Source organism: Nicotiana tomentosiformis, chromosome 3 (assembly GCF_000390325.3).
Source record: "Nicotiana tomentosiformis chromosome 3, ASM39032v3, whole genome shotgun sequence".
NCBI lineage: Eukaryota > Viridiplantae > Streptophyta > Magnoliopsida > Solanales > Solanaceae > Nicotiana > Nicotiana tomentosiformis.
Window position 1 is genome coordinate 142,375,169 of NC_090814.1, and position 62,645 is coordinate 142,437,813.

Here is a 62,645-nt window from a genome sequence, read left to right on the forward strand (position 1 = left end):
ATTACAAGAACTCTTGGAGTGTCGCTAGATCGTGTATGCTAGAAACTGCTAGAGCATGGGGTAAATTTGTTAGTTCACGATTAATGCTATATCAGAATACATCCAATTACAATATGGAGAGAGTGATTTTGTTATATGCAATTAAAAAAAGTTTACCTATAAATGTCGAGAGAATAATTAGCGATGGAATTATTACTTGTCGGTTTTCAGAAGAGTCTAAATCTCTATTTTTCCCATCAACCATCACCCGTCTCGAGGAAAAGTTTAATGTTGACATGAGTAACTTTACGAGGATTAAACAACAAACGTGTTACACTGAAAACTTTTTTTTTCTTTTTTCTTTCTTTCTTTTCTCTTTTTTTTTTTTGTTTTTTTTTGTTTTTTGTTTTTGTTTTTGTTTTTTTGCACTTTTTTTTTTAAAATCAATCGATCAAACCTAATATGAGTTGTCTATGTATCATGTGGGAACATGAATCAGATCTTGCGTAATTCGGAAAGATCACGAATAAAGAAAATAAACTAATAATTTTTATTTATTTTAAATTTTCGAAAGAAAGATTATAAAGAAGAAAAAAAATTGGATTTCGATTTGTTTTCTTCTTCTTTTTTACCGAAAGAATGACTTCTACATAAAAAAGAAAAATATTTTTTGGCTTTTGGTTTTGTTTTTTGTTTTTTGAATTTTGGGAGAAAGACTTCCAAAAAAACAAAAAAAAACATATTTTTGAATTTTGGTATTTTTTTTTTATGAAAGACTTCTATAAAGGAAGAAAATTATTATTTTTTTGAACTTCTATTTTTTTTTTTTTGAAAATTTAAAAAGAAAAACTTCTAAAGATGAAAGGAGTTTTTTTTTTTTTGGATTTTTGGACTTTTATTTTGAATTTATGAAAGAAAGACTTCTAAAGAGAAGAAAAAAAATTTGAATCTTGAATTTTCTTTTCAATTTTTGAAAGAAAAACTTCTGAAATATTTTTGGATTTTTAGAAGAAATTAAAAGAAAATATTTTTAGATTTTTAAAAAGAAAAATTGGGGTATCAAAGAAAGACTTTTCTAAAAGAGGAAGTAAAGAAAAATATTTTTGGATTTTTAAAAAATTATGGGTCTGAGCCGATGAGGTTTGCGTACGTATCTCACATCTTGTGAGAATCAGACCCGCGTAGTTCGGTCAGTTTTGACACAACATGAAAAATATGACTTTTGAAAACATTTGCTCATTTTGAAATGATTTTTTTTTGTCTTTTTTTTTCAAAACTTCGGCAAAATTTCGGAATTTAGATTTTTCAAAACCGGGTAAATTTTCTCTCTTATACCTCACTCTTGGTTTTTTTCTTGATTTTCTTTCCCTATTCTAGAAGTCGGTCAACATGCAAGCCGAACAAACAAATATACAAGTAGCATGTAAGATGTATTAGGGTGGTCTTTTAATTTGGGCACACCTCTCCTAGACGAACCCAATTCTTGTGTTGAGTCCTCAAAGTCAAATGCACGTGATGTAGACAAACGTTCCTACTAGGGATCCGACATGAGACTATGTTATTCTAGGTTTGAATCATGAGGTGTGTTGTTCTAGACCTGGCTTACCTGAGCGGACAACTCGAGCCGGGGGAGGGGGAGGGCAACATACCGGGAACCAGAAGGCCATCCGGTTTTGTAACTGATCCGATCCTCGCTCTAAATTAAGGTATGATACTAATAGAAAAAGAAGTCACGCCAGCGTGCACTTCCTAGAAGATTTAGAAAACACAGAGAGGAGAAGGGTTTCGTAACAGTTTATATACCGTTCAAACAATATCAAAGCAGAAAAGGCGACATTTAGCACATAAGGCTCAAACACGTAAAGGTCAGATAATAAACAAAGCCAAATATAACAATTTATTCTAAGCTCGAATTCTGAACCCTGAACTAGAGATTCTGGGTTCGATCCCCAGCAGAGTCGCCAGAACTCTCACACCTCCTTTTTTCTGAGGGATGGGGAGCTAGGGAGTTTTTCCAATTAAAGTGGCATAATCGAAATTGGATTATTTTTTAGATCAGAGTCGCCACTTGGGATAGTTTATGGTGTCCCAAGTCACCGATGTATTTTAAATCCCAAATCGAGAAAATTGACTCTATTTTTACGGTCCGCGAACACAGAAGACCGGGTAAGAAATTCTGTTAATCGGGGAGAAGGTGTGAGGCACTCCTGAGTTCCGTGATTTTAGCACGGTCGCTTAATAATTAATAATTAGCCTTAGTATCTTATTTAATACATATTCGAAACCTATTGCGCATTTTACCTTTTAAACCGCTTTTAATTAAATATTTAACCGCTTTTAGTATTTATGAAATTTATTTAAATAAGTCACAATGTCGCTCACTTATTATTTTTGAACACATTGCGAATCGCGTCACGTGAAACGCACCCGCGATTTACAACATGTTAAATTTTATTATTATTTTCAGTTATGGTCGAGTCGCGTGAAACGCACACTCGAATTGGGGTTTACGTATCGTGACTATGCCATGGGAACCGTACCTATAGTCACAATAATTTATTATTAATCGCGCCTAAAGCAACTAGCGCATTTGAATTATTTTCCTAATCTTTGAAATTATTGTGAGGCCAAGAATTATGAACATTGATTAGTAACCAACTAGATGAAGAACAAACTTAAATAAATGAGACTGGAATATCAACTAATTCTCTAAACAAAGCAAATGGCCAAGATATTCAAAATTCCACATCAATACATTCAACAAGGAAGTAGCAACTCAAAAAATTCCATACAAATTCGGCTCAAATACATGTGCCCCTTTTTACTGTTTTGATGAGATTAATCCAATTCCAAGACTCAAATGCCAATCGAATTAACAAACCAGAACTTTGTCCATTTAATTTATTATCAAAATCACTTAGTGGAATTACATGTCCAAAACCTCCTTTCAATTAAGTCCAAATCCTTCTTAGTACAGATAGATCCCACGGCCTCCCAATCTGAACAAGTGTCAACAAAATTACTTTTGCATCCCATGAAACAAATATTTTCCACATAAGTTTAATTAATTAGATCTACTGATTCAAGGCATGAAGCTTATAAAAAGACAAGAAAATAAACAAAAATAACATCTAACAATAGAATATTCACATGACTAATAGACAAAGAAACAAAGACAAGTACGTTCCATTATAGAAATTGGTCAGAGAAGTCAAAATAGACCTTGTATTGATTGAATCCAAGCTTTAGAATTTATGCTACTCAACATCAAGCCAAGACAATGACCATAACCGAAAACCTCCAACGGCACAACCTTGTCAGAAGCACAAAATTGACTGAAAAATGGAGAAGTCGTCGGCAACCTCCGAACTCGAGTAGGCTGGGTTTGACCATTTCCAATGATCTATGGTATTTTGCGATAGTCTTTTGGACTTTTTTTTGCTGGATTTTCAGGGCTGGTATTTAGCCGATTTTCAGGTGTTCTACGGCTAGTTTTTGGAGTTATTTTGGGGACTGTTTTAGGTGGTGTAATGGCTATTTTTTCAGCTAGTTTCAGCTGCGATTTGGGGGGATTTAGAGGTGCGTTTAAGGTGGTAATGGCAGTGGGTTCACATAGCTATGAGCTACTGGTTTCTATGGCCAAAACTGAGCAGCTAAGGTGAATAAAATGGAGTTATATGAGGATGGATCTGCTAGATTGAGGTAGATGAAACAGACGAGCAAAAAGGAAAAATTCTCAGAGGCTAATGCCTCACGTTGCTCTGCCCCGTTCTCTCGTCACTACTCCAGATCTATATCCTTTCTCAACCTTTGTGCCCCCTTTAGTGAAGGTCTGCTTGGTCTAAAAATATAAAGTGGGCGTGGGTTTTTGACAAGGTAAAAGAGGGGGTCTGGGCTAGGTAGATTCAGGAGGAGTAATTGGCCGACTAACATTTGGCCCAATTCAAAAACCAAATCCTCTTTCTTTGTAAATAAAGATAAATCTTATACTAAAATGTGACCCTTTTTTTTCATTTTCAATTTTCTTAAGCGAACCTACTAAAAGTGAAATAAAGGCTAAAATATGTAGGTCAAATGTAAGAGATATTTAACATACTAAAAAGTGATAAAAATTTCAAACATGGTAAAAAATTAGGTGCTCATATTCGGGATCCACACTCGGGGCAAGGAACTGCCTCACTAGTTTCGGGCTCGAGCTAGGCTCGCCCACTCCTGATGGCACATCCTTTTTTGGGATCTTCAGGTGATCAAGCCCGGAGTAGTCCTCTAACGCGGTCATGTCCATGCCATCGAAAAACATGTTGAGGGCATTATCTGGACCCGGTGCCATATCGTTTGATTTCTCTTTGTCAGCTTGAGCCTTTTCGAACATGGACTTAGTGTGGGACGGCGTCTCCACGATGTCGATGACACCAGCTACCTCCTTCAGGGCAAGAACGACTTCTTTAGAGGTCGTGGCCTCCGAATCACTCTCTGGTTCTCGAGCTAGAGGGGGATCGACCTCTTGGTCACTTTTTTCGGTTGCCGCCTGCTCTCCCTCGTTAATGGTCGACTCGTGAGCAATGAACTCGAGGTCGTCATCCTCGGGGTAATCCCTGAGCCGGTAGAGGGAATCAAAGTTCGGTACCCTAGACCTGGTGCTCTTTTTGTTGCTTTTTCAAATTCAAACGGCCACGCTCTTCTTCTTCACCTCGGCATTGGGGGAGCCTGAGGAATTCCTCTTCTTCTTCTTCTTCTTTTTCTCCTCCTTTGCGGCAGCCCCGGGCTGTCCCGTAGCGGAAGGTTCAGCGAGCGAGGACGGGTCCTCATCCTCATCCAACAACCTGAGCTCAGTGGTCTTGGCCAAACCTCTGATAAGAGAGAAGACTTAGCGAAATGCAAGTCAAGTGTGTGAGTGTAATCATTCGGGAGAGAGCCTCGCCATGGGAACGAGCCTCCCACTTTCCCTTCGAGAGCTTGCGCCATACACGCTCGAAGTAAGACGTTTGTTTGCAGATCCCCTCAATCCACTCCTTGAAGAAGGGGATTGCATTAGTAACTTGAGCAACCGTTGCCCAACGATAAACACAAGTAGTTAGGAAAATAATAAAATGGAGTGTCAAATACTAAAGAAGGAAGAGACTTACGGGATGCGTTCCACTTTTTGGGGAACAGTAGAAATTCGGAGGGAATGAGGTCTTCAGTTTTCACCCGAACGACCCTCCCATGCCAACCTCAGTCTCAGTCCTCGTCGATGCTCGAGAACGGAGCTTTACTTGCTCGGTGAACGAGCTTGATCAACCCCCCTTGGAAAGATTCGGGGACTGTAGAGACGAAGCAGATGGTCGAGGGTGTCTGAGGTGCTTCGGTATTGTTTACGAAGTGACGGAGGAGGATTAGGATTCTCCAAAAGGACGAGTGAATATGCCCAAGGCATACCTCGTACCTTTTACAAAAGTTGAGGACTACGAGGTCCACCGGGGCGAGCGTGAAGGGGTAAGTGTAAACACTTAGGTACCCCTCCGCGTGAGTGGTGATGTCTTCATTAGGTCTAGGGACGACCACCTCCTTGCCCTCCCAGTTACAATCTACCCGAACTGTGGGGAGTGTATCCTCAATAACGGAGCATATGTACCTTCGTGCTCCCTCGCTTCGGTCCTGTTGACCGGAGGCCTTCTCGACATTGAAGTAGTTCTCAATAGAGTAGCCCACGGGGATGAAACTCTTCAAGGGAGGCTCCTGGGCCACCTCGGGAATGGCCACCCGGCATCTATGGTCGGGTTATAAGATAAATAGGCGATTTACTGAAGCACGAATTTGGAAGTTTCTGCCATCGAATTTTGGAAAATATGAAGGTTTGAAGAAAATATATGAAGATTTGAAGATGGGATGAAGATATGAAGGTTTGGGTTAAAGATTCAAAGAGAAAGTATCAAGATTTAAGGATGAAGATATGAAGATCTAAGCAGCAATGTATAAAGATTTGAAGAGGTTAAAGGTAAGTGGAGAATTCGAGGGTAAGTCAAAGAGCTCTGGAATCAGAAAGTGGAGAAGTGAAAAATGGGTCTGAGTTTTTATAGAGGAATAACAACCAATGCGCGACGTTTCGCATTCGAAGACAGTCAACCGGCGGCCGACATGTATCCAAAGTCAGAACGACGTGACTGATGGGACGTTTTGTTGACCCGTCAACTCGGTTGTAACGTATGAAGGAAGGAACCGGGATCCACTTATCGCTTCCCGTCACTTCGATAAATCTACCCCCTGAAAAATGAGGGGACTATCTGTGTACGCGTAAAATCGGGGGCAATATCTGCCCCGATTCTCCGATGAGAGAACGGAGGGGAAGCATGAATCCGCGAGATTATAATTGAGGCCAGAAACCCCTCATATCAAGACCCAGGAAGAATGGACGATATATCTGACACCGTGTATGATAAAGTGATGCATTCTGGATCGAGTATAACTTCTAGACCTCGGGAGACGTGGTGGACGGTTATGTATGACGGATAGGGCGTCGTAATACTCACCCTCAACCGGATATTACAGCGCGAATCTCATTCAGTATCGATTATGGATCAACAATTACAAGGAAAAGAAGATTTTTACTTCTTTTAGACTTATACAAGGACTAAAAATTCTCCTACTATATAAAGGAGAAGTTTTTCTTTAGTCTCTCACATTGTAATACGCAATTCAAAGCAATAAAAGTTTACTTTTATCTTGTAGCTACTATTAAAAGCATTACTCAATTGTTCTTTCTTCAATCGCGATCGAGCTTGATCCGAGGGTCCAATTGAGGATGAGTTCTACTGTTCAATCTAAGATCAGGCTTGGTCATCGTATTGCAGTTGGTTTGATCGTTTATTTTTTCTTTAATTCATCTATCTGTTATTCTTCATTATTCGTATTAAATTATACCGCGTATCATTTAAACCGCGTATAAATTTAATTGTTACCCAATTAAATTTCAACAATCCACTCTCAAAATATAGCAATAAAATATTCACATAATATATATAACCTTCAACAAAGTTTACAAATTTTGGGATTTTAAATATATCTTCTTCTTATATTCTCTCAAATTTTCACAAAATTTAATTAGAGAATACAAATTGAATTGGGAAACAACGGTTGAAACTTCGAAATTCCTACTACTGTGGATTCTTCGCTTTCCAAATTGGAAGTTAAAGAAAAACTTGATGTGAGGAATCACTGATTGGTGTTGGGGAAATACTTTTAGAGTTGAAAATACGGATACCCATTGTTTGAAGATAAAATTGTGAAGAACCATAGTGTCACGACCCAAAATCTAACAATGGTCGTGATGACGCCTATCATATTACAAGGCAAGCCTATTTCCCAAAATATTACTACTAAATCGATTATAAGAATTTAATAAAACAACACCAATATTTGAATTTTTCATAAACTAAAATCAACTTTAAATATAATTATAGAAAATACGGAAACGAGCCCCAAGCATCGGGGTGTCACTATGTCATGAGCGTCTAAAACTATGAACTAAGATATATAAGTTGTCTAACTGTCCAAAAGAAGAAATGACAAGAGGAGTAGCAAGGTCCTGCGGACGCTAACAGCTACCTTGCAGTCTCCAAAGATAACCACCCTGAACTCAACGATCGCCGCCTTCTAACTCACTTGGATCTGCACATAAAGTGCAGGGTGTAGTATGAGTACAACCGACTCAGTAATAACAGAAATAACTAAGGAACTGAGCAGTAGTGACGAGCTAAGAAGAATAATCCAATTAAGTACAAACAGGAGTAGACAGGTAATTTCATAAATCAGTAAGACTACAAGAAAAATTAACAAGTAAATGCAGCAACAACAAAAGTAAATGCAACCTCACAACAATGTCACTCCATCACTCAACACTCGCACTCAACACTCAACGCTCACTGGGAGTGTGTACAGACTCCGGAGGGGCGCCCAAAGCCCAAGCGCTAATCATAGACAACTCACGTGCCATCATATCAATACCTGGATCTGCACGGTCAACTCACATATTATGCGGACAACTCACGCGCTATGGTATTAATACCTGGACCCGCACGGTCAACTCACGTGCTACGCGGACAACTCACGTGCTATGGTATTAATATCCTCACAACCAGGCCCTCGGCCTCACTCAATCATGTACCTCACTAGCCTCACCATTATCAACAAATAAGGGAACACAGTCCACATCAAGTATCACACCATATTAGCAAATAATAGAGACTGAGATAAACATGTACAATAATTTCTATGACTGAGTACAAATAATGTGAGCATGAATAAAGCCTAAGTATGATCTCTAACATGAAGAAAGACCAGTTCAACAACAAGTAACTACGTCACGGAACGGACCAGGTCTCAATCCCTCGAGGTATACACTCACACGCCCGTCACCTAGTGTGGGTATCACCTCCAAACAGTCACACGATATCAAATTCTCCGGGTTTATACCCTCAAAGCCAAAGTTAAAACTGTTACTTACCTTAACAGCGTAAAATCCTACTCCGGGATGCCCTCGTCTTTGGACCCAGTCTCCAAAAGCTCCAAATCTAACCATAATCAGATTAATACCATCAACATAGGCTAACGAATTGAATTTCACAATAAAAACTACATAAATATGCCAAAAATCCGAAATCGGCCAAAACCTGACCCCCGGGCCCACGTCTCAGAACCAGTCAACAATGGCAGAATCAAAACCCTCGTCCTCTCTCGAGTCTAATCATATAATATTTATCAAAATCGTACTATGTTTGGTCCCTCAAATCCCTACCTAAAACTCTCCGAAACTCAAGCCCTAACTCCCTCGATTTCACTTTGAAATCATCAATCAAATCCCAAAAACGAAGATGGATTCATGAAATATAACCAAAACTGAGTAGAAAACACTTACCCCAATCCTTATGGTGAAAATTGCCCCCAAAATCGCCCAAATCCGAGCTCCCCAACTCAAAATATGACGCGAATGAACAAACTCTCGTTTTATATATTTTTCTGTCATCTATTATGCCTCGTTTCTCGTGCCAAACTATTTCGAAACACTCGCTTTTTATGCCTCCAATGAGTTTCTTGTGACATTTTAGTCAAGTTAGACTTTTGAATCACTCAATTTGACCTTATAATGAAGGAGATATGTTGGTTTCAATATTTGCAAATAGTGCAGATTTTTAAAACGCCGTCAGTGGCAATTTCGTAATTAATCTGAAAAATCTCACAACCTAATTCTTAGTAAAATAATCATAAATTCCTCGTACGATGCCCAAATTCGATGATTCTTTTTTCTATCGCTCCGTAATTAAGTTACAGATCTAATGCTTCAATCAAAACAGAAATCAGAGCTCATTTGCTTAATGTGGTACCATTTATGCTGGAAGAAACGACGTCGAAACATAAGAAAAACGAGCACAACGCAGCCCAAATCCATCTGAAACTCACCCGAGGCCCTCGGGACCTCAAACAATAATTCCAACAAGTCATATATCACTACTAGAACTTAGTCAAACCTTCGGAACACCCAAAACAACACCAAAACACCAAATCAACCTCGGACTCAAACCTAAGAACTTCTAAACTTCCAACTTTCGCCAATTCAAACCTAATTCTACCACGGACCTCCAAATTATATTCCGGATACACTCCTAAGTCTAAAATTATCCAACGAAACTAATCGAATCATAAAAATCCAAATCCGAATTCGTTTACTCATAAGTCAACTTTCGGTTGACTTTTCTAACTTAGCTTTCTAACTAAGAGACTAAGTGTTCATTTCACTCCAAAACTACTCCGTACCCAAACCTACCAACTCGATACAACTCAACATAGCTGAACAACACATAAAGAAGCATAAATGGAGAAACATGGCTACAACTCTCAGAACGACATGCCGGGTCATTACACATAGTTAGCCGCTATTAGTGAAGCTATAATGCTGATATTCGAGTTTGCGATAGCGGAATCATTTTTCACTTGGTATTATTTCAAAAGCTTGGGAACATCTTATATATCATGTTTGGAGCGATTTGGTGAGAGTTTGGATTGGATTTCATATTGAACTTCGAGGTTAAAAAGAATATTGTCATGCACGTCACTTGTATATCATATGTATGTCACGTATGTATTATATGCACATAACATACATATAGAATAAATATACAGACATACACATATAGTAAGTAATATCATACGACATACACAAAATCTACGTTGAAAGAAGACTTATCAATAGTACAGAACAAGTTCAACAAATTTAGTGGTGCTTTATTTGTTCAAGATCGTAAAGACATCAACTATAACTACCAATATTACGAAATACTAGTATTTTGTTGTAGTCGGCATACCGTCAAAATCTTCAGTTTCTATCTGTTACAAACTATATACAATTATTATAAGTTTCAATAAAAATATCCATTATAATTATTATTATATTTTTCCTAATATTCTAAATACGATTACTAAAATTAATAATTAATGAACTAATTTTAATTTATATATATATATATCACATTACCCTTTAAATAAATAATGTTTAAATTTATACTTATTGGTTATTGGTATTACGGTGTATGATATACCGTGTATGAAATACCCCGTGCAAGCGGGTGTAAACCTAGCATGTATTTAGTTTGAAAATATCCTACCCTAAAATAAGCCACATTATTTCTTAATACAATAACCATTGGGCATATAATATTCAATTGTAAGCTTGGTTACTGTCCCTTTCAGATCCCTCCTCCATAACAAGAAAAAGAACTTCATAATCTGAATTAAGTACTAAATATTTTTACTTTTCTCAATAATAATTTAGTAGTACTCACATAATTGGTTTAAGTTTGAATTTCTCATTTTTCTCTTCCTTTCCTTTCGTATAAAACTGTTTACCCGAAAAACAGATAGAGTTGAATTTATACGTAGTTCTAAGAATACGTGATATAAATTGATACAAATCGCGAAAGATATGTAAATGAATATCGAAATTAGTTATAAAAGAAATGAATACAAACCGAATGAACTAGTTGATCTAAGCCTTCAAATTTTATCACCTCCAAATTGAGTGAAGAACGATTGATAGAAAAAATAATATGACTATATATCAAAAGCCAAAAAGGATAATATTTGCTCTCTTTGCTATGTATCTCAGAAAGAATAATGTCTAAATGAATGAATGTCCCTTTTTACAAATGATAACCACTCTCAATATAGTGGAGGATTCTACTTTGGATATAATTAAAAATACATAGTGGGATCCCATGATAAATTAATTAATTAGCTTTTTCTTGATTCAAGTCGTGATTTTCGCCGAGATTCTCTCCCCAAATGCGGCTATAACGGCTTTTTTGTTTCTTGGCTCGATCTCGATCTTGGCCGATCTCAATTTTGGTCGATCTCTAGGTATCGATCTCGATCTTGACTCGGTCTCGATCTTGGCCGGTCTCGGTATTGATCGGTCTCTGGGTCTCAAGCTCGATCTTAACTTTGTATCATGACTCGATATTACAATGATGAACATTGGACCATCATGTTCCAATCTCGATTAGTCATACGAAGGGCAGACTTAGTTTTGACCGTATACATATAGTTCCCTCGTTTATCGGAAAGAAGATGACGAGAAACGATATGAATTTCCGAACTTCGACTTGGTAGATAATGATGTCAGCGACGAGCCCGATTGTGACGTATGCGAGAGACGTCCCGTCGGTCTAGTTACCAAGGCATTAAATATATGTTAGACATTGATCGGCCACTACCGGTTCTGAACCGTCATCACCAGGCTATAAATATTCAAACTCTCATCCTCATCCAAACTTTTCGCTCAAAACGTTTTCTCTATTCTTGCATCTTCTTCAGAAAATCCCTCTGCTTCATATACTTCATCTTCTTCAGAAATTCCCTCTGCTTCATATATTTTACATCATATACAACCCTAATTCTCTTTTCCTTTATTCATCAATGGAGAAAACCTCCAAAACGGTGCCTCAAAAAGAGGCCGCTTCTTTATCACGACCTGCAGGCGGCGAGGATGCGGCGGAGCCTCGCCCCGAGGAGTTCCTTCCGGTAGGATGCTCAACTGTCATCAATTTTAAGGTTGAAAAACCTTCTTCGGTACCGGGCCGATGTGAGCCGATCTCGAGGTACCAGTGTTCAATCACCGAGAAAATTCTCGACAAAGTAAAACAGGAATGCAACTGGGGCGACAAGCACGTGGTAGTCCTGAGAAATCAATTACCACCCACGTAGAAGGGTTCTTGAGCGTTTATACTTATCCATTCACGTTGGGCCCGTTAGATCCTGTTATCGACGCCTTTTGAAAAAGGTATGACGTGACCCTAGACCAGATCCACCCTTCTTTTTGGAGAATAGTGATTCTCCTCTAATTCTTCTCAAGAAAAATCAAGGGGTGTTTACTCACCATCAATCACCTTATACGCCTTTATAGTCCCCGACTCTATCAAGGAGGGTTAATCAAGACCAAAGCGTCTTTCTCGAGTATAGATGAGACACGTGATCGAGGTTGGACGGGCCATTTTGTTTGAGTCAAAACCTCGGACCTGATCCCTGCCGATGATATGCCATTTCCTGAAGAATGGAATATGAACCATGAGTACTTATTTTCCTTCGAGCGTTTTAATTTGTGACTGCCTTTCATCTTCTTGATCCATTTTTTCTTTCCTGTTACAGCTGTGGCTCGGATGGCGGAACCGATTTTGGACCTTAAACAATTGGTTAAAGGTCTGGTGCTGCAGAGACCGTTCTCCGAGTGCGCTTGGGTGGAATTATCAAAGGGTCGATGGGAGGCCCGTAGTCATGTTAAGTTTCTTTCTTAGTTTGTTTGTCGTTCGATCTTCTTCACTTTCTTACCCTCATTTTCCTTTGTAGGACTTGGGAAGGATGTTGCCATGAGGCCCCCATCTGGTGATGAAGAGGTCTCTGCCCCGAAGCAAGTTAAAGAGAAGAAGAGAAAAGATGTATTGAGTTCCCCGATTTCGAAAAAGAAAAAACCGGCGAAGAGAACTCGCAAGCCCAAGGGGGGATCCGGTATCATGCCTCCAGACTCGATCCGCCGATTAAGGGACGAGCTCAAAGAAGGAGAAGAGTAATTAGCCTATGTACGGGCTAATGTTGTGATACAACAATCCTCCGAATCGACAGAGATAGATAAGGGAGCTTTGGCCATAATTCCTGAACAAGGAAAAACCGAGACTAATTCCCTCTCAAGCTGAGATGGTTGAAGGAGAGACCGATGGCAGGACTTCTCGGGCAGTAGAGGATATTTGAAAGGGCGAGCTAGGGATAGTCGATATTATGGGATCCCCTCAGTTTTCGGATGCTATGATCCATGAGGCCAGTATATTGGAAGGTCGATCTTACGAGGGCATTCAGGAGTCGACCGATATCCATGGCTTTTTGGATGGGCTCAAGTCCGCTGCTTCGGAGGATATTACCGGGTTCGGTGGATTATCGGTACCGAAGAAAACATTATGGTCGGGTGCTGTCGAATCTTCATCGGGCCTAAAACTGGTGGACCGATTCTCGGCCCCTAGTGTTGATCCCTACCGCAGGCGGAAAATAGTACTCTCTGTCCCGGAGGATGCCCGAATTTTTCTCCCCCCCGTGGGAATTTGTAGTTGCCTTTGGTCCTTGGAGACCGAAGAGGATCAAACTGTGATGAATGAGGTAGGACCCGCCTGCCTTTTCAACGAGGCCCAACATGCTCTGAATCGGGTAACTTCTATGGCATCTCTGCTGTTTCTTTTTACATTTAGAGTTGTAGATAATTCTAAGCTTTTTTCCCATGTTTGTAGGATTCAGTGTTGCATCACGAGGCTTTCCTCTGAATTCGAGAGGAGCATGAGGACGAGGTTCGGAACCTCACTTAGAAGAGTGACGCATACAAACTTCTTAGTGAGAAACTTCGAGCAGATTTGGCACCGGCTCGGGATGAGCACCAGGGGATGGCTGAGCATGTATTCCGAATTCTTCACGATAGTGAAGATGCATTGGAGATAACCACTAACGATCCAATTCTGCAGGTTCGGCAGAGGCTTGAACAGATCGGACGACTCAATTCGCAGGTAGATGAGCTAATGGTCGAGGGGGGAAATTCCAAAAGAATATGCATATCCTCGCCTCAAAAAAGGAGGTCGTTCAAGCGTAATTAGAGTTGGCCGAGGCCCAGCTTCGGGCTGCAAAAGAAAACGCCTCGGTGCAGATCGAGAGGGTTAAGGAGCTTCAACATCTGTTAGATTTGGCCACTTCTGATAAGGCAAGCTTGGCTAATGAACTCGAGGTGGCCAAATCCGAGGTGGTCGTAGCCAGGTATGAAGTGGACGTAGCCAGATCTGAGGTGACCGAGGCTAATAAAAGAGCTGATGCTAAAGTGGCCCAGTTCAGGATCGATGGTGAGGTCAACCAAGCCAAGGCCAAGAGCATGGTCGAACATGCTAAATGGCAGGCTCAGAGGGAAGCTCTCGAGGAGGTCAGTGCTCAGGGCTTCAATGTTGAGGCCAAAATTAAAAATGCCAAAGCGTAGGAAACTAGGGCTTGAAGGCTGGCCTTCCCTGAGGAAGATTCCAATTGCTCGAGCAAATCTGAAGAAGAGGAAAATCCCGAGGACGCGGCCTCCGATGAAGACCAAGCCACTTAGGATATTAAGTTTCTTGTTTTTATTTTGTATTTATTCTGGGCCGATTTGGCCTTTTGTAAAAACCTTTGAATATAAACATAAGGCTTTTCTTGCCTTTTGGTTTTTGTGTTTTTTCTTTTCTTTTCTGTACTTTACAAAGGTCGAAAATGCCTTAGCATAAAATTGTGTTTGAGGGTTCGGGCAAACCTTGCCTTTATTTCCTTTCTGTCTTATAAATTTATGAAGTTGTACTCTAAGATCCAAGATTTAAATATTTTTATTAGAACTGAATTAGTATAGCCCTTAGACTTTATGGTCGAGTGAGTGCTTGCTCGAACTCGAAGTAAAGTAACCCTTAGGTTTTTTATTTTAGTGAGGACGGTCTCTCGAACTCAAGACAAAAAACAACCCTTAGGCTTTATGGTCGAGTGACAGAGTGAGTGCTTGCTTGAACTCAAAGTAAAGTAACCCTTAGTTTTTTTTAATTTGAGCGAGGACGATCTCTCGAACTCAAGACAAAAAATAGCCCTTAGGCTTTATGGTCGAGTGAGTTTTTGCTCGAACTCGAAGTAAAGTAACCCTTAGGTTTTTAATTTGAGTGAGGACGGTCTCTCGAACTCAAGACAAAAAACAACCCTTAGGCTTTATGGTCGAGTGAGTGCTTGCTCGAACTCGAAGTAAAGTAACCCTTAGGTTTTTTATTGAGCGAGGATGATTTCTCGAACTCAAAGCAGAAAATAGCCCTTAGGCTTTTGTAAAAAGATTGTTCATGGCTTTTGTCCCTTTTTCGGCTTGAAAGAGTTTCTTATCATTTGTATTTGCGAAACTTGTAATTCCTTGGCATAAAATAAGGAATTGTTCGAGAGTTTGAACAATTTTGTACTCATTAGAGTTTTTGAGGCTTGATATTATCAAAGCCTTTTATGATATTGCCGAGGGTAGCCTTTTTAATCGGTTTATGAAAGATTTTGAATGCTTGTTTTGTTACGAAATTCAGACGTCTCCGATCCGCGTTAATTTGGCCGTAGCCTTTTTAGTTCGGGATTTGCTTCTTGGGCTTATTTTCCCATTTTGCTTCGAGCTTGTCCGAAGTGTAAGTCCCCGAGTGGGGTGCCCGTGACCTTTTAAATCGAGGGTAGCCTAAAAGGTTTTATGATCTTCGGAGTTTATATAATTCGATCTCATTTATTTTTCGGACGGCAGTCCCCGGTTGTGGGGGTAATCATCTGAACTTCGGTCATGGTCGGCCCTTAAGCATTTTTGCATAATAGATTGAGAATATGAAGTAGAAGAACTTTTCTGAGGTACGAGATATCGGTAAAGAAGAAATTTCTCTTTATAAATCATTATACATGCATATATGTTTTGTGCCAGGGCTCGAGCAAACTACGCGGGCATGGTTCGTTCGACCATTTGGCCCTTACAAATTTTTCCTATCGAGATCTTGTTGCCATGAAGTAACTTCCTCGCATCAAACTTGATATTCGAGGGCAATGCCCCCCCCCCAGTATTCGAAGTTGATTGTAAAGAGGCCTCGAATACTATTGAATTGTTCTAAGTTAGCACGATCAATGGTTGCCTCATTAAAAGCCTCGTTGGAAAACCCATTTGGGACAAACCCGGTCTAAGGGAAAAAGAGTGCAACACGTGCTTTCAGACCTAAAGGCTTCGTGTTAAAGAATCCATCGTTGCTTCTGGTCGAACACCTGCAAGAGTTAGTTTTGAAATACAAATGAACATGGGAGAGTCGTACCTTAGCAGTAGTATCGTTTTAGGTGCGATACATTCCAATTTTTTGGTAGTTGTTTGTCGTTTATCATGCCGAGCTTGTAGGATCCCTTTTCGATGATTTCGAGAACCTGATACGGTCCTTCCCAGTTCGGACCCAGTTTTTATTCATTCGGATTTCGGGTGTTAAGGGTGACTTTTCTTAACACCAAGTCCCCGATGTTAAAATGTCGAAGATTGGTTCTTCGATTGTAGTACCGTTCGATCCACTAATTTTGGGCAGCTAATCGGACGAGAGCGGCTTCGTGTCTTTCGTCCAAAAATTCTAGGCTCGTATTCATGGTCTCGTTATTGGACTCTTCTGTTGCATATCGAACCTGGTGCTAGGTTCTCCGACCTCGACCGGGATCAGAGCTTCAGCGCCATAAACCAACGAGAACGGTATTGCTCTGGTACTAGATTTTGATGTTGTGCGGTATGCCCATAGGACCTCGGGTAGTATTTATCTCCATTTTCCTTTGGCGTCGGTCAATCTCTTCTTAAGATTTTGGATGATGATTTTGTTGGTCGATTTGGCTTTTCCGTTCCCGCTGGGATGATAAGGTGTTGATAGGATTTTTTTAATCTTGTGATCCTCGAGAAATTTAGTTACTTTGATGCTGATGAATTATTTTCCATTATCATATAAAATCTCGGATGGCATCCCGAATCGACATATGATATGGTCCCAAATGAAGTCTATGACTTCCTTTTCTTTGACTTTCTCGAAAGCCTGTGCTTCAACCCATTTAGAGAAATAATCAGTCATAAACAAAATAAACTGAGCCTTACCTGGGGCGGATGGGAGGGGGCCAACGATGTCCATTCCCCATTTCATGAAGGGCCATGGGGATAGGACCGAGTGGAGTAGTTCCCCGGGATGATGAATCAGGCGCATGGCTTTGGCATTTGTCGCATTTTCGAATGAACTCCCTTGCATCCTTGCCCATATTGGTCCAATAATACCCTGCTATGGTTACTTTGTAGACCAGCGAATCGGCACCGGAATAATTTCCATAAGTGCCCTCGTGAATTTCCCGTAGGATGTAATCGGTATCTCCCAGTCTCAAATATATTGCCAATGGTCCATCGAACGTCATTCTAAACAACATTCCATCTTCGGACAAGGTGAATTGTGCTGCCTTTGTGTGTAGAGCTCTCGATTCCTTTGTATCTGATGGAAGCTTCCCGTTCTTTAAGTACTCTATGTATTTGTTTCTCCAATTCCAGGTTAAACTTGTGGAGTTTATCTCGGCGTGACCTTCTTCAACTACCGATCTCATGAGTTGTACGACAGTCCCCAAGTTAAGTTCGTCGTCTTTGACCGATGAACCTAAGTTTGCAAGAGCGTCGGCCTCACTGTTTTGTTCTCGGGGTACATGTTGCAAGGTCCATTTCTTAAATCGATGTAGAGTCACCTGTAGTTTATCCAAGTACCTCTGCATTTGATCTTCTTGGACTTCAAAAGTCCCGTTAACTTGGTTTACCATGAGGAGGGAATCACACTTAGCCTCTACGACTTCCGCTCCAAAGCTTCTAGCTAGTTTGAGACCTGCAATCATGGCCTCATACTCGGCCTCATTGTTAGTCAATTTTATAGTTCTGATAGACTGTCTAACTACATTACCTGTGGGTGATTTTAGTACGATGCCTAGTCCGGACCCCTTCGCGTTCATAGCACCATCCGTAAAGAGGCTCCAGATTCTCGGAGATGTACCCGATTTTATCAGTAGTTCTTCTTCAATCTTGGGTATGAAGGCCGGCGTAAAGTCAGATACGAAGTCCGCCAAGATTTGAGATTTGACGGCGGTTCGGGGTCGATACTCAATATCGTACCCACTGATTTCTATGGCCCATTTGGCCAATCGACCCAAAAGCTCGGGTTTGTGTAAAACATTTCGAAGAGGGTAAGTTGTTACAACACATATCGGATGGCATTGGAAATATGGTTTTAGTTTCCTAGAGGCGCTTATTAAAGCAAGCGCTAATTTTTCTAAGTGTGGATATCTAGTTTCGGCCTCGCCTAAGGTCCGACTTACATAATAAATAGGGAATTGCGTACCTTGTTCTTCTCGAACCAGGACTCCACTTACTGCTATCTCCGAGACAGCTAAGTACATGTAAAGTTGTTCATCCACTTTCGGGGTATAAAGCAGTGGCGAGCTCAATAAATACCGCTTTAGTTCTGAGGATCTTGAAATGAATCATCCTAGGGTGGCTATTCGTCTCGTTAGCCTCTGCACAACCTTTACATTATCCACTACCATGATATCCTCGATAGCTTTTATTTTATCGGGGTTGATCTCGATTCCCTGATGGGACACCATGAAACCAAGAAACTTTCCCGAGCCAACCCCGACTGCACACTTTTTGGGGTTGAGCTTCATATTGTACTCCTTCAGTATATCGAAAGTTTCGTGCAAATGCTTTAAATGGTCCTCTACTCGTAGGGACTTAACTAACATGTCGTCAATATAAACTTCCATTCATTTTCCTATTTTTTCTTCGAACATTCGGTTTACTAAGCGTTGATAAGTTGCACTAGCATTTTTTTAGACCGAATGACATTACGTTATAACAGTAGGTACCGTACTTAGTGATAAACGAGGTCTTTTCCTGATCCTCCGGGTTCATCTGTATCTAGTTTTACCCGGAGTAGGCATCGAGAAAACTGAGAGTCTCGTGGCCGGCAGTGGCATCGATTATACGATCGATATTAGGCAAAGGAAAGGAGTCTTTGGGGCATGCTTTATTCAGATCTTTGTAATCTATACACATTCTAAGTTTGTTTCCCTTCTTAGGGACTACCACCACGTTTTCTAGCCATTCGGGGTATTTTACTTCTCGAATAGATCCTATTTTGAGCAGTTTGGTTACCTCGTCTTTTATGAAGGCATGTTTGACCTCGGACTGGGGCCTTCTTTTTTGCTTTACCGAATGGAATTTCGGAACCAAGCTTAGTCTATGAGTGGTGATTTCCGATGGGATCCCTGTCATGTCAAGATGGGACCAAGCAAAACAGTCTATGTTAGCTATAAGAAATTGAATAAGCTTTTTCGTGAGCTCGGGACTTAACCCCATGCCCAGGTATACCTTTCGCTCGGGCAGATGTTCGATTAGCGTGATTTGCTCAAGTTCTTCGACCGTTTATTTGGTAGCGTCGGAATCATCGGGGACCACGAAGGATCGAGGGATCCCATAATCATCATCTTCGTCAGTCTTCTGCTTCTCTAGTTTGGTCGAGGCTGACGTTTTGTGATTGCTATTTGGTATCTCATTCTTCCTTCGAATTTGATCCCTTTGTCGATAAGAGCGATGATATCGGAATCGCTTCATCGACGACAAACATTTCCTTTGCGGCTGGTTGCTCCCCGTAGATTGTTTTGATTCCCTCTGGTGTTGGGAATTTTAGAACCTGGTGAAGGGTCGAGGGTACTGCTCTCATGTTGTGGATTCATGGCCTCCCGAACAAGGCGTTATATCTCATATCGTCGTCGATGACGTGGAACTTCGTTTCTTGGATGGTCCCGGCCACGTTTACTAGCAGAATTATCTCGCCCTTAGTAGTTTCACATTCCATATTGAATCCATTTAGTACCAGGGTTGCGGGCAAGACCTGGTCCTGTAGACCGAGTTGCTCTACGACCCTCGACTGAATGATGTTGGCCAAACTACCTGGATCAATTAACACACGCTTAACTTGAGTTTTATTCATAAGTACAGATATTACTAGTGCATCGTTGTGGGGCTGCATGATTCCTTCTGCATCTTCGTCATTAAAGGACAAGGTTCCTTTAGGTACGTAATCCTGAGTTCGAGATTGCTTCTCTCTTATAATCGACTTCTTAGTGTGTTTAAGCACTGGCCCCTGGGGGGCATCGATCTCTCCGATGATCATGTGGATAATATGTTGTGGTTCTTCTTATTCCTTTTTCCTATTGAACTCTCTGCTTTTGAAATGATTTTTGGCCCGATCACTTAAATACTCTTGAAGGTGCCCTTAATTGAATACCCGGGCTACCTCTTCTCTCAACTGCCTGCAATCTTCCGTTCAGTGGCCATGGGTGCCATAATACTTGCACATTTGATTGGGATTTCTCTGGGCTAGATTAGACTGCAGAGGTCGAGACCATTTAGTATCTTTGATGCGTCCTATAGCCGACACGATGGCGGATGCATCAATATTAAAGTTATACTCTAATAACTGCAGTGCTTTCTTAGGTTTGGTAAGCCTGTCGAAACCATTTTTGTTCATCATCCCTCGAGACCCTTGGCCTCGTACAGAGTTGCATCCTGGTTTGCTACCCCTACGATCTCCGTTATACAGACGGTATCGGTCCCTGTTCGACCTCAGTTCTCGGTCGATGTCCCTTTTAATAACGGACCCAAAACCCAACTGGTCGTCTTCGACTCTAATCTTCAATTGATATCAATTGTGTACATCATCACATGTAACAGTCGGGTACTCAATCAAGTTCTGCTTCAACTACCGCGAAGCCGTTTAGCTTCGTTCGTTCAGTCCTTGGGTGAAAGTTTGAACGACCCAATCATCCTTGACCGGTGGTAGATCTATTCATTCCGTTTGGAAATGAGATACGAATTCTCTTAGCATCTCGTTATCTTTTTGCCTTACCTTGAAAAGGTCCGACTTCCTGGTCTCGACCTTTTTGGCTCCAACGTGTGCTTTTACAAAAGAATCTGCAAGCATGGCAAAAGAATCGATCGAGTTATGTGGTAAATTATGATACCATATCATTGCTCCCTTTGACAGGGTTTCCCCGAATTTCTTTAATAATACAGATTCAATATCATCGTCCTCTAGATCGTTCCCTTTAATGGCACATGTGTAAGAGGTGACATGTTCGTTGGGGTCGGTCGTTCCATTATATTTAGGAATTCCGGGCATGCGAAACTTTTTGGGGATAGGTTTGGGAGCTGCGCTCGTGGGTGAAGGCTTTTGTACGAACTTTTTGGAATCCAAGCACTTCAATATTGGTGGTGCCCCCGGGATATGATCAATCTTAGAGTTATAAGTTTCTACTTTTTTATCGTTTGCTTCAATCCTCTTTTCTCCTGACTCTATCCGTTTTGTTAGTTCCTCGAGCATCTTTATAATTTCGGGTTAGTCCCCGACTCCTGTTCATTTGACCTTGCTATTGCTGGCCCCGTTTTGTGGGTGACTTCTTGGGGTGGACCAGGCTCGGGCCTACTCGGTGCCTGGGTTTGGATCTGCAGCTGAGCTATCGCTACCTGTTGAGCTTGAAACATTTCGAAAATCATGCGCAGACTGATCCTGTCTTCTCCAACAATTTGGGTTTTTCGAACTGCAGATCGAGTTCCACCGTGAATGCTGTTTTTAGGGTCGGTATATTGGTTCGCCTCAATGGCCACATATGAATTAATGTCAATTGGATCTACGGCCCGAGTTCCAACAGGGTCAACGAGCGGCCTTTCATCCCCCGGTGTGAGGTTATTATTCGCATCTTGATGGCCAGCTTCGTTGTCGATAGGTAGGGTCATTAATTAAGGGTTCATCATTTTTAACCTAAAATCAAAGATACTTTCAAGAGCAAGCGTAAAATAGTGAGTTTTGCAGAGATTCATACAAAATAACCACTATTATCCTTTGCCCCACTGTGGGCGCCAAACTGTTTACCCGAAAAACGGATAGAGTTGAATTTATACGTAGTTCTAAGGATACGTGATATAAATTGATACAAATCGCGAAAGATATGTAAATGAATATCGAAATTAGTTATAAAAGAAATGAATACAAAACGAATGAACTAGTTGATCTAAGCCTTCAAGTTTTATCACCTCCAAATTGAGTGAAGAACGATTGATAGAAAAAATAATATGACTATATATCAAAAGTCAAAAAGGATAATATTTGCTCTCTTTGCTATGTATCTCAGAAAGAATAATGTCTGAATGAATGAATGTCCCTTTTTACAGATGATAACCACTCTTAATATAGTGAAGGAATACTAACTTAGATATAATTAAAAATACATAGTGGGGATCCCATGATAGATTAATTAATTAGCTTTTCCTTGATTCAAGCCGTGATTTCCGCAGAGATTCTCTCCCCAAATGCGGCTATAACGGCTTTTTTATTTCTTGGCTCGATTTCGATCTTGGCCGATCTCAATCTTGGTCGGTCTCTGGGTCTCGAGCTCGATCTTGACTCGGTCTCGATCTTGGCCGGTCTCGGTATTGATCGGTCTCTAGGATCGAGCTCGACCTTGACTCGGTCTTTGGGTCTCAAGCTCGATCTTAACTTTGTATCATGACTCGATATTACAATGATGAACCTTGGACCATCATGTTCCAATATCGATTAGTCATACGAAGGACATACTCGATTTTGACCGTATACAAAAACAAAAATAACAAATAAATAAATGCAAATAACTATTTTCATGGTTTTAACGTTGGTGTTAGCATTTCCTGGATTGAAAAACAAAAAAAAGCTTAGCACTTCTCCAAATGAACGTAAAATTTTATTCATATATTGTGATGTTTACACTAAAATATCTTTGTCTCTCATGTACATATTTATTGATTGACCAAGTGATCATAGTCAAGTAATATACATTTTACAAACATTAATTTCAAATGCTAAGATTGAATTGTTTAATTTAGTGTAAACAATAAAAAGAGAATCAAAGGGGAGGGGAATTAAAAAAAAAATTGATCGACTAAAATGATAAATGTATAAATAAATATTAATTATTTTATATTAATTAATTTGGTGTAAGTATTGTGTGTGAATAAATATTTAACAAACGAAAATGGGCAAAGTTTTTTGAAAAGGAAAAAAACATAGAAAATGGCAAAGCTGTAACATGCAAGTGTCAACCATTTAAAAATTGGCTTTGACCCGAAAAAGAAAATAAAACGAACCGGCAGTTTCAATTTAGGGTTTAAGCAACGCCCGTCGTCCTAACTAGGGGTTTAACAACGCCGGTAATCTAGGGTTTGAGCTTCTCTGTGCCACTACTGTCTTTGTCAATTCCTACTTCACTTCACCATCTTTATCTACTATACTCGTCCCCTCTATTCTCACTGTATAAGCCATGAATTACAGGTTCCAGAACCTTCTCGGAGCTCCTTACAGAGGCGGCAACGCCGTTGTAGTGAACAACACACTTCTAGTTTCTCCCGTCGGTAACCGTGTCTCCGTCACTGACCTCATCAAATCCGAAACCATTACGTTGCCCTCACAGTCCTCCTCCAATCTCCGCCGCATCGCCGCCTCACCTGACGGCGTATTTCTCCTCGCTATCGACGAAAACAACCGTTGCCTCTTCATCAACCTCCGCCGCCGCGCTGTCCTTCACCGCATCACCTTCAAGCATCCCGTTGCGGCTGCCAAGTTTAGCCCCGACGGACAGCTCATCGCCGTTGCTGCCGGTAAGCTCCTGCAAATTTGGCGCTCGCCTGGTTTTAGAAAAGAGTTCTTTCCGTTTGAGTTGATTAGGACATTCTCCGATTGTAATGATAAAATCACGTGGCTCGATTGGAGCCCTGATTCTGATTACGTGCTGGCCGGTTCTAAAGACCTAACTGTGAGGCTCTTTTGTTTGAAAAAATCAGTTAAATATAATAAGCCGTTTCTATTTTTAGGCCATAGGGATGTGATTATAGGTGCTTTCTTTGGAACTGATAAGAAAACTAATAAGGTTTGTAGAGTTTATACCGTATCCCGGGATGGCGCCATTTTTAGCTGGGGCTGCAGTGAAATTGATGGAAATGGAAATTTTGATGAACCAGTAGAGGTTATTTCAGAGCCAGAATCACCAGGTACACCAGACCAAGGGCAAGGGAATAATGTAGAAGCTGATAGTGGTGGAACGGTTAAAAAAAGGAAGAATTTTGATGGGAAAGATGGTGATAAATTGGACGTAGAAGATAGATTTCAGTTGCACAGAGTGAAATGGGAGTTGATAAAGAAAGACTTCTTCATGCAAGCACCAGCAAAGTTAACGGCTTGTGATTATCATAGGGATCTTGATATGATTATTGTTGGTTTTTCTAATGGGGTCTTTGGTCTATATCAAATGCCTGATTTCGTGTGCATTCACTTGTTGTCCATCTCGAGAGAGAAGATTACCACGGCTGTTTTTAATGATCTCGGGAATTGGTTAACTTTCGGATGTGCAAGGCTTGGACAGTTGCTTGTATGGGAGTGGAAGTCAGAGAGTTACATACTGAAGCAACAGGGGCACTATTTTGATGTAAACTGCCTTGCATATTCACCAGATTCTCAGCTCTTGGCCACAGGAGCAGATGATAACAAAATTAAGGTAAAGGGATTTAGAGGTGCTTTTATGTGTGAAAATGATTGTTTATCGTATGCACTATCAATGGTAGTGTAATTAGTTTATGCAAGTTATGTAAAAGTTTCAGAAGTAGTAGTCACGGAATATGAGGCAAAACTTGAAGTTAGCATTTATTGTAGCTTGCTAGGGACGCCATAGTTATAAGGTCATGTAGTATTTCAATCCATCAAACTACTGAAGCAACCATTTCTTTCAGGTTATATTTTAAAATTGTTTATATAGGAGGACTCTGTATGTATTGTAGATTGCTAGAACCTAATGATTCCCTCTTTTTTCTACCTAGTAATTCCCACTTTTCTCCATCTTCAGTTTCACTTAACATCGGTCTACACGAAAGCTGAAATATTCACTGTCTATGCTTTGCAGGTCTGGACTGTTTCATCGGGTTTCTGCTTTGTAACATTCTCTGAGCACACAAATGCAGTTACTGCACTTCATTTCATGGCTAGCAACCATTGTCTATTAAGTGCCTCTTTGGATGGGACAGTTCGCGCGTGGGATCTCTTCAGATATAGAAACTTCAGAACTTTTACTACCCCTACATCTAAGCAATTTGTTTCTTTAGCTTCTGATCAGAGTGGTGAAGTGATATGTGCTGGAACCCTTGACTCATTTGAGGTACTACGGTTCTGATTGTGTTTTGAGCATGCATTGTACCATTATTTGTTTTTAATATTTGTACCATGGGGTTTCCCCGCCAGATTTCGAATCTCTCAGGCGACGAAATATTCTCTCTTTCCTTATCAAAAAATAATTATAATATTATCTCATGTTCTGCTATTGATGCAAATATATTATCTTTGGTTTTCTTCATAGATCTTTGTCTGGTCAATGAAGACGGGCAGATTGCTAGATGTTCTTAGCGGTCATGAGGGTCCTGTTCATGGGCTAATGTTTTCTCCTTCTAATGTGAGTATTTTTCTAATTCAAGATTCAGGAATATTTCCTTATAAATAAAAAAGAATATTTTAGGTCAGGTTATGTCCCTATTTTCATTCCTCTACACTTTCATTGACAATATTTTGCTTATGCATCATAAATCAATATAGTCCAATAATTTTGTAGAGCGTGATTAACTTTTTCTGGTTTTCCATAGGATATTTTGGCTTCCTCGTCATGGGACAAAACTGTTCGCTTGTGGGACGTTTTTGAAGGAAAAGGAGCAGTTGAAACATTTCCTCACACTCATGATGTCCTCACAGCTGTTTACCGTCCTGATGGAAAGCAGCTGGCATGTAGCACCCTGGATGGACATATTCATTTCTGGGATCCAATTGAGGGTCTGCTGATGTACACAATTGAAGGCCGAAGGGATATTGCAGGTGGACGTCTCATGACTGATCGTAGATCAGCAGCTAACTCAACTTCTGGAAAGTGCTTCACAACCTTGTGTTATTCTGCTGATGGGAGCTATATATTAGCTGGTGGAAATAGCAAATTCATTTGTATGTATGATGTTGCTGATCAGGTGTGGTTTCTTTCGATGTTACATATTATTGCTTAGGGAAGCTGGTATTAAATAGACTGCATGATCTTTTGAATTAATGTATTCTCTCTTAGCTAATATTTTTTTTAAAAAAACCAATAAAACAATTTTATAATTGCCTTCGTTTACTTCCCAAAATAGGGATATGACAACTATTGTGTAAGATGTGCTCAAATTGAATTAAGTTTGATTTGGTAGTGGGTTAGTGTCTTCTTCATTTCTTAAGTAGGTTTGTTCTATTGTTGAGTTTGAACTGAAAAGCTTGTAGATTCATTGATTATATGTTGCTATTTATGTGTACTTATTGTTTTTGTAAAACTTACCCTAGTTTATAGATTGCTTAAGTGATTTCCAAAGTCAATGTTGTCACGTGAATTGGGATATATAGAATAAAAAGATACAGGTACAAACAGACCTCTGAAATTCAAAAGCTTATGAGCAATCCTTATGTTCTGATTGTTGATAGTTGTGAAAGACCCATGGTGTTACTAATTTTATACCTATGTTAGTGATTAGAGATGGATAAAATCTTTCCCAAATTACTTTTCTCTATTGGTACCTCTTGTTTCGTGCTGATATGAGATTTTTGTGTCATGATCCTGTAAAAATTCTTCTCTTGCTTTTGAGTGCATCATTGCTTGACTGGGAAAGAAAAACCTATTACCTTGCAGGTGTTGCTGCGTCGCTTCCAGATAACCCACAATCTTTCCTTGGATGGGGTACTGGACATTTTGAACTCCAAAAACATGACAGAGAGTGGTCCGCTCAATCTAATTGATGATGATAATAGTGATACTGAAGAAGGCATTGATAAGCAAGTGAGAAATAAATTGGCATATGACTTGCCTGGGTCAATGCCCAACCATGGAAGACCAGTTATTCGTACAAAATGCCTGAGAATTGCCCCGACTGGCAGGAGTTGGGCAGCTGCAACTACGGAAGGGGTCTTGATTTATTCTATGGATGAGTCTTTTATCTTTGACCCCACTGATCTGGACATGGATGTTACTCCAGAAGTAAGTCTTCATATAAAATGAAGTTCTGAAACCCTTATTAAAAAAAGAAAAGTTCTGAAACCATCAGGAGATGTTCATAGACTGAGATTGAAGGAAACGACATCCAAATTTATTGTATCTTGACTTTCAAAAACAAAAACATCATGCAGATTGGATGAATGACCCTTCAACCATGGCATCCGTGCATAGACACATTTCCATAACACTTACGTATGTACTTTGGTTTACAGGCCGTTGATGCAGCACTAAAAGAAAATCAGACTAGTCGAGCATTGATTCTTAGCTTACGTTTAAATGAAGACGGTTTGATTAAGAAGTGCATTATTGGTGTCGGTCCTGCAGATATACCAGCCGTAGCTTCCTCAGTCCCTGTTAAATATATTCAGAGATTAGTCGAGGCATTGGCATATCTGCTGGAGAACTCCCCACATTTGGAGTTCATTCTCAGATGGTGTCAGGTTTCTATCAAATGCTACACCTCTTTGTTCTTCCTTATCCTGACAAGGATTTTACGTGTCTGTCAGTTTTTAATCCTTTTGCATGTCTGGTAGGAACTTTGCAAAACCCATGGCCATTCTATTCAGCAGAATTCCAGAAACTTGCTTCCTGCTCTAAAATCGTTGCAGAAGGCAATTACTAGGTTGCATCAAGATTTGGCTGATACATGTTCCTCTAATGAATATTTGCTTCGATATTTGTGCTCTGCAAGTGATGCGAAGTGACAGTTCTCTTTGCCTTGTTGGCTCTTTGGTATGCTCCTTCTAGGATTTCTGCTTTTGTTTGTCAACTAGTATAGGACTGTTTATGAAATTTGTTTTAATGAAAGACTACAGCTTTAGAAACTTAAATCTTGACAATGCTCACTAATTTCAGGATATTTCAATAGCCTACATATTATTTGCCCCCTTTCCAGTTAATTGGCCAATCTTCTTGATGCTTCCTGTAGCTTTTCAATTGGTGTCATTGGGACCACTGTGAACATGTTCTGGCCACGTATTGCAGGACTAATATGGAAATTCGGTTGTAACAATTTTATCATGCTTCCAAGAGTTAAGCGACATGAAGTCAACTGGTTCCGTACTATCGTCTTATACTGGAGACAGATTCATGTAGACAGTAATTGGGGCTTGCAATTCTTCAGCATTCATTAGCTATCGCAAAACCAAGCTTCAGACAGTCAAGATTACTCAACCGTGAACAATTCATTGGACCGAGATGGTAAGAGCATTACTTCTGTCCATGTCTTAAAAGATGGTCTGTGTTATTACCGGCTTGTCGAAGCAGTAGGCCAATATTTACATGTCATTTTTGGGCTTGTATTTTGTATGCCAATTTTGGTTTTGGTTTAGATGTGGAAGTTTTTGTTTTAAGTTTAGGATGTGGAACGAGTCACTTTATACTAGATTAGGAGGCTTCTTGAAATGCCTAAGTTAATCCTAATCTTATTTATCCATTCTCTTTAATGAACTAAAGCAATCTCACTTCTTTAAGGCAAATTACATTTACAATTCATTCTCTTCTAGAAAGGTCTAACGTCTATTAATTTGATGTTGATTCCTAATTTGGGGTCTATATGTCATCATTGCCTTTTTTCTTGGAAACAATTGACTCAACCATCGTGTAAAAAATGATTGTAATAGGAACTGCAACGACGCAACTTATGGAGTTGAAGTTAAGGGCCATCGAAGGCCAGATGATGTAATGCAAATATAGCTCTGAAATTGTACTATATTATATGATATAAATATCAATTTTAGTACTCTGTTCTTTTGTGATCTTTATATTTTGGACGGTACAAAATCCAAACCGATTATATTGACATGAGGACCATTATGATGAAATTCTCAGCGGAAAACTATGTAATAAACAAATCTAAAAGCAAAGAAAGCAAACAATTAATGTATTGATAAAAAAAACGGTATAAAATTGCACAATTGTTAACATCAAAATTTGCGAGCCATTTTGATTGAAAAATCATGCCTCTTAAAAATATTACTATTTGAAACACTATTTTTCCAATTGATAAGTTACTGTTGCTCGGATAAAATTGTCGGCAATCATAACTATAACTAGGAATCTTGACACCCTTTTAATTCTAGCTCATCATAAGATACATTGATCTAATTTACTTATTATACTAGTCTTATGGTGCGCGTGAATCCTGTCTGAATGAGTATAACTTTATTTAAAAGTAGTATTGAGTTATACAATAAAAGTGTAAGTTTCTAAAGATGGTCATGAATATTAATTGTGTATAACTAACTTAATAATTGAAGAAATTATCTCAGAAGTCCTCAATCATCAATAACTCAACCTAACATTTGTTCCAGGTTTGTAATTTCATAATTTCAGTTTCACGGCAAGCCTTGAAAATCCAAATAATTTTGAAGGATACAATTTACAACATATAAGCAGGCAACTATTAATCTACTAACTTTAAATAAATACAAAATCAAAGTACAATAATAAACAAAAGACATTTAAAAAAAAAAAACAAGCTAGTAAGAGAATCTACAATTGAAAGCTAGCTAATGAACCCACTCATATTTTGCTAAATGTATCATGGGTAAAAATTTAAAGATCTCATAAATTGTCTTGTTATTTTTGTGCATATTATTGATTTTTGGTCAACATTCCGCATAATTATAATTGCACATTTAAAACTTTTGAAAGTTAAAAGTATAATATTGAATAATTTTATTGGTGCAATAGTCTTGTATATTTTTAAAAAGTGAACTATCTATGTTATTGTTCAAGAACCCGTACCTCTTCTTTTTTAAATCCTTTTATTTTTCCTTCATCTATCTTTTTATAATTTAAGTGTAAGACTTATACAAAGTGAAATTTAATAAGAAAACAAATTAATAAGTAAAGCTTTAATTAATTTTAAGCTCCTATATTAAAAAATAATTAAATATTATTAAATGAAGTGTTTCTTATAATATTTAACATAAAATTTGAGGGACTTCAGAATATAATTTTTTTTATGATAAAGATCAAGTTTGAAATGAAAAGAAAAAGATTAGTTTTAAATTCTAGTCTTTCATCCTAGGTAAACATTATTTCATTAATGGTATTCTATTAGATGGTAATACTCACGTTTTTTTTACTTAACTAGTCTTAGGGTACACGTTTCACGCGTGTACCCTATGCTAATAAATATATAATTTTAAAGAATTATATAAATAATAATTAAATAATATATTTGAGTTTATAAAAGAAAAAATAAAAAAGTGTAAGTTTTTGAAAGTAGTGAATGTTAATCTCACTTAGCTGACTTAATAAAGAAAGAAATCCTTCTCCGCGTAAATTCTAAGATGCCCTATTGCAATTTCTAAAAACTTATGTGTGAACATCTTATGAAATTTTATTGTTAGTTTTTGTGACCTAATACTAAAAATAAATATTTATGCATAAATACTTTTATTAAAATTCTATCGTTATATCTTTAGAGATTTGGGAATGAATAGATTGCCCTATAGTTTAAGAACTTTTTGACGATAGTGTATAGTATAAGGATGGCTAATGTTGAGTTGATATTTTACAACAAATAACTTAGTAATATAAAAAAAAGATATAGATTTGTTGGAATGAATGGAAAATAAAGAAAAAAATTAGTAAACTCTCATTTAGAATACCGCAAAAAATTATACGTATGTTATAATGCAGTGATTAAATATTATCAAAATTATTTATTGGATATAAATTATTTTGATAGATGTTTGAGTCATTGGATTAAAATAGAATATATGAAGTATAATAGAAATATTTGTTTGATTTTATCATATATAAACTTGAATAAAATTTTATTTTTAATTTTAACCTTAGACTTTTTGAATAATTTAGGCGAAAAGCTTTGAAGGAGATATTTTGGGCATTTGTGTATATTTTTTCTTGTGATACATAGCTAATCTCTATATTATTATCCCACATTGAATATAAAATCAAAATAGTACCAAATTATGGTATAACTAATTTCGTAATTTCTTATATCGAAAATGTAAATTCAATCACACATGAAATTGAATAATCTCACATTCTGTCTCAAAATTATTATCCTTCAATATTGTTCACGGAAAATTATTTTTACATTCTTTAATTTTCTTATTTATTTTTAAAATTGTTGAGAGTAGTTTCAAGTACTACACATATAATTGATGAAGAGAAAGTACTTAGTGATTTGTTCATTTAGTATAGTTCCAAATATTATGAAAGAAACGATAAAGAGAAAATATATCATGAAAGGAGGTCAAATATTAAATATATGAAAGTGTCGATAATGTCTTCAAATTTATTTATTGTCGAAAATTGAAAAGTTATTGTCCAATAAAATTTTGAAGATGTTATGTAATAGGATTGGTTTACTTTGTTGGAGAAATGTTTATACGTTTATTATTTTTTTGCATAATATATTTTTTAAATAATAGGGCTTCCTATCTATATAGTTCAAATATGGAACAATTTAATAAGTAAAATTTTAACAGATTTCAAAGTACTAAATATTAGGAATGTAAATTAAATTACATCTTTATCCAATGTAATATCAATTTTGAAAGGGTAAAAAAAGCGAACGACATTTCGCTAAGGGTCTTCGTGCATTTAATATAGTATATAGATTAATATGTTGTAATGACTAAAGGCTAAAAATTAGGAGTCCTTACTTAGTTTAATAAGAAAATATTTAATAACCAAAAATTTAAGGTGATTTAAATAGTGGCGGACCCATGTGGTGGCTAGCGGGTTCAACTGAACCCACTTCACCAAAAATTAATACTGTGTATATGTATAAATTAGGATTAAAGTTGTGTAAATTTTGTATAAATATTTTATTTGAACCCACTTGACAACTACTATTTTACGACTAAAGTTATGTACTTCTAAGATTGAACCTGCTTGCACAAAATCATGGGTTCGCCACTGGATTTAAATGTCCTAAATATTAGAAAAGTAATTTAAATTACAATTGTGTCCAATGTAAAGTCTATTTTTAGAGGGTAAAAAAGATAAATAATATTTTATTAAAGACTTTTGTACTTATAATATAGTATATATAGATAGATATAAATGTAGCTATTTTGTTATTTTCTTTGTCCTTTTTCTTATGTCACTTTTTTCTGTTCTAGCGACATATTATTTACAGCCTTTAAATCCTCAAGGCAAGTACCAAAATAAATAAAGCAGCCTAGATTTGATCCCCTGGAATCGAAACCATCGGAAGTTTCTACATTTTCCACCAAAACACGTACAGAGACCTCCTCGAAGTTTCTCGAACAAACTAATTCGCACCGCCCCATTCCCGTCTTTACTTCTCTTCTCCCTTTTATTTCTTCCTCCGCCATCGTTTCTCCACAAACAGATTCAAATCTCGCCTCTTGAAGCTTTGCTGTTCTGAGAAATTATCACCCAGTTTTGTTCAGGCATTTTCACAAACACCTTGCAAATGGAAGAAGACGGTGCCGTGACTGTGTACAGTGGCAGCGCCATTACCGACACCAAGAAGAATCCGTTCTCAATCAAAGTCGGGCTGGCCCAAATGCTCCGCGGAGGAGCCATTGCTGAGGTCACCACTGTCGACCAAGCGAAGATCGCCGAGTCCGCCGGCGCCTGCTGCCTCGTAGTTTCAGAACCTATAGGACCCGGAATTTCGCGCATGGCCGACCCATCTCTAATCAAAGAGATCAAACAGGCCGTCTCAATTCCCGTAATGGCAAAAGCCCGAGTCGGGCATTTTGTCGAAGCCCAGATCCTTGAAGCTATTGGAGCAGACTATGTAGACGAGAGCGAGGTTTTAGCCCTAGCCGACGAAGATCATTTCATCAACAAACACAATTTCCGTGCCCCATTCGTCTGTGGATGTCGCGATCTCGGAGAAGCCTTAAGAAGAGTCCGTGAAGGTGCTGCTATGATTAGGACCCAAGGGGATCTATTAGGTACAGGTAATATTGTGGACACAGTTCGCAATGTGAGGAAAGTGATGGGAGATGTTAGAGTTTTATCAAACATGGACGAAGATGAGGTTTTCACTTTTTCAAAGAAGATCTCCGCTCCTTATGATATTGTCGCACAAACGAAGCAGATGGGTAGACTTCCGGTGGTACATTTTGCAGCTGGTGGTATCGTGACCCCAGCGGATGCAGCGCTCATGATGCAGCTGGGTTGTGATGGCGTGTTTTTGGGACCTGATATATTTAACTGCTCGGATCCTTATAAGAAAGTTAGGGCGATTGTGCAGGCTGTTAGAAACTATAATGATCCTCATATTTTGGCTGCGGCAAGCAGTGGCTTGGAGGAAGCAATGGGTGGTTTAAATTTGAACGAGAACAGGGTCGAGCGATTTGTTAGTGCAGAAGAGACTTATTGATGAGACTATAGGTTAGCTTGTCTTATTTGTCTGTTGTTTTATCATAGTATTATGTATTTTTCAGTTCTGTATTTGTGAGCGGTGTTATCTTTCTTGGTTTACTTTTGCAATAACATGATGATGAGTTAAGCATAGCATGTCTTGCCCTTGTTCACATGCTTGTGACACAAAATGAAAATGGTAACATTGATAATAGTTGACTTGAAATGAAATGACTTTGGCTACTACATTGTGGAGGCACTTTCATTAATTTGGTTTTAGTAATTGTTTACATGTTTACGGCTGTGTAGTAGTGAATTAGAAACAGCATATGATCAAATCCAATCCAATCAATTCTCTCATTTGGAGGCATTGGCTAAATAACTGCGGTTATAGTGAATGATCAGTGTTTCAGAGCTCCAACTTATGCCAACCAAAAGAGTTGATGCACTTTAAAGAGCAGTTCTTTACTCTTGTTTCATAATGCCTTTCCAGATTGAGCGTTTGCATGATTATTGTCACCCTTGTTGAAAAGGTACCTCAGAGCAGTTTCATAGGCAGTAAATATAGCCCCATACACTATGAATGCTCTGCCAACAGTCGTTCCCAAACCTCGCCAGAGCACACCGTGTCGCTCTTCTTTAACACTTCACCTGAAGCAATCAACAATACCACTGTATTTTGCATTTGATTGAGCTTGGAGTCTGGTCTTAACAACATTTAGGGGATAGCAGCTTATCCAGCTAACAGCTCCTGCTAGACCACCTGCTATGAGCGTTGTTTGAAAGCTCTCTTGGCCGTTCTTGCGACAGCCAGGTTGAAGTTGCTCCTTCGTATGCTCGTATAACCAGAAATACAGACCATGAGAGTGTGAATCTCTTAGGACAGTAATGGTTAATCCCCAGTAGATTCCCCTCCAACCTTCCTGTTTGATTATTCTTCTTGTGACATCTATTGGACCCTTGAGACTAGTTGTTTGATTGTTCTGCTGATGGGTTTTGCTTTGCAATTGAAGTCTGATTTTCACCAATTCCACAGGGCTGATAGTTAGGCTCTGTATTGCTCCTGCTCCAGTGCCCCCCAAAGCCACCCCTTTGTATGAGGGTGGGTCGCTGGCTGGGATATTTCTGTCAAAAGTCCGCGATAGAATTGCATAGCTCTGAAATACCATGGCATTCTGCAGTAGGGAGGAAACTAATTTGCCCAAATTCTATATCAAATTTGTTCTTGCACAAGGGAGGGACGGGGGGTTGGGGCATGGGGTTATGGAATGAACGGTGCATGCTTCGAGTGGGTGGTGTCGAAAGGTACACGAGGCAAAAGTTTGGCGAGTTCCAGACTATGTACCAGTTGAGCTAGTTCTTTGGCACTATGGCTGCAGTTCAAAACTAATGTGCGAAGAGATCAGAATCTATATGCATACGCTATTTGTGATTCTTATATCTTCTTAATTTTTTTAGACCGTTCCCATTTTGGTGGTTATCCTTGTTAAGAAGCGTGGGAATCTTAAAACAAGTGGACACATATCTAGTAATTTAAATAGGTTTTTGTGTATGTATAGAAAATAGCCTTCTGAAGTATGGATTCGTATGTCCTCTGCGAAAATGCACAGGGCATATAACCTTTTGAAATGGCTTAGTAAAGTTATAGAAATGACTCAGTATATTCACTTTTGTTTGCTTTATACGAATAAATCGACTCATATTTTCCCCTTTATCACACAAAATAACTCCTTCATGAGAAGCATAACAAAACGACATAAAAGGTCCCTCAAGTTTGAGAGTAGGTTTAAAAAGTTATCCTATACCTTCGTGCATATTAAATCACTAATAACATTTATATTGAAATTAGAGGTTATATGAACTGCATTTTTCATTCTCCAATTTTTTTTTAAAAAAAATGAATTTTTTTCAATTTTAAATGTGTTTGAGTCACCACAAAAGTATGCTGGCTCAGCGAAATAGGTGCAGGACAAACTATTAGAAGACACGAACTGGTAGTCACTTGCTAGGATTAGATGACTGGACAACTGCAGAAAAGTTTATGGAAATACTCAAAATTGACGTATCAAGAAATGTGTTGTACTAGGATATGCAAATATTTGTGGTATAATTTCCGTGCAGGCTGCAGTCAGGTCTCTCTTACATTGTTAAGTGACGTTTAGCTGAATTCATGACTTCAACCTCATAAGTCATCGCGTTTGACATGTTAACTGAAAATCATTATCCGTATTCTGTAACAAAAGGAAAATCGAAAGGAGGAAGAAGAATGACCTGAAAGGCGACGGAGGGTAGAGGAGCAGCCATGCCCCTGTAGAGAGACAGGGGACCTTCTGTTCTGTGGCGACAACATGGCGAAAAACGCTGAAAGCGGAACCACTCTTAGAATTCTGCTGTCGAGTGGATTACCAGAAATGACACCAGCTATTCCTCCAAATCCACCAGCCACAAATTCTTTACCCCAACTGCTTGCTAGAAGATATCTTCTGCTTCCCCAATCAAGAGTACCTATCTTCTGCTTCAACTCTCGCTCTTACTACCTTTTCTTATGCCTATTCAATAATCATACCTTAATAATGCAATTTTGTTGGGAGCGGGCTAATGTAAGAAACGGCCAATCATATGCCCATACATTGTTTTCTTGTGACCCCACAGGTGAGCTGATCATTGACACAAAATACAGCATTAATTTGAAATTCCAGATCGAGTTGAATCCGGAAGCCACGTCTCATCTTTGAATCATGATTTTAATCATACTATATGTTTCCTAACTTGTTTTGCGCAACTAAATTTGGGAGAGTTTAAAAAAAAAGTGATGTCCATTTGATTGTCTAGTTTACTACTTATCTAAGATTTCTGAATCTTCATTTGCACTCAAATCAGATGATATAAAATGAACTAAGTTGCTGATGGCGTAAAACTTGTTTAGAGACTTAAAACAATCTAATAAGCTTGCTTACTTTTGTTAACAACTCATACTTAATATAGACACTTACCTACAATTAAAATTTAGGCGCGTAATAATTAGCTAATCCTCTGGAATGAGGATAATGAGGAGGAAGACATGAAAGAGGTAAAAGAGGAACATCTGGATAAAGTAAAATCCAGATGAAGGATACAAGCAATAGTCTTTATTTTGCTTCATTAGGAAGATGGCGTATCACCTATTGGTGGGCTAGCTAATGCGGGCAAGTGCATGGATAGCCGATTTCAAAACCCCTATCTAAGCCATAGCCGAAGATCATAAATTTTAGCAAGTTTAACCACTTTAAGACATACCCGTCTGAAGTTTGGCTTGTCAAAGCCTAACTACGTGTCTGAAGTTGTAGAATGACATTCATTTACTAACTCAGCAAAGAATTAAAAAAAAGTTCATTAAATCATTTGAAGTGCATGTTTTCGAGTAATCCAAGCCTTTCTGTATGAAATAACATGTTCAAACTTCTATCTCACAAGATCAATAACACTTCTCACTGTACTGTTAGGTTTTTCCTTCAAACAACTCACAAGGAAAGATGCAATCGGATCAGTATCCAGGTTGCAATGATCCAAAGTCACTTCATGGTTGAGATGAAATACACGTGGTATCTCGTTTAGTGGGTATAAAACACCACGTTGTAGCTACCAGATTCCTACTCTAGATATACAATTAAGTCTTTAGAAATACATGGGAAGATTAACAGGAGTTGGCTTCTAGAATATCTGTAGAAGGACTCCTACGTGAGCTATACACGAGGACTCCTACTTAAACTCGGCAATGAGCCTTGATGTGACAGCTGCTTTATCATCTGCATCAGTAGTATCTCTAACAGCTTCAACTGCAACTTGTCATTGGCATGTGATATTTGAAATTGAACTTCAAGGCATATATGCTTGTACTTCAGGCGTTTGTGACTTGAAATGACTGTGACTATCACGTTGTGGAGGCAAGTTCATTCATTTGGTTTTAGTTGTTGTTTACATGTTTATTGCTTTGTGTAGTGAAAGATCATTGTTTCACAGCCCTACTTAGGATCATCCTGTGTTTTCTTTTCAAAAAGCTACGAGTATTCTAGTGAAATAATGCCAACCAAAGAGTTGATGCACTGTAAAAGAACAGTTATTCGATACTGTTTTATAATGCATTTTTAGATTGAACATTTGCATGATTATTGTTATTGTTGTTGAAAAGGCACCTCAGGGCAGTTTCATAGGCAGTGAAAATAGCCCCATTCACTAAAAATGCTCTGCCAACTGTAGTTCCCACACCTCGCCAGAGCACACCGTGCCCCTCTTCTCTCATACTTCGCCTAAAGCAATCAACAATACCGTGATATTTTGCAGATTTAGACTGTGATTGAGCTTGGAGTCTGGTCTTAACAACATCTAGTGGATAGCAGCTTATCCAGCTAACAGCTCCTGCTAGACCACCAGCTATGAGCATTGTTTGGAAGCTCTCTTGGCCGTTCTTGCGACAGCCAGGGTGAAGTTGCTCTTTAGTATACTCGTATGCCCAGAAATACAGACCGTGAGAGTGTGCATCTCTGAGGACAGTAATGGTTAACCCGCGGTATATCCCCCTCCAACCTTCCTGTCTGAATATTATTCTTGTGACATCTATTGGACCCTTGAGACTAGCTGCTTGATTGTTGTACTGATTGGTTTTGCTTTGCAATTGAAGTTGGATTTTCACCAATTCCACAGGGCTGATAATTAAGCTTTGTATTGCTCCGGCCACAGTGCCTCCCAAAGCTACTCCTTTGTACGAGGGTGGGTCGCTGGCTGGAATATCTCTGTCAAATGCCCGTGATAGTGTTGCGTAGATCTGAAATACCATGGCATTCTGCAACGAGGAGAGCATTTTTTTTTTTTAATATTGTAAGAATAAAAGCCAAATTCAAAATCAAATTCGTTCTTGCACAATGAAGATACGGAGTGGGTTGGCACAATGGTTAATACTACTACTACAACAACAACAACAACAAACTCAGTGAATTCCCACAAGTAGGATCTAATACAATGGTTAATACAATAAAAATAATATTGGAATTGTTACGCAAATAACCGACCAGATTCAATATTTATTTTTTCTCGTCGATATACATAGATTATACATTAATTTTACATAATTATACATATATTATATATGAATTATATATAAATTATACATCCATCGACTATTTTTAGTTTCTGCCCTTCCAGGATAGGGGTAAAACTGCGTACATCCCACCCTCCTAGACCTCATTTGTGGGATTACACTGGGCTGTTGTTGTTGTTGTTGTTGCTTGTAATTATGGCCAATATTTTGGCTAATGGAGTCCATCTCACATAAGCATAAGCATCTTTGCAAAGTGTAGACTTTGTTGGCAATATTCTTTGGGACCCAAAAATATTGCATTGTGTGGTGGACATCATTTGCACAAGTTGTATCTCTTCTTTTACACCTAAGAGGCAAGACTTTTTTGCCTATAAAAGGGAAGGCCATTAGTTCATTTTATACACACCAACAAGACTTGAGTCTTCATTTCTTGTTTCTTCCTTTCCTCCTTTATTAAGAGTGTTTTGTATGAGAGTTAGTGTTGAGAAGCACTTGTGTGAACCCTTTCTTTGGAGTGATCTTGTGAGGTTATTCTCTTAGGGTATTTGGGATTAATTAGAGTGTTTACTCTAATTTTGTACTCTCTTTTGTACTCTTATTGTTATAGTGAAATTGCTCTTCTCCGCTTGTGGACGTAGATCATACTGACCGAACCACGTTAAATTGGTGTCTTCTTTATCTGCTTTAATTGCCGTTGTTATCAACTTCAATTGTCTTTGTTATTGTCATTATACCGTTATTTGGCTAAATTTCGCACTATCCGGGTTTCCGATCCTAACAAATTGGTATCAGAGCCAGATCTAACCGGGTTAGTTTAAATAGCCAAAATGACTCTAACAAAGTCTTATGTTGAGAAATTTGACCGAAGTGCAAACTTCGGAATGTGGCAATTAAAGATGGAAGCTATCCTAATTCAAGATGGCTTAGATTTGGCATTGTAAGGAAATGAGAAGATGCCGGATAAAATGACGGACGAGGAGTTTGCCGTCATAGACAAAAAGGAAAAAATAAATATCATTTTAAATCTCTCAAATGAGGTTTTACGTGAAGTTTCTGTAGAAACCACAACTAAAGGCATGTGGAAAAAATTGAAAACCTTATATATGAAGAGGACGGTGAAAAATAGACTTTATGTGAAGCAGAAGCTTTATACAATTCGTATGGGTGAAGGTACCTCTATTCTCTCTCATCTTGACACCTTTGATTCCATTCTTATGAATTTGAGTAATATAGATGCTGAAATTAAAGATGAGGATCAAATCGTGTTACTACTTTGTTCTCTACCCCATCTTTTAAGCATATAAGAGATACTATGATTTATGCAAAGGATAATATCTCTTATAAGGATGTTAAATCTATCTTAAAATCAAAAGAACAGATAGATAATGATATTACTAGGGAAGCTAGTGGAACTCAAGCGGAAGTTGGCTTATTTGTTAGGGGCAAATCCGACTCCATATCCAGATACAATAATTTAGAGTGTCGCTATTGTCATAAGAAATGTCACATTATCTCTGAATGCTATAAACTGAAAAATAAATAAAAGCATAAAGAAAGAAAAAATGTGCACAAAAATACTAACACCGCTGAACCTAGTGTAGCAACTTTTGAGATTGAGGGAACTATATTTTTAGCAACTGAAACTAGTTTCAGATTAGACAATGAGTGATTTTAGATTCCGATTGTTCATATCATATGTGTCCTAGCAGGGACGTATTTTCTACATATGATTCAATTCCAGGTGGAGTTGTCCAACTGGGTAACAATGTTACTTGTAACGTTATTGGCAAAGGTACAATCCGGATCAGAATGCACTATGGTGTGATGAGAACTCTCACCGATGTTAGATATGTTCCTGAGTTGAAGAAAAATCTCATCTCTTTGGGCACTTTAGAATCCCTTGGGTGCAAATTCACTGGTGAAGGTAGAGTTCTGAAAGTTTCTCATGGTGCTCTTGTGATCATGAAAGCACACAAATCTGGTTCGTTATATACTTTATTGGGCTCCACTATTATAGGCCCTACTACCGTTTCGGTATCAGACAGCTTGTCTGATTTTGATAGCATTAAATTTTGACATATGTCCATTGGGACTTTTGCGGAGAAGGTGGAGTAAACTTACTATATCAGCCAAAATTAGGCCAAGGTGAAGATTTGTAATTATGACCAATATTTTGGCTAATGGAGTCCATCTCACATAAGCATAAGCATCTTTGCAAAGTGTAGACTTTGTTGGCAATATTCTTTGGGACCCAAAAATATTGCATTGTGTGATGGACATCATTTGTACAAGTTGTATCTCTTCTTTTACACCTAAGAGGCAAGACTTTTTTGCCTATAAAAAGGAAGGCCATTAGTTCATTTTATACACACCAACAAGACTTGAGTCTTCATTTCTTGTTTCTTACTTTCCTCCTTTATTAAGAGTGTTTTGTATGAGAGTTAGTGTTGGGAAGCACTTGTGTGAACCCTTTCTTTGTAGTTATCTTGTGAGGTTATTCTCTTAGGGTATTTGGGATTAATTAGAGTGTTTACTCTAATTTTGTACTCTTATTGTTATAGTGAAATTTTTCCTATCCGCTTGTGGACGTAGGTCACACTGACCGAACCACGTTAAATTGGTGTCTTCTTTATCTGCTTTAATTGTTATTGTTATCAACTTCCATTGTCTTTGTTATTGTCATTATACCGTTGTTTGGCTAAATTCCGCACTACCCGGGTTCACGATCCTAACATTGTTCTCGACTATTTTTAGTTTAAGAAATTAGATAAACGGTTATTTGGGTTAATTCTTCAAATAATATTTGTACTGACCTGAACTCTATCATTTAAGAATTCTATCTTCAAGTGTCGCGAAATTCGCGTAAAAGGACTATCGAAAGGAGGAAGAACAATGACCTGAAATGTGACGGAGGCTAGAGGAGCAGCCATTCCCCTGTAGAGAGACAGGGGACCTTCGGTGGCAACAACATTGCGAAAAACTCTGAAAGCAGAACCGCTCTTGGAATTCTGCTGTCGAACTCTAATGCTGTCGAGTGGATAACCAGAAATGACACCAGCTATTCCTCCAAATCCCCCAGCCACAAATTCTTTACCCCAACTGCTTGCTAGAAACTCTGGCCAGAAATCCATTCCCTCTTCATTCCCCAATGAAAAATCCTTATTAGCTTTTTTTATTATCTATTCAATAATCCTACCTTAACATCTTTACATGTGGATGTTATATAAAAATGACCTGCTTAAATATTTGTGCAATAAAAATTGACCTGCTTAAGTATCTCTGCTATAAAAAATGACCAACTCCAGCACTTTACCTTTTGTTTGGTAGTTGAGGAAAGGAGGATGTGTGCACGGCCTTGATTCTTGAAAATGTGCGACACTGCAAAATGTTTTTTCTTTTATTGCCAACAATGTTATTTTGTTGGTTTTGGTTGGGAGAGGCCTATAATAGGAAACGGACAACCACCTCTTTCCGGGGGGGGGGGGGGGGGGGTAGCCCACCATATTCTACGTGGACCAATCAAAGGTTAGCAGTTAGTAATAGTCTAGTGGGTTGCTTTTATCAGCCCGTTTTTCCATCACCCTGGCCCTAAACAATTGTGTCCAAAAGCAGCATTTATATGCCAGCGTAGCCCGGACTTTCACCCCAAAAAAGAATTTGCCAAGAGGATTAAATATCTAATATATACCGTCAAACGTCTATATAATAACCTTATTTATTTTGATATTTTTTTTACTGTTATAGTAAAATATTATTAAAAGGCTATATATTATAGCATAATATAAAAATTTGTTTCGAGAAAAATATGACTTTTATAGTAAATGACTATTATATAGGAATGTTGTTATAGATTGGTCTAACTGTATGTATAAAAATATTTGACCTACATATAACGTGAATAAAGTTGCTTACGGGTAAAAAATAAAAAAATTCGACACTCCAGTAAAAAAAAAAAAACCCAACAACCTTACTCACTCTCTTTTGTTAACCGTTCATACTTAATGCAGACACATACCTCATTACCCGTAATTAAAGTACAATCAAACTTCTCTATAACAGTAGAGCCATTAATATGGGAGCTCAGCCCAGACCGTGATTTAGCAGGGCTGGGCTAGAATTTTTGGAGCCCATTTAAAAACGAGGCTTTTAAGCCCGTCCCGAGTAAGCAGGGGCGGATCTAGTGTTATGGATACGGGTTCAATTGAACCCATAACTTTCGACAAAACCCGAGAATATACTGTGCAAAATTACTGAAATATGATCATATATTAGTGTTTGAACCCATAGACTAAATGAGGCTATGGGTTCAGTGGTAAAACTGATGGGCGAAGTATATTGCGAGAAGACTTGAGTTCGAATCTCTGTGTACACAACTTTTATTGCAATTTTATTTAAGTTACTGTTTGACTTCTTTGTTACTTATGGGCTTTTTTTGCCCCTTCCCATTTAAAGAGGTCTTTTTCTTATCCTTAAAAGATGAGGACCACCTAATTAATTTTATTCTTTAATGTGTACTTCATTAACTTGTGGGGCTTTTTAATAATTATAAAAAAGTTGGTCTTCACAAAACTTTAAGAGATCAAAACCTTTCATTTTTCAGAAGGTTCTCGGTTCCCAAATTTTTAAAGCTAGGGTTTCAAAAGAATCAAAGCAAAGGCTCTTCTTCAGTTCTTCTTGGACATAAACTCCAAGTCTGCAATCAATCATCTTCTTTAGTTTTGCTGGTATGCCTCTATTGCTCTTTGTCAATAATAATACAATAATATTTATTAATTATAAGTTACAAGATTTTCCACTGCTGTTCTTGGTTCTTGCATTTTGGTTCCATATAAGAAACGCACTATCAGAACAAAACTTCACCCAAAAGGATGTGTTTTGACTTTTGATCTTGTCTTTTTTTTTCTTTTCACAAAGCAGTTCAGCTTATTTTTATAGAAAATAGTTAGAGAAACAAGGAATAGAGAGATGATAAAATTGCTTTGTATTGATGGGTTTTGTCTTGATTCGACTTGTCTCCTAAGAAAATACTGCTCTATGTACTACAGAAAGGGTGTGAAGTGTGAACCTTACATTGGGAAGTTTAAGATATAATAATTCAAATAATAATTAAACTTTAAGTAAATTAATGAATTTAAATTTAACTTTTTATATCAACTTAATTACTAGTCAATCCTTTCCTAAACTAATCTTACTTTTAGGCCTAGGGATATTGTATCATATTAACTCCAATTTCATAAGTACTTAAGTTGTTGAAATATTAATTTGGTTGAATTAAGTTTCAATTACACCTTGAAGTGTAATTTTTTGTTGTTGTGATTTTTAGGATCTTTTTAGTGAGTGTGGATATGATCACGAAATTTTTCAAGGCTATTCCAACTCCTCAAAGTTCTGGTTCTAGTCCTCCTACGCCGAGTTCTTCTCCACGTCCAATTATTCATGACAATATCAATCCTTCGGCGGTATCAAACAAAGAGAAAATGTTGAATTTGAATCTTGAACCTGATCCCGCAGAAAGAAAGCAAATTTCAGAGTATCCTCCGAATTTACGTGACCGAGTGAGAAGATATTATATTCAACAAGGATCTTGTCAACCTCGTAATTGTAGTTTTCCAAAAAAAGATTTTGGTGGATTTATGCGTCAATTTAATCTTGAATGGTTTAACACTTCATACTCTGGATGGTTAGAATATAGTGTTAAAGTTGATGCAGCATTTTGCTTATGTTGTTACTTGTTTAAAAATGAGCATGGAGGACATGGAAAAGTTGGGGATTCTTTCACAAAGAATGGTTTTAGAGCTTGGAATAAAGCTACAGAAAGGCTTAACACACATATTGGAGAGGTGAATAGTCTTCACAATAGATGTTTTATGATGATGAGAGATTTAATTAATCAAGAGCAAGCAATTCTAACCTCTTTTGACAAGCAGTCTGAAAAAATTAAAAGTGATTATCGAGTTCGGTTGAATGCTTCGATTGATGTGGCAATTTTTTTTTAAAAATAAGGAATGTCTTTTCTGGGCCACGATGAAGGTGAAACTTCTATTAAAAGAGGAAATTTTGTAGAACTCTTACAATGGTATGCAGATAGGGATGATGAAGTGAAAAAAGTTGTGCTACAAAGTGCTCCACAAAATAACATGATGATTGCTCCAAATATCCAAAAAGAGATCGTGAATGCTTGTGCGAAAGAAATAATTAAAGCAATAGTTAAAGATTTAAATGGAGATTATTTTGGAATTTTGGTTGATGAATCTAAGGACATCTCTCATAAGGAACAAATGGCTCTTGTTCTGCGGTATGTCAACAAAGAGGGAAAACTTATTGAGCGATTCCTTAGTATTGTTCATGTTATAAAAACAACTTCATCGTCATTACAAAAAGCAATCTATGATTTGCTTTTAGAGCACTCATTGAGTCCATCTCAAATACGGGGACAAGGTTATGATGGAGCTAGTAGCATGCAAGGAGAAATCAATGGTCTTAAAACTTTAATTCTGAAACATAATCCTTCGGCATATTGTATACATTGCTTTGCCCATCAATTGCAATTGACTCTTGTAGCCGTTGCAAAAAAACATTATGATGTAGATCAATTTTTTGATATTGTTGCTAATGTCTTGAATATTGTTGGAAGTTCTTTTAAGCGTAGGAATATGCTATGAGAGGATCAGGCAAAAAAACTAGAGGAGCTACAAGTGCTTGGTGAAGTTCATACAGGAAGTGGACTAAATCAAGAACTTGGACTCCAAAGGCCAGGTGATACCCGATAGGGTTCTCATTTTAAGACAGTGCGTAACTTTATTGCATTATTCTCGTCAATCATTAATGTACTTGAGTTTCTTGCAAGTGAGGATGTAAATTATCTTGAGAGATCAGTGGCAAAAAGTCTAGTGAATGACATAAGATCTTTTGAGTTTGTGCATATGATACATTTGATGTTAAAACTATTAGCAATCACAAATGATTTGAATATAGCTTTGCAAAGAAAAGATCAGGATATTGTAAATGCTATGAAGCTTGTTGGTTTCGCCAAGAGGCAATTGCAAGTGATGAGAGAATCTAAATGGGAATCATTGATAGATGACGCCTCTTCATTTTGTTCCAAGCATGATATTGTGATCCCTGAAATGGATAAGAACTATCATCTTGGAAAGTCAAAGCGTAGGAGTTCAAGTGTTACATATTCTCATCATTTGCGTGTCGAAGTTTTTAATACTGTTATTGATTTGCAACTTTCGGAGCTTAACAGTCGTTTTGATGCGGTGAATAGTAATCTACTTCTTGATATGGCTAGTTTGAGTTCGGATAATTCTTTTGCAAATTATGATAAATACAGAATTATGAAACTTGCTACACTTTATCCTCATGAGTTTAGTGGTTCAAAGCTTGAAGATCTCAGTTACGAGCTTGACAACTATATTCTCTTTCTGAAAGAAGACAATGATTTCTCTAACTTGAAAGGACTTGGAGATCTTTCGGAAACATTAGTTGAAACAGATTTGTACAAGACTTGGAGACTTGTGTTTTTGCTTGTGAAGTTAAGTCTGATATTGCATGTCGCTACTGCAACAGTAGAAAGAGCTTTTTCTTCAATGAAGTACATCAAAAATGACTTGCGTAGCAGAATTGGTGATGAAATTTTGAATGATTGTTTAGTTTGTTATATAGAAGATGAAGTATTTGAAAGTGTACCTAATGATGCAATTATTGATCATTTTCAAAACATGACAACCCGTCGGGTACAATTGTAATGGTGATATTTATTGAACATATATTATGTTAGATGGTTCGGTACTTGTTACATATATATTAAATATCATTGTTCGTATTTCATTCGGGTATTATTGTATAGTACCTTGAGGTATATCCTAGAGTCTAAATCTTGAACCCATAAAATTAAATTTCTGGATTCGCCTCTGCGAGTAAGCCCGTGGCCTGTGAGGCTTGACTGAGGCTAGGTTGGGCCGGCCCGTGAGCCTAATAAAAATACGTATTTAAAATATATAAAATATAAACAGTATATGACACAAAAAATAAGAAGAAGAGTATCCCAAGCTTAAAGTTTATTAAGCTCATCATATTAAAAGATCAAAGTCTTAAAACGTTAATTAGTTTTAAAAAATTAATTATTCTTAATTTTAACTAATTAATATTGTATACGTATTGTAGATGTAGATGAAAGCGAAGATATTAAGACAACCTTCTCACAAGCGAATTCAAATGTGTTTGATGAAGATGATATGTTGGATATCTCATAAGCGTCATGTACGTTCTCTTGAATAATTTATTTTGAGTTTTGACTTTTAGTGAATGAAATAAAGTCTTGTCTTTTACTTTTTTTAGTATTTATTGTGATATATTGGAACAATATAAAAAGTTATAAAGTTTTGTGAAATTTTTCCAATACGATTTTTTAAAAATTTTAAATATTTATCTTTTTAGGTTAAAACTCAAATAAAAAATTATATTTTAAAAAATGATGGGTCGGCCCGTGGGGGCCCGCATCCCACATAGGGTTGGGGTGGGCTGACCATTATAAGGCCCGTCAAAATGGTGGGCTAGCCCAGCCTAGCCCGTCAATTGCTAAAGCCCACGTGGGCTGGGCTGGGCTAGCCCGGCCCCGCCCATATTGACAGTTTTATATAACAGTCTCATTTGTTCCGGATTTTTTTGACTGTTATAGCGAAATGTTGTTATAGAGAACATATATTATAACATATCATGAAAATTGGTTCCGTAAAAAACTTGACTTTTATAATGAATGATTGTTATATAATAATATTGTTATAGAAAGGTTCTATAGGAAAACCTAATAAGTAGTAACAATATTAGCTAAAAAGAGTAAACAAACAAAATCAAATCATCATCCCTTGATGCAGCAAGCAAGTTCAATCCTGATAAAATTGATAATTTTGAGGGACACAAGTCATCTAGCGATCATATCTGAAATTGTTAACTCATTTGTGGAACAATTTACAAGTTGTTCACGAATTTCAGTCTCTGCTCTATGCGTCTCAATGAAGAATGCTGGTTGCTTGGGAATGGGTAGTTGCGAGCTATCACTTGTGAGCATCATAACCACATTTGACATGGATGGCCTGTCCATAGGATTGGCTTGAACACACAGTAATCCTATATGAATGCATCTCATTACCTCGTTTATTGGTGTTGATTCATTCAGCAACATTGGATCCGTTAGTTCTTCAAATACTCTGCCTGCTTTCCACAGCTCCCATGCCTGAGACAAAATATGATATAGCAAAGTATCAAGTTTTCATGCCAGAGGCGGATCCAGAAGGTAAAGTTGAACATTAAAGTTTTTAGCACTTGAGTCATTTTATGGGTTTTGAGTTTTAAAATCCGTTGAAAGTTTAGTGATTTTTCAATTGAGTACCCTCCATCTGTCTCTGGATCATGCTACATAATTGACTTTTAATGAGAGAAACTTACATATCCTACGAGGTTTAGTGGGCGTTCCAAGTGATAGCAGCTGTTGTTTCTTTTGCCATTCAAAATCTCGAGTACTACAACTCCAAAACTGAATACATCTGTCTTCATTGATACAATGCCATTCATGGCATATTCTGGAGACATGTAGCCACTGAAAAGAAAACAACTTAGTACCTAAAAAATGAATTCGCTCCATTGTTAGATAATTATACCATCTAGTATTACGGACTTACCAGGTACCAACAATTCGCTCTGTGTTTGCTTCAAATTCTTGCTTTCCAAATATCCTAGCCAAACCAAAATCTGAGATTTTGGGGTTCATATTGTCATCAAGTAAGATATTGCTGGTTTTTAGATCTCTGTGAATCACCCTCAGCCTTGAATACTTATGGAGATAAAGTATTCCTTGAGCAACTCCTTCAATAATGTTCAAACGGATATTCCACTTTAGTGTATCTCTTCTGCTAGGATCTGTTCATACAAAATTGAAACGGGGTATTAGTTATCATATATACTGTTAAGTAGGAGTGTCAAATGGGAGAGTTGGCTGATTTTGGGCGGGTCAAAATGGACTTAATCAATAAATGGGCGGGTCAATGACCCACCCAAAAGTAACTTGAGCTGAGATGGGTTGGGTCAAGTTGGGCTAAATTTTGGGTCATAACCCAACCCGCCCAATTCTTACCAAGTCTTAATTAATATGTATTATTTTCTTTTGTTATGGTCATATATAATATATCAAACAAAATAAATTTATTTAAAAAATATTTTAGCAAAATTACTCATGAATCAATTTGTGCTAAAAATCAACCCAATTTTAGATGGATTGAAATAGGTTGGATCAAGATGGGCTGAGTTCAACAAATGGACGGGTTAATAACCAGCCCAACCTTGAGCGGGTCAAATGGATTTGGGCTCAAATAGCCAACCCTAACTCTAAGATTTATTAAGCAAATAAGGCATGAAATTGGAAATCCATACCAAATAGGAAGAAGTCTAAGCTTTTGTTCATCATGTATTCATAACTAATATCTTCTCTTCCCCTTTAACGCAACATCCTAAAAGCCTAACAAGATTAGTGTGCTGGAGTTTAGCAATCAGCTTAATCTCATTTTGGAACTCAACCAATCCTTGCCCTGAACTTGTTGAAAGTCTCTTTATGGCTACCTCTTGCCCATCTACCAACATCCCCTGTAATTTTGGCTACTAATTAGCAAATCTAACAAATCAACTTAATCAAAAATGCTTCTTAACTTTTACTACCTTATAAACGGGTCCATAGCCGCCCTGGCCTAACTTATTGGCAGACGAGAAATTGTTTGTGGCAACATGTATAGATTCAAGGCTGAAAATTTGTATATCATGCCTCAACTTCTTGTCGTTGTACTGGCCAGGAATTGCTTTAGGACCTGCTAGCTCGTATAACATTTTCTCTACTTCTCTGGCTTTGCCTAGTTGCCCATTGCAAAAGTTAAAGATTTCAGAGACAAATAAGTATATCATTGTGGACTAGTGCTAGGGTGAATGTGTTGCTCACCTCTTGCTATGAGTTTTCTTTGTATCAGATAGCATAAGGAGAAAACGAAAACCAATAGCATTATGGGCACTGCTATTGTCAGCCATATCCACCATTTTCGCTTCTCATCTGTCAAACAATTGTAAACACTCAACATAATTTTTCTTGGAATATACTTTGATGTTATCAATAATGGTTGATTCTCTAGAAATCCAAATTTCCAATAGCCTCAAAAACAAGATTTTGCAAGGTGTGGTTGTTCATTTGCACGAGCGCATATTTGAACTGAAGATGGAATCTATTATCCAGGAAATTAAATCCTGCAGCATCATGATCGGAACAAAATAGCTTGGTTCTAGTGCTAGTAAATTTTGGAATGACCAGCAAATGAGACAATGCTGATTGGTGATATTGGTGTGGTTCCCTCGCAAAACAATTTATTTTGAGCTGAATAAAACAATCCTATTATGAGTTAGCAATACTGTTAGGATCTATAAAGCGGGTAGTGCGGAATTTAGTCAAACAGTATTATAATGACAATAATAAAGACAATGTAAGTTGATAATTTTACTATATTACCTTGGTTCGGTCAAGGTGACCTACGTCAACAAGCGGAGAGAAACAATTTTACTATACCAATAAAAGTACAAAAGAGAGTATCAAATTAGAGTAAATACTCTAATTAGTCTCAAATACCCCAAGAGAATAAGTTCACAAGATCATTCCAAAGAAAGGGTTCACAGTTCACACAAGTATTTCCCAACACTCACTTTCTTACAAAATACTCTATAATGAAATAAAGGAGGAGACAGAAAGACAAGAGTGAAAAGCTCTTGAATTGGTGTGTTTGCAAATGAGGAGAAGCTCCTCTATTTATAGCAAGCAATCCTTGGCCTGATAGTAGATATTATGTCATGACAAATGTCATAAAAATTTGGCCATATTACAAATCTCCACCTTGGCCTAATTTCGGCTTATATATAATAAATTTGCTTCACCTTCTCCGCAAAAACCCCAATGGGCAAAATCATTCTTCATAAATGCCAATCAAGTTCATGCAAAGCTTGAACTTTGACACTAGAAGAGGTTTTGTGAACATGTCAGCAAGATTGTCTATAGTGTTGATCTTCTGAACAGAGACTTTTCCTTCAGCAATGGTTTCTCGGATGAAATGATACTTTATATCAATGTGTTTCGTCCTTTCATGATACATTTGATCTTTAGTCAAGTGAATGGCACTTTGAATATCACAGAAAATGGTAATACTACCTTGGTGTAAACTGAGTTCCGCAAATAGACCATTCAATCATAAAGCTTCTTTGATCGCTTCCGTCACTGTCATATATTCTGTTTCGGTAGTAGATAAAGCTACTACATGTTGTAATGTAGCTTTCCAACTAATAGTGCAACCACCGATGCAAAATACATAACCTGTCAGTGATCTTCTTTTGTCAAGATCACCTGCATAATCTAAGTCTACAAAACCAACCAAAGTGTTAGTATTTCTCCCAAACTCCAAACAAGTGTTTGAAGTACCTCCCAAGTATTTGAGAATCCATTTCACATCATGCCAATGTGCTTTACCAGGGCAAGCCATATACCGGCTTACCACGCTCACTGCTTGTGAAATGTCTGGACGTGTACAAACCATTGTATACATAATACTGCCGACTGCACTGGAATAAGGAACATGTGCCATGTACCTCTCTTCTTCCTCTGACTGCGGGGACTGAGCAGCTGATAACTTAAAATGAGCAGCAAGAGGGGTACTAACTGGTTTAGCATCTTTCATGCCAAACCTCTCCAAGACTTTCTCCAAGTACTTCTTCTGGGTCAGAAATAGCCTGTTGGCTTTTCGATCTCTTTTGATCTCCATGCCAAGGATTTTCTTAGCTTCTCCCAAATCTTTCATCTCAAATTCACCTTTTAGTTGACTTTTCAAATTGTGAGTTTCTGTCAAATCTTTAGCAACAATGAGCATGTCATCAACATATAATAATAGGTACACAAATGAACCATCACTTAACTTCCGGAAGTAAACACAACTATCATACATGCTCCTCGAATAACCATGACCCAACATAAAGGAATCAAACCTTTTATACCATTGTCTTAGAAACTGCTTTGATCCGTACATGGATTTCTTCAACAAGCAAACATGATCTTCTTTTCCTTCAATTTCAAATCCTTAGGGTTGATGCATGTATATTTGTTCCTCAAGTTCGCCATGTAAGAAAGTTGTCTTAACATCAAGTTGTTCTAATTCTAAATTATACATGGCAACGAAGGTAAGCAAGACACGAATAGAGCTATGTTTAACAACATGTGAGAAAATATTATTAAAATCAACTCCGTGTACCTGACTATAGCCCTTTGCAACTAATTGTGTCTTATACCTTGCATTTTCAACCCTTGGAATGCCATCCTTTTTCTTGAAGACCCATTTGCAACCAATAATTCTTTTTCGTGATGGCGGTTTCACAAGAGACCAAGTACCATTCTTGTGGAGAGACTCAATTTATTCATTTATTGCAATCAGCCACTTGGCTGAGTCAGCACCAGAAATTGCTTCTGAATATTTTGATGGTTCTCCAATTTCTTCAGTTTTCTGTGCAACTGAAAAAGCAAATGCAACATAATCTTCGAACCTTAATAGTTGTTTACCTTCTCTTCTTGGTCTATGTTTGGCTATAGAATATTCCTCTTCTTCTGGTTCAACTTCAGGAGTCTCAACTTCAGGAATTTTAGCTTTTATCTCAACTTCAGGAGTTTCAACTGTATTTTTTTCCAAAGTTGATGAGCTTGGCTCAGAAGGAATGCCAATCTCAATCTCCACCTGGTTCTGTGTACTCTTTCCTTTATCTGTATTACAAGAACTAGAAGACTTTTTTCTAGAATGTAACATAGAGGATTCATCAAAGGTTACATCTCTGCTAATTATAAATTTTGGTGCCGGGGGATCAGGATACCATAGTCGGTATCCTTTCACACCAGATGCATACACAAGGAAAATACACTTTTTAGCCCTTGACTCTAATTTTCCATCATTTACATGCATGTATGCAGGACAACTAAATATCTTTAAATCAAAATAATTAGCAAGAGTACCTGACCACATTTCCTCTGGAGTCTTAAAGTTCAAAGGCGCAGAAGGAGCTCGGTTGACAATATAACAAGCTGTAGAGATAGCTTCTGCCAAAAGGCGTTTGTCAACCCAGCATTTGAAATCATGCAACAAGCCCTTTTCCAAAAGAGTTCTACTAATCCTTTCTGCCACACTATTTTGCTGAGGTGTCATTCTCACAGTACGATGTTGAGCAATTCCTTCATTCTTGCAAAATTTATTGAATTCATCATTACAAAATTTCAAGCCATTATCTGTTCTAAGCCGCTTAACTTGTTTTCCTGTTTGCTTCTCAATCAAAACTTTTCATTGTTTGAAATTTAAGAAAACATCACTTTTATTTTTCAGGAAATAAACCCAAACTTTCCTTGAATAATCATCAATGAAGTTAACATATACCTGGCACCACCTTTTGATGGGGTACGTGAAGGACCCCAAAGATCTGAATGAATGTAATCCAAAGTATCTTTTGTTCTATGAATCGCTGGAGATTTGAAGCTGACTCTTTTCTGCTTCCCGAACACACAGTGTTCACAAAACTCCATATTTTCGGTACTTTGGCCACGTAAGAGACCTTTTTTGCTCAGGATGGAAAGATATTTTTCACTCATATGCTCCAATCGCATATGCCACAATTTGGTAATGTCGGAATCTAGTTTATCTAATATTGAAACTGCAACAACACCTATAACAGTAGATCCCAAAAGAGTATACAACGTACTAGATCTGCGTGCTTTCATGATCACAAGAGCACTATGAGAAATTTTCAGAACTCCACCTTCACCCGTGTACTTGCACCCAAGAGATTATAGAGTGCCCAAAGAGATGAGATTTTTTTTCAAGTCAGGAACATGTCTAACATCGGTGAGAATTTTTACCACACCATCGTGCATTTTGATTCGGACTGTACCTTTTCCAATAACTTTGCAGGCACCATTGTTGCCCATCAAGACAACTCCACCTCCATAAAATTCATATGTGGTAAATAAATCCCGACTGCGACACATATGATAAGAACAACCTGAATCTAAAATTCACTCATTGTTAGATTTGAAACTATTATTAGTTGCTAAAAAATAGTCCTCTCAGTCTCATCAGCAGCTACACTTGCTTCGGCAGTGTCAGTATTTTTGTGCTCATTTTTCTTTTCTGTATGCTTTTCTTTGTTTTTCAATTTATAGCATTCAGAAATAATGTGACCTTTCTTATGACAATATTTGCACATGACATTTATGTATCTGGATTTTGACTTTGATTTAGGTTTCTCACTACTTGAATCTTTCTTATTGGATCTACCTCTTATGAATAAGTTTTTCCCTTGGTTTCCACTAGATTCCACAGTAATATCTCTATTTATTTGTTCTTTTGATTTCAAAATAGATTTAATATCTTTATAAGTGATATTATCCTTTCCATAAAGTATAGTATCTCTTATATGTTTAAACGACTGGGGTAAGGAAACAAGCAATACCACAGCTTGATCCTCATCTTTGATTTCAGCATCTATGTTACTTAAATCCATAAGAAGAGAATCAAAGGTACCTTCAGCCATACGAAAAGTGTAGAGATTTTGCTTTAGGTAAAGCCTGTTTTCTACTGTTCTTTTCATATATATGGTTTTAAGCTTTTCCCATATGCCTTTGGCTGAGCTTTCTGCTGCAACTTCACGCAAAGCCTAATTTGAAAGATTTAAAATAATACATGTTTTTGCCTTTTTGTCTATGACGGCAAACTCCTCGTCCGTCATTTTATCCGGCATCTTCTCCTTTTCTTGCAATGCCAAATCTAAGCCATCCTGAATTAGGATAGTTTTCATCTTTAATTGCCATATTCTCAAGTTTGCACTTTGGTCAAATTTCTCAACATAAGACTTTGTTAGAGTCATTTTGGCTATTTAAACTAACCCGATTTGATCTAGCTCTGATACCAATTTGTTAGGATCGGTAAACTGGGTAGTGCGAAATTTAGCCAAACAATGTTATAATGACAATAACAAAGACAATGCAAGTTGATAATAACGACAATTAAAGAAGATAAAGAAGATATAAATTTAACATGATTCGGTCAAGGTTACCTACGTCCACAAGCGGAGAGGAGCAATTTTACTATACCAACAAGAGTACAAAAGAGAGTACAAAATTAGAGTAAATACTCTAATTAGTCCCAAATGCCCCAAGAGAATAACCTCACAAGATCACTCCAAAGAAAGGGTTCACACAAGTGTTTCCCAACACTCACTCTCTTACAAAATACTCTATAATGAAATAAAGGAGGAGAAAAAAAAAGACAAGAGTAAAAAGCTCTTGAATTGGTATGTTTGCAAATGAGGAGAAGCTCATCTATTTATAGCAAGAAATCCTTGGCCTAATAGTGTATATTATGTCATGGCAAATGTCATGATCCACAATATTTGTTATAATGGATATTATGTCATGGAAAATGTCATGAAAATTTGGCCATACTACAAATACTATTGCATCATGTCTGTTTGATGCAGGATAAGAACCAAACTCAAAACCCATAAAATTACCTTTTCTTGTAAGAAAGAAAACACCTCTGGCTAGACTGTTTGATGCTGTCACAAAACTCGAACTGTTTCCCCAAATTTGGCAGCCAGTCCCGTCGTCACTATCAACAGAAGCATAGGCAACACACGAGCAATCGTTCTCACACTTGGCCTTGCAATCAGAGAGGCTCAAGGTATAGTTCTCCTCATCATATTTAAAACTGTCTCCAAACATGTAAACTTGTCTAAGCTCAAACCAATAATTTTTAGCTGCCCTGCACTGGGGCAATACCTGTTTCACGCAGCCAGCATCAGGAATCCCATCAATACAATTACCAAACACTTTATTTCTTTCAAAACCATCCTGAATTGATCCAGATGGACTAATGGTGTACATTTCATAAAGAGAAAAAGCAGTATACATGAAGTATTTCTCATCCTCGTTTGAGACATATTTAAAATCCTCCGACCTTTTGGGTGCAAAACCAAAATGGTCATTAGGCAAAGGCCCACTCTTCCAATAGACCTTCCCCATCCACAATATTATCAGCTGATTTGTACCATTAGGGTCCAGAGCAAAGGTAAAAGAACCTGAGGCAGGTGCTTGATCGGTTGCCCATGAAGTCAATGACCAGTTATGCCCAGTTCTCAAGTTAATCCCTAGCTTCATTCCAGGCAAAAGTGTATCGGTTGGAGAATCAAAGCTTTGCCATAGTGTTCGATTAACAGAGCCATTGGAATTCAGTTGCCTCAGCACAAAATTACCATTATCTAGTAGTATAGCAGTTAAGTTAGTTGCTGCTGTTGGAGTAGCACTCAGCAAAATGACATTTTCTTCACTATGAGAAATCATTAATCTGCCATCGCGATCGATCATAAGACTTGCAGTTGCAGATGTATCAGTTATAGGATCGTCTCTGTTAGCTATCCACACAGCCTTTTCATCTCCCTCTTCGATACCGTGGGAGTACATATCAAGACTTGGCCGAGCAAATATGCCTAAGTAACGGTTTCTTGACTTGCCCGGACTGAAAAATTGCATTTTGAAGAATCTATTTTCCGAGTATAACTGTTGGTAATCTGTTAGATTTTGTTCCTTCGAGATTTCAGCCAAGTCCGCAGGCGAGAAGTGACAGAACAGCACGAGGATGAAAATTACTATCAGAATTTTGTAGGTAGCCATGTAAGGAAAGCTTACAGGCCACAGCTCTCTAATCTACACTTAATGTCAGCAGCATGTGCGTTGACATTGATTTTTGTGACGACCAGATTTTCCATAGCTATGATTTGTTTACCCAAAATTGAATAACAATTAAATTTATACGCGAATTTAAGAATATATGGTTTGATTCAACACAAATAATTAAAGATATTAGATAAATGAATTAGAGACTAAATAAGCAATCAAACCAATTGTAATGTTATGGCCAGGCCTGAACTTAGATTGAACAGTGACCTCGTCCCCGATCGGACCCTCGGTTCGAGCCCAGTCGTGAATGAAAGAACAAGATAAGTGAATAAGAGCTTTATCAGTAGCTAAAAGGCAAAAAAATAAACTTGTATTGGCTTGATTCGTGTGTTACAGTGTCTGTTACAAAAGAAAAACTTACCCTTTATATAGTAGGAGAGTTTCATCCCTAGTATAAGTCTAAAAAAGATAAAAATCTTCATTTCTCATTATTTACTGATCAATAACCAACATTGAACGAAATCCGCATTGTGATATTCGGTTGGGTGCGAATATCAGGGCCTCTATACGTTTTTTGTAACCGTTTAACGTATTTCTCGAGGTCTTAAAACTCATTCTTGGCTGAGGCACATCGCTTTATCATACCCAATGTTGAGCACATCGCTCATTCTTTCGATCTCGATATGATGGGTCTGTAACCTCTATTACAATCTTGGATCCGCCTTTGTATAAAGGGAAAAACTTACGGGCCACAACTCTCTATTAATCTACACTTAGTGTATACACTCATAATGTAAACAACCAAAACATAGTCAGCAGCGGCGTGTGCGTTGACATTGACTTCTATCGACGACCAGATTTTTTATAGGTATGCTTAAAATTCCAAACCTGCCATTTTTTCTAGTGGAAACTAAATTCTTGTATGCCAACCCTGATTAATAAGTAATAACCAAGAATCTTCAAGTTCACTATAATAGTAAAATCACAAAACTATCTTTTGTTAATTGAACTATATGTGTATTGCTAAAAAAACAGAAATAATCAAAGGTCAAATTTTCAGCGCCAGATTATAAAAAGAAATTCTTGAAAATAGTTGTCTAATTTTCGTTCCCGGTAACGGATCAGGACCAGGGCCCAAAGAACAATAAACATAAGCTACTCGGCCAACGCCGTTGAATCTTCTAGTGCCCAACTTAACATTAACACTCTTAACAGCCCAGTTCAAACAAGAAAAAGATGACGATCGGTGACCCGTTATTAAACCGGAACCCAATTCAACATATAAAGTTAAGTTCCTTTACAAGTTGGGGTTACTTTCAACAAAGACATAGTAGCATTTTTGGCCCAAGAAACCAATTTGATATGATGTTCGGGTTATTCGTGCTTTGTTCAACTTCCTGCCGGAACAGTTTGCCACTATTCTTTTAGAAAATGGCAGAACAAGTAGCTTAGCTAGGTTGAAAATTCTGAATCCACATTCACTTTTCAATTTAGATTCAGTTTATGTCCAAACTTAATTCAGCAAAACATTGCTCATTTGGATACAAGGCTGAACCCAAATTAATGAGTGTTTTTTTCACATTAACCCAATAAATGAGAACTGAAAAGTTAACTTGTAAAAAATATTCATGCAAAATTTAATTATAATTGGACTTAATTTGGATTGCACTTTTTTTTTCTATTATCTTTTTATTAGGTTTTCATAGAAACTATTTCGACCAACCAAAATGAGTTTCAGGAAGCTCATCAAGTTTTTAGTTGTGGACATACACAATCGACAAAAGAGTGACCAAAATCACTTTGAACAGTTTAAGTTCACAGCTTTAGCTAATTGATACGACAGTGTTACTACTTATTTGTTCTGTAAGTACCATCTTCTTTGTTTGTTTCTTATAAACCTATACTTTACAGAGAATTCAGGTTAACAACTCTGTGAACCTTATTCAAGACATGAACAAATTATGTGGCCAAATCCACCAGAAATGTGTCATTTCTTTCACCTACAGTTAACCAATGCATTATTGCCTTTGACTTGGTTTCAGTAGAAAACCCAAAACGTCGGTTTACTTTATTTGTCTCCCAAAAATCATAGATGAAACTGGTTTAACCTCTCCATTACCCATTGGCCCACTATAACGTGGATTTTAACAGGAGGAATAACAAGCTAAACTACTCTAATATTTTTCTTTTAAAATGTTTAGTATTTGAAATTCACGTTTTCGACTAATTCAGATTTGTGATGATTATTATTTATGTTAATTTTCTTCCATTTTCCACAGTTAATTATATTAAGTTGAAGTATGATTATATATATTCACTCACGCAGATATGTATAGTGGTATTAATACAATATGAAGTCGTATATACCAAAATATACTTTTCTCGTTTATTACTATTTCAGCGATCTAACATTCAATTTCCATTTTTTTTTTCTGGAAAGGAAATCAACTTTTTACTTTTCATCTTTTTATTTTCTTCGTAAAAAGAGAAACGAAGGCAAGCAAAGATTTTGGAATTGGTATTAAGAAAGAATCTTATGGCCTTTTTAGTTACTTACTTTTTTTCTGTCTTTATTCTTTTTGTGGACTCAGATGATTATTTATAGCTTTCCTTCTTTATTTTGTTATAATTGCAAAGCATGTGCTTTGGTTAATTAGGCAAATCTCAATGCATTATTAGCAATCACTAGAAGGATAGGACATAATTGTTGAGTACAAATGATTGTGCTAACTAGAACGAGAAGAGGGTACGCGACAGAGTATGGATGTTGTATTAAGGGGCAGCCACCATAATTCAGGCCAAAAAGTCTCGAGTTCGGACCATAATAATTAATTTTGTTTGTGTGTGAAGTATTTCTTCCTTAATATCCGTGCATATTTAATTTAATTGGCACCCTGCTTTAATATATTTTAATTAGCTTTTGTGCTTAAAGTTTGATAGTTACTACCATTTGCCAATCCTAAGTGGTACACAATTGCATCCTGGGAAGCTAGAATCATCACTTTAGCACGCACTTGGAAGAGTTGGCGTTGAAGGAATAAATTGGGCTTCTTTAGTTACTTTTCTTTTTTCCTATCATTTTTTTTTATGGAGATTTAATTTAGTGTAGGAAGTGAATTTATTAACCAGGTCTGGTGGAGAATTTAGGTAGATCTCTAAGTATGATTAGGATAAACTAGATAAATATTGTATATATAAGATTGGAAAAAGTGAGTACTGAGAATATATTCTTAGGAAGAAGAGGACCCTACTTAAATATTTTAATTATCTTTTGTCCTTAAGGTTGATGGTTGCCAACCGTGATAGTATATATGTAATTATATAATGCAGAAAGCTAGACTAATCATCACTTTAGCAACACAAGGAACGGTGGAGTTTAAGGAATACATTGGGCTTATACAATTAAGGAGATTCCCTAATCCATGCTGATAATACTTCTTAAATCTTCATTAATTAAGTGCAGGCAATGCACATGGATATCTACTAACCATAAAACAAGCGATGCGTGTAGTGTAGGGAATGAAGGCTGAATTTTGAATAAAGTAAAATTACAAGTTGACTAATTGACCAGAAAAAACTGTGTCCATCAACAGTGAATATCATGTTTTTTGCCTCTTATAATCAAGCAAGCGAATACATTCAATTATCACCGTTTGTTTTAATTTGTGAATCGTAAACAAGAGAAATGATAATTACAATATATTACCTTCAAATAAAATGTTGTAAATTTTATGAACCCCTGTGCTTGTCTTCCTTTAATATTTGCAAGAAATATCACGAATATGGGGCTTGTTTTCAAACTATAGCACTTTTCCAGCCTCTAATACTACGAATGATTCTCAAAGCCTAAAATCTTTGTTTCATTGATTCGACGTAAGAATAAACAATAAAATTTTATTTTCCAAGTCCTTTGGATACATTAAATAAAATTAGAAGAATATAATCATTCTGACAACAATTTCTATTTGTGCCTTTTTATAATGTGAAAAAAGGGTCATACTTTTTGTAAAGTTGAAGGAAATCTAACACGGGAAACAACTGTCTAGGAACAACTCAGTGAATCACAGCTGTGTTTTGACAAGCAATCAGCACCTTTCTATTTGGCTGAATATTAGATAGTCAGTGACTAAGTAAAGGAAGGCCGTTTTGGCAGCGGTGTTAGTTGCTTTGTAGGCAAGGCAATGGGGCTGCGCCACTTGGACATTGCAGTTGGAAATAATCCATATTCTGCGTTTAATTTGTTGCCGCCGCTGATGCCTTTTGTTAGTTACTTTTTCTAAACGCTCACACAAACCCAACCGATTAAAGGTTAAAATTTATCCACCTGAATCATGGTTAATTATTACACAAAATCATCTCATTAAATCGCTTAATCATAATAAGTTAATATAATTTAGTATAAAGATCGATGCAAATATATGTGAAATTCAAAATTTAATTTGATGAATATAATATTTTTTGTCACTAAATTTCGTTACGTCTTCAAAATTATAGTGTCACTAGTCTTATAATACGCACGTTGCGCGTGTATACTATCTCAAGTGGTAAAAGACTTTTTTAAAAACATGTAAATATTATATTGAAATATTGTGCTTGAGTTACAAAATAATAGTACATGTTCTTAAAACTAATAAATATTGATCCTATATACATCACTCAATAAAAGAAGAAATTGTCACAAGAGAAGTTCTCAATCATTAATCATTACTTTCAACTAAAAAATTATTCCATATTTTAATTTTATTTTATACTAAATATATATAAAGTAGTGCTTGAGACGTATCCTATTAATCATTACAAATTTATACAAAAAAATATCTTTCTCTTTTATCTTTGTAATTTTAAATTCATTAGGTAATGAAATATCTCTTATCTTTAAAATTTGTAATTTCGATTCATTAGGTAATGAAATATCTCTCATCTTTATAATTTCGATTCGTTAGGTAATGGAAGTATCTTTAGATACATTTTGTTTATCTCACTTCAATAAATAGTTATGATTAAATATAATTGTAATTATTGATTTTTCACTATATGTAAAGCATTGTTATATAATCTATCAATATCCTTTTATCAGTTTAGTTTGTATAGCAAATTTAGGATGAAAATTTAATAATTGAGCGTTTGTTTTGACAGGACCTTTTATCAGGTTAAAACATGCTTAAAATAAACATGACATTTAGAATTCGAAAATTCCATGATCAATACGAATAAAAAATAAAAGGAAAAAGCACACAGAATAAAAACAAAAAAGAAAAAAAAAACACATACTATCTTCACTCAAGTGCTTCAAATAATCTGGAGAACATATAGACGTTAATGAATTAATAGACCATAACAAATAAAGAATCAACTAGCAAATAAATTCTATAATCAATACGTCTTCACTTATCAATATTTTGAAGATACAAAGATTCTATATAAAAAATACACAAGAGTTTAATATAGACAAAAAATCATTTTTTTACTTCATAGCAAAGGAAAACTAAAGATATAAAAAAGAAAGGCCGAACTTACGAATCTGATTAAGAACCAAATGATCAGTACTGATGATTTGGTTGAAGGAAACCAACTCTAACTTGTGATAAGAGTACATGTAATAGTTTTATATGTTAGACTTTGATGTGGACTCAACAATAGATCTATCAATCTCCAATCACATTATAAGGCGGTATTGAATATTCCGTATTTTTTGTCAATTTGATACAACTTGATAGAAGTTATTTTTATACTAAATTGTTCACAAAGACAACATTTATGTAAAATTTTATTTTTGGTTAAGGATTTATTATGCCAAACGGAGAAAAAAAGACTTCAAAACGTCTAAACCTAAAAGAATACTAATTATTAGAAAAATAATAAAATATCTAGTCCTAAATATTAGGGAAATAATTAAATACCTACTCCTAAATATTAGAGAAATAAGTAAATAATTATTTTGTCTAGTGTGAAATCTATTTTTAATGGGTAAAAAAGGTTAACGGCATTTCGCTAAGGGCTTCGTGCTTTTAATATAGTACTAGTATCTATAAATGTGCGTTGCACGTTAATAATGGCACATGATGGTTTAAACATTTATTTATATGAAGGAACAATAAAATTTAATTAATGAGATAAATTTTACATATAATATTACAACAATCCTCTAAATGCCGAAAAATATTGTTACATTAGCATAATACGTGAATTCAAAATGAAAGGACATCATCAGAACTTACATAAATGATCAAT

The 62,645-nt window shown here is 37.1% G+C and overlaps 7 protein-coding genes and 1 pseudogene across 9 annotated transcripts; 5 read left to right on the top strand and 3 right to left on the bottom strand.

The window, feature by feature from the left end:
• Positions 1-23,225: 23,225 nt before the first annotated feature.
• On the top strand, positions 23,226-28,709 carry LOC104088339 (periodic tryptophan protein 2). Of its 3 annotated transcripts, none has more exons than XM_009593000.4 (8): positions 23,226-24,675; positions 25,078-25,329; positions 25,528-25,620; positions 25,808-26,179; positions 26,869-27,213; positions 27,444-27,671; positions 27,765-27,963; positions 28,127-28,709. In XM_009593000.4, the coding sequence occupies exons 1-7, from the start codon at positions 23,446-23,448 to the stop codon at positions 27,933-27,935; spliced, it is 2,691 nt and encodes an 896-aa protein (XP_009591295.1). In that variant the 5' UTR covers positions 23,226-23,445; the 3' UTR covers positions 27,936-27,963; positions 28,127-28,709. The 3 variants fall into 3 exon arrangements, with proteins under 3 accessions (XP_009591295.1, XP_009591294.1, XP_009591292.1); XM_009592999.4 differs by having other exon boundaries at positions 28,160-28,709; XM_009592997.4 differs by having other exon boundaries at positions 28,216-28,709.
• Positions 28,710-32,490: 3,781 nt separating this feature from the next.
• Positions 32,491-35,889, bottom strand: LOC138907241 (mitochondrial arginine transporter BAC2-like; annotated as a pseudogene).
• LOC104088338 (pyridoxal 5'-phosphate synthase-like subunit PDX1.2) lies at positions 32,654-33,708 on the top strand. The gene has a single exon (XM_009592996.4). It carries the CDS (start codon positions 32,654-32,656, stop codon positions 33,572-33,574), a length of 921 nt encoding a protein of 306 aa, XP_009591291.1. The 3' UTR covers positions 33,575-33,708.
• Positions 35,890-37,629: 1,740 nt separating the features above from the next.
• On the bottom strand, positions 37,630-42,037 carry LOC104088342 (mitochondrial arginine transporter BAC2-like). The gene is made up of 2 exons (XM_070197752.1): positions 41,527-42,037; positions 37,630-38,374 (listed from the first exon to the last, which is right to left on the bottom strand). The coding sequence occupies exons 1-2, from the start codon at positions 41,758-41,760 to the stop codon at positions 37,667-37,669; spliced, it is 942 nt and encodes a 313-aa protein (XP_070053853.1). The 5' UTR covers positions 41,761-42,037; the 3' UTR covers positions 37,630-37,666.
• Positions 42,038-43,189: 1,152 nt separating this feature from the next.
• On the top strand, positions 43,190-46,421 carry LOC138906898 (uncharacterized). Its single transcript, XM_070196569.1, has 2 exons — positions 43,190-43,353; positions 43,953-46,421. The coding sequence occupies exon 2, from the start codon at positions 45,553-45,555 to the stop codon at positions 46,378-46,380; it is 828 nt and encodes a 275-aa protein (XP_070052670.1). The 5' UTR covers positions 43,190-43,353; positions 43,953-45,552; the 3' UTR covers positions 46,381-46,421.
• Positions 43,975-44,625, top strand: LOC138908601 (uncharacterized). The gene has a single exon (XM_070199279.1). The coding sequence runs from the start codon at positions 43,975-43,977 to the stop codon at positions 44,623-44,625; it is 651 nt and encodes a 216-aa protein (XP_070055380.1).
• On the top strand, positions 44,635-45,291 carry LOC138908602 (uncharacterized). The gene has a single exon (XM_070199280.1). The coding sequence runs from the start codon at positions 44,635-44,637 to the stop codon at positions 45,289-45,291; it is 657 nt and encodes a 218-aa protein (XP_070055381.1).
• A 1,091-nt stretch (positions 46,422-47,512) lies between the features above and the next one.
• Positions 47,513-56,449, bottom strand: LOC104118673 (G-type lectin S-receptor-like serine/threonine-protein kinase CES101). Its single transcript, XM_070197753.1, is given in 8 exon segments — positions 47,513-47,867; positions 48,080-48,230; positions 48,313-48,550; positions 49,061-49,105; positions 49,108-49,270; positions 49,343-49,530; positions 49,617-49,724; positions 55,250-56,449. Coding segments are annotated over 8 exon segments (2,364 nt in total). The 5' UTR covers positions 56,409-56,449; the 3' UTR covers positions 47,513-47,555.
• Positions 56,450-62,645: the final 6,196 nt, after the last annotated feature.

Bases quoted from the DNA above. Each gene is read 5' to 3' on its own strand.
- LOC104088342 (XM_070197752.1), bottom strand. From the start codon at position 41,760: ATGGATTTCTGGCCAGAGTTTCTAGCAAGCAGTTGGGGTAAAGAATTT. The intron at 38,375-41,526 runs GTCATTGTTCTT...TCCTCGTTGCAG, and splicing joins TAGCCTCCGTCACATTTCAG to AATGCCATGGTATTTCAGAT.
- LOC104088338 (XM_009592996.4), top strand. From the start codon at position 32,654: ATGGAAGAAGACGGTGCCGTGACTGTGTACAGTGGCAGCGCCATTACC.
- LOC138908601 (XM_070199279.1), top strand. From the start codon at position 43,975: ATGATCACGAAATTTTTCAAGGCTATTCCAACTCCTCAAAGTTCTGGT.
- LOC138908602 (XM_070199280.1), top strand. From the start codon at position 44,635: ATGTCTTTTCTGGGCCACGATGAAGGTGAAACTTCTATTAAAAGAGGA.
- LOC138906898 (XM_070196569.1), top strand. From the start codon at position 45,553: ATGATACATTTGATGTTAAAACTATTAGCAATCACAAATGATTTGAAT.
- LOC104088339 (XM_009593000.4), top strand. From the start codon at position 23,446: ATGAATTACAGGTTCCAGAACCTTCTCGGAGCTCCTTACAGAGGCGGC. The intron at 25,621-25,807 runs GTGAGTATTTTT...GGTTTTCCATAG, and splicing joins TAATGTTTTCTCCTTCTAAT to GATATTTTGGCTTCCTCGTC. The intron at 27,214-27,443 runs GTAAGTCTTCAT...TTTGGTTTACAG, and splicing joins ACATGGATGTTACTCCAGAA to GCCGTTGATGCAGCACTAAA.